The sequence below is a fragment of the Neofelis nebulosa genome, chromosome 2, assembly GCF_028018385.1.
Source record: "Neofelis nebulosa isolate mNeoNeb1 chromosome 2, mNeoNeb1.pri, whole genome shotgun sequence".
NCBI lineage: Eukaryota > Metazoa > Chordata > Mammalia > Carnivora > Felidae > Neofelis > Neofelis nebulosa.
The window spans coordinates 109786695-109858783 of record NC_080783.1 but is presented as its reverse complement, the minus strand read 5'-3'; the positions used below and the strand labels follow the sequence as shown (position 1 = coordinate 109858783).

The following is a 72089-nucleotide window of genomic DNA, read 5'->3' as shown; positions in this document are numbered from 1 at the left end:
ATCCCCTGATTCCCTTGGAAAGATGTGATTGCCTTGTTTAAATAGCTTTGAGGGAAGACAGGAAAACGAAGTCAGGTTGGGGACTGGGTGAAATGCAGCTGGTGCCACTGGTAGAAATATCTGAGCGGGGAGCACCACTGAACATGCAGGGGCACGGGCTGTCACCCCAACAGCAGGCCCCAATCAAGTGAGTTTTAGGCTCAACTCAGAGAGAAAGGATGTTCAAATATTAGTAGTAAATAATATTAACACTTATATAAATCTAATACTAATGCTAATAAAAATACCCATTTTTCGGCAAATATTTACTAGGCATCTAGACTATGCTAAGCACTGCCCTGTGAACAAAACTAAATCCATGCCCTTATGGAGCTTATATTCAGTGTATGTTGGGGGGGGGTAGGGAGAAGAGACAAATTATAAGCAAAAACTCATAATTAAATATACTATTCAGTATGTTGTACAGTGTAATATAAATATTGGTGAATGGCTACCGGATGGAACAGTAAAAAGCAGAATAGAGCAGGTAGAGAAAGGGGCATTAGAGTGTGGGAGGCAGTGGGAGCAAATTCTAAATCGGTTGGTCTCTTAGCCTTTGTTACGTGATAAGAGTCATATTTCTCCCACGTTATTTAATTCCAAGGGCAATATCCTCATTTAAAAATAGGAAACTGATACTCAAGGGGTTGTAACTCAGAACAGGTGGCACAGCCTTGACGTGATAGGGTCCAGGCTCCAAGGCCCCCAACATCCTTCCCCACACTGTTTTGCTGCCTCAAGGTCTCCAGATGAGGGTCTACTCTAGCATCTGAACATACATCACAGACATCGCAGATGCTTGATTCGAATCACCTTGTTTCTTGTTCTTTTCCATGACTGGCGAACACCTAAAGTCAATCTGCGTATGATGCCTTTTAAGGAGTTTTCCTTTTATGTAATAGTAAACAAAAAAACCATCAAACATGGCTACTGTTTACTGGGCCTAATATAAAAAAAAAACCTATGAGTTAGATCCTATTTTTCTACATTGCTGAAAAGGAAACTGAGTCTCAGAACAGTATCTTTCCCAAGGTCACACCAGTCCTGTAGATGCCTCTCACACAGATCTGACTCCTTCTCATCTTACCACCACCATTCCCTTGGCTCTTCCAAGTCCTCTCCTGATGTTTCCTTGGTCTACCTGCTTCTGAAACAGACCTCTCTCACCTCTCCTCCACAGAGCCAAACGGGCTTTTTGAAAAGAAAATTTATCCACATCATGCCTCTGCTGAGCATCTTTCAGTAGTCTTGCTGGATATCACTCAAAAGGCTTCCCTCAGACCATTTGGCCTTCAATGACCTGGAACTGGATAACCTTCTGGCTCCTTCTCTGGCCCTAGAAGCAGCCTTTCCTCCTGCTTTAAGGAACTAGGTATAGTTCCCTAAAGTACTGTGCTGCTTCAGGTCTCCATAACTTCACATGTGTTGCTGCCTCTGCCTAAATTTCTGTCTACTTCTTTGTTTTATTAAGTGCTGCTTACTCTTTGAATTTTTTCTCTTCATTTCAATTTCATCTGATGTCTACTTTCTCATACTTATCTGAGTGACATTACTGGATGCTCTTTCAGTCTGTGGTTTGTGTCTCTATTTTTTCTCATGTTCTTAGTGCTATTGATTTATCTGCCTTCCCCTCTGGATTAGGAGTTCTTAGAAGGTAGACAGCAGTGTGTAGTAAGACCTAACATGGTGTGTACTCCAGGGTGGAGGCTTAAGAAATGGTTTCACTAGAGATGGTGTGAACACGAAGAAGTATACCTGGACAAAAGAGCACCTTGTCCCCTTGCTTTGGAATCCTATCAAGCAAATCCCTGCAAAATTGCCTTTATGCTTTTATGCCTTTATATCCTGTCTTATTCAGACACTTGGCTACAATCCATCAGAAGCTTTTCATCCATTAAATATAATTATATGCTTTGTTAGAATAGCCAGATGTTAAGCACAGTGTAAAGCAGATGGCATTTCATCCAATTGAAAGGTTATAAAGCTATTTGTGTTGGCAATCAACCACAAGTATTTAAGTGATGGGTGAAGTGGACAGGCCTCTTTGTTAGTAAATTCTGGAATAATGGCTCCTCCCAGGAAAAGGGCCCTGGTGAGTTAGGACTGGGGTGAATTCAGCTCCTGAAGAGTAGTAGCAACCTGGTGAATTGTACTATATGCTTGAGATATATTTTTGGTGTGATACATGAAAGTTGCTATCTCAGGAAAGCCCACCATAATATTCCAAAATTTTCAAGGATTTAGACAGAACTTGTTTTGAATGGGATTCCCTCTTGGTCTCAGATGGGGGTGCTAGCATTCACATAAACACCCAGCTTGAAAATATGGAAGTCAATTAGCCATCTGGTCCTTCCCATTTTATCACCCAAATATTTCTTAAATATTCTTATTTCTATGCCTATTACTACTGCTAAAGTACACAGACCCTTACCACCTCTTGGCTGGATTTCATCCACAAGACTTCCTAATTACTGGCCTCTAATTTCAGGCTTCCACCATCTATTTAATGGCTAGATCCACCAAATATATAACCTATATTTGACCATGTTCTTCTCCTGTTCAGAGGCTTCCAGTGGTTCCCTATCACCCCATGTATTAAGTCCTTTGGCATGATACACATTATTGTTAACTGTCTGCCTAGCCAATTTCTTGACCTACAAATTCTGGCTTGGAAATGTCAGATTATACCATACTGAATTACTCATAGGTGCTTATACTCATCTTTTTGTTTTTTAACTTCATATTGTTGATTCTACTGGGAATTTCCTTTTCATCTTTCTTCCCCCTGGAATAGTTCCATTTACTTAAAAAAGAAAAAAATATATATATCATTTTTCTTATTTAGCCTATTGATACAATGGATTACATTATTATTATTTTTTAATGTTTACTCATCCTTCCATACCTAGAATAAGTTTCACTTGGTTGTGGTATATAATTTTGTTTATACTTTGCCAGATTTGATTTGGCAATATTTTTTTGAGGATTTTTGCAAGTATGTTCATAAGACTTTCATATAAATGGAAATTTCATATAAATGCACATGTTTTGGAAGAAGGGTCAGCCTTCTTTTGAGACCCAAGTATGTTGTTGCTATATTGCCAGTGTATTCATTTTTATTATATTTTTAAACACCTAAATTATCTTTCAAAGAGACAATATTTAAGGAAAGTAGTCTTTTTGTCCATGTGTTTAACATTTTTATTGTTCTTCATTCCTTCTTGGAGATGCCTACCCATTTGCCTTCTGTCTAAAAGACTTCCTTAAGTGCAGGTCTGATGGTACCAAATTTCTTCAGGTTTTGTATATCTGAAAAATTCTTTATTTTTGAAAGAGTATATTTCATTGAGTATAAAATTCTAGGTTGACTTTTTTTCTACTAGTCTTTTAAGAATGTTATTTTACTATCTTCTGGCATGTATATTTCTAGAGAAGTGTGTATCATTCTCATATTTGTTCTCCTGTATGTAGGGTATCTTTTTTTTTTCTGGTTGTTTTTAAGCTTTATATTTTTTTCCTGCTGGTTTTAAGAAATTTGATTATTATGTGTTTTCCTATAGTTTTCTTCATGTTCTTGGGTTTGGGCTTGTTGAATTTCTTGAATTTACAAAGTTAAAATGTTTGTCAGTTTGGAAAATTTTTAAACATTATTTTTTAAATATTCTCCTTTTCTCAGAAATTCTAGTCATACATTTTTTTTTGTCCTATTTGAAGTTGTTTATAATTTCTCCTGAAAGATTTATTTTCAGTATCTTTACTCTCAGTGTTTCCCTTTGGATAGTTTTTATTTATATTTAAGACCAATATTCTTTTCTTCTAAAGTGTCTAATGTTTTCATTTCATCCAGTGTACTTTTAATTTTAGATATTACATTTTCATTCCAAGAAATTTGATTTGGATTGTTTTATATTTTCAAGTTTTTATATATTTAAGCATTTCTCTACTTTCTTGAGCATATATAATATAGTTTTATATAACTGGTTTGATATCATTGTCTACTAATTCTATCATCTAATTTTCACATCTATTTCTATTGATTGAATTTTCTCTTCATTATTTCCTGCTTCTTTGCATGCCTGGTAATTTTTATTGGATTACAGACATTGTGAATTTTACATCATTGGTGGCTGGATACTTTTGTTTTGTGTAAATACTATAGAGCTTTGCTCTGAGATGCAGTTATGCAACTTGAAAGGAAGTTAATCCTTTCAAAGCTCACTTTTGAGCTTTGCAATACAGGTTGGGAGTAACCTTTTGTTTAGGGATAATTTGGTACCACTTCTGAAACAATACCCATCTCTACATGACTCTACATGACTTGTGAGGCTTTTTCCCTCTCTCTGGCTGTTAGTTTTTCAAATTGTTGGCCCTTATGAACCCTGGGGATTACTCCTCAGGTCTTTTATACTAGTTATTTTACATGTCCTTGAGTAGTTGCCTTCCATGTATGTGTTGATCAGTATTTAGCTGGGTATTCAAGAAAAATGAAATGGTTTTCTTCTTTTTGGTTTTTTTTTACTCTTTTTAATGTTTTCAGATAGAGATGATGTCAAAATGCTTAAACTCGGCAGTTTTTAACTGTAATTGTCACAAAATGACTAGAATGGCAAAATAATTAGGTTATTATTGAGTTTTGGATGATAGGATTTGCGTGGCCAAAAATTGTGAGCAGGAAATCAATTAGGAAGCTGATGGGGAATTCTTGAACCAAGATAGAGAGTTCTTGAACCAAGATAGATTGGTTAGAGAGAGAGATTTGAGAGAATCCAAGGATGCGGATCTTATTGAACTTGGTAACTGGGGGTATAAGATGAGGGACTGAAGAAATTGATTAATGGGTTGAGCAACTGTGTTGATAGTATACTAAGTTTCCCCATTACATCATTAGCTAATAATCACACAATTTTATTTCTACATAATCTTGCTCTAATTTTTTAAATTAAAGGCAATACATCCACATGATGCTAAAATGGATTTGTAAAATCTCATAACATGGATAAGCTGTTACTTTCTCGAGTGCTCCTAATTTTTATCCCCTGTCTGATTCTCTAGGGGCAATAACTTTTAAATATGTTTGCCTGAATATCTTCTGATGATTCTTTACACATGTACAAATCATATGTTCGTATGGCTACTTAAGTTATTTTGAATGAATACAAGTCCACTGATTTTTATCCTATGGTGAATACGGTGATTTTGCTCATGCCCCTCTCACTGCCCTCCCCCCATATCTTCCTGTTTCTTTTCTTTTATTATAATTAGGTCCTTCTTAGTTCCCCCACTTCCCCTCTGCAGCTTCAAGCTACATCCCCAGGCATCTAATTCTTCCCACCAATCATATGGAAAGTGTTTCTTGGCTCATTCATTTTTAAGAAAATGTTGATAACATTTTGAGTTTTATTTCTAACATTAATTTAGGTACTAGGTTTTTGTTCCAAGTAACTATTTTAAAATGCAGATGTGGCTATAATATGACGGTTTACTATTATTTTATTATTCTGATTTGTGAGGGAGTTCAATACGTAGGCATTCTCTGTCATCTCTAGTGCATTTAGTAGAGTGAAGTTTCTTTTCTTGTTTTCTAACCCCATCATCTGTCATTAGTATATTACGAAGTTTATCAAGTTCTAATGAGCTCTAGCTATTTTATCATATTCTGCTATCTTTCTGCCAGAGACCTTTCTCTCTCTCATAGACTTCCATATTCCTGTTTTAATTTACATTCATTATTTCTGAGTCTGCTTCATAACGGCCTTCCTGAAACTTCCTTTACTAGCTCTTGTGGGTTAAATCCATCCTTTCATGGATTACACATGTATCTGATTATTTATGTAGTCTCTTGTTTTGCTGGAGTACTTCCTCAAGTAACTTTCCAATCAAGAATAGGAGAAGAATAAAATTTCTGAATTTTTGAATGTATGCATATGCTGTATTCACCAAGTATGCTATACTGATTATTTAGCTAAGTATAGAAAGCTATGATAAAAATTATTTTTACTCTGATCACTTAAATCACTGCTATCTTATAACATCCAGTATTTCTGATAATAAGTCTGATGCCAGTAGGATTGTTTCTCCTTGATAGGAATTTTTTTTCCCTTCTTCCAGGAGCTTTGTTCATTGTGTTTGAGAAATTTGTAATGATATGTCTAAATTAAAAAAAAAATAGTTCTTTTTTGGGAACTCTATAAATAAACTTTTTAATGGGAAGTCTCATGACCTTGTTCACCTCTGTTACTCAGAAGTTGGAATTCCTGGGTTGATTGTCCTTGCCTTTGTATTTTGTCTAATATTTGCTTTTTTTCTTTTTGCAAAAAGCTAGATATCCTTGACTTTATTTTCAAATTATTCCTAATATCTAACAATCATAGTTTGTAAAAATCTTTCAGTTCTCTGATATTCATTTTGTTGTTGTATTTGGATTTTTCCCTAAAAAAACTGATTAGAAGATGTATTTTGTTATTTATTCATTTACTCATTTACTTTTGTTTCATGATTACTCTGTTTCCTTTAGGGCTGTTGTCCCTGTCTTTACCACCATGTCTTTCCCTCACATTGTAAGCTGTCCACAAATATCCTTTTGTTTAAAAGAATAAAATTAAGGTTTTTAAATTTTTATTTAAAAAAATTTTTTTTTTTTTATTTTTTTTTTTTTTAATTTTTTTTTCAACATTTTTTATTTATTTTTGGGACAGAGAGAGACAGAGCATGAACAGGGGAGGGGCAGAGAGAGAGGGAGACACAGAATCGGAAACAGGCTCCAGGCTCCGAGCCATCGGCCCAGAGCCTGACGCGGGGCTCGAACTCACGGACCGCGAGATCGTGACCTGGCTGAAGTCGGACGCTTAACCGACTGCGCCACCCAGGCGCCCCTATTTAAAAAATTTTTTAACGTTTACTTATTTTTGAGACAGAGAGGGACAGAGCATGAACAGAGGAGGGCCAGAGAGAGAGGGAGACACAGAATCTGAAACAGGCTCCAGGCTCTGAGCTGTCAGCACATAGGCCCACACGGGGCTCGAACTCATGGACTGCGAGATCATGACCTGAGCCGAAGTTGGACGCCTAACTGGCTGAGCCACCCAGGCGCCCCTAATGCTTATTTATTTTTGATACAGAGAGACAGAGCATGAGTGGGGGAGGGGTAGAGAGAGAGAGGGAGACACAGAATCTAAAGCAGGCTCCAGGCCTTGAGCTCTCAGCACAGAGCCCAACTCTGAACTCATGAACCATAAGATCATGACCTGAGCCGAAGTCGGTTGCCTAACCGACTGAGCCACCCAGGCACGCCCCCCTCAAATATCTCTTTATCATATGAAAATATTATATAGAAGATATAAAATCAAGTGTGTTACTCATCATGCCTGGTGTAAGTGGATTGAATTCTTCCCCTAAAAGAAAAAGAGCAAATATTGGGTTAAATAACATCTATGTGCTGTTTATAATTATAAATAAAAATGAAAAAGAACATTTGAAAATGGAAAGGTGGAAGAGTTAACAAACAAATACAAATTAGAAGAAAGTACACGTGGTGCTATACATTTTATGTGGGCTATATTTTAAGCTTTTAACACTAAACAGGGTAAAGAGCAATATCACACAATAGGATAACATACATAGACTGTTTAGAACAGAGCCTAGTGTGCTCAGTATTCTTATGTTATAATGTTATGTTATGTTGTTATGTTATATTGTTATATTATGCTATTTTATGTTATGTAAAGGAATTATCATAACTTTTTGTGTGCTAAAGAGTTCATAGATAAACTTTCACCAATTTGTTTTGAAAATCTAAAGAGATATTGATCAACATACAATAATTATTGTGAAGGATTTCCATATACCCATTAAGAAAGTTAAAGAAGTATAAATTATAATTAGGGTTTCCTCATATGGGCATTTTGAATTGAAACTGCTTCCCAAAACTCTTCGTAAACTGGTAGAGTTTAAACACTAAACTTCTCTGCCTCTTGGCATTATATGGCATTATATATATATATATATATATATATATATATATATATATATATAAACTTCTCTGCCTTCTCTCCATTATATGGGAGAAATAATTTGGTAAGTAGAAGATAAGATTTGAAAAAGAAGTAAAAGCTATGCAGGTAGAAGGAGAAAATGTTTTCTTTAGACTATAAGAAGGTGAGAGGTAAGGAGTGGAGCTAAGGGAGGGATGGAGGGCAGTACCAGCAAGGACCTTGAAGTCTTTCCTGAGACAGTTGTTGCAGATGAGAAAAGGCCCTCTACCCAGGAAGGTTTCATGGTTGGAAGGGTTACTGTTAAAGGCATTATTCCAAGAAGCCATGTGGTGGCTGAATTATTTCTCTTAATCTGCCAAACTTTGTCCTGTGTGATGTCTTCCCATCACCTCTACTTAGGGACCTGGACCATTCTTTCTTTGGCACCATATGTTTACTTCGTCAACACCAACGACCTCATCCACGACTACCTGGGGGAAATGGTACCTCCCTTTGCTGCCAGACCCAAGTGGGATGTGTGTGTCTGTGTGTGTCTGTGTGTATGTATTTTGGAGCATCACAGTTGACTTATGAAATTTAGGAGAAGCTGCTGAACAACTTCACTTGGGTGGGCTTGTAGACCCAAGCTTAGAACCCAATGAGTGAGGGAATTGTTAATGCAAATTCTATTACCTACTCTGTGCCATTTACTAAGTGTAACCACAGGACAGTTTCATAAGCACTCTGTCTGAATTTCCTTGTGCATAAAATAGGAATAATGATTTCTACTTCTCAGGGTTGTCATGGGAATAATACGTGGAATAATATATATTGTGTTTCTTATAGCCTGTCTGGAACTTGAGAGATGATCAATAAATTACAGACATTATTATACTAAAAGTTCTTAGTTTTAAATACCCTGCTTAATCTTCATCAGATTTATTCTGATTTCTCTTTAAGTACTAAGGACATAGACTACCATCTCTTTCCACAATGATGGTAATAGGTTAAATTTATCTTTCTATAGGAATGTTCTTGTGCTTTATTGTTAGTAAGAAAGCCAGCCTTTTCTTTTTTTTTTTTTTTTTGGCTCAAGTTTTATTGAGTGTTCCAGTCTGGTACTTTCAAAATCCAGTGTTTACCTAACTGTATTCTCCAAAATGCAGTCCCACACGATAGACCTTAGAAAAATTATCTTCATGGTCAATGGGTATGAATAATTTGTATGCCGTATATGACACTTTCCTTTATCCTGTTCTTCTGCAGAGGCTCTGAACATGTAAATATATTAAAGACAAAACTTTGCTTAGTCCAAAAGTTTTAAAACGACTTCGAATATAGAACTAATTTTCCTCCATGAAATATCTAGTAACATTCTAAGGACGCATTGTTCCATGGATCACATTTTGGGAAATGCATCACTAAATAAAGCTAATGTTTTCAATATGTTCACTGGCAGCATTAGAGTCAGAAAGCAAGGAGTTGTGCTTTGGGTAGTGACTGCCACTAGCCAATACTTTCAGCTTCATGGAAGGATCTGTCACTGTTGATCTAGACTGCTTTGATATCTTGCTCTTTAAGATGATTGATGCATGAAATGATTTCACATTACCCTGCATTAGCAAAGATTTGTTCTGACATTCCACTGGGAGTCAATCAGAAATCCAATTTGAAGTTAAGTCAATAAACTCCTGGTTCCTCACTATCTCTTATTTATTAATAGTATTAATGGGATCCAAAAGCCTTTCTTGTTCTTTTCAAATCCTGACAATATAAAGTTGTACATCTTATCTATAAGATCCCACTCTTTTCTAAGTATATTGCCTCACATATAATGCTCACATAATTCTATGGTAGTATCCAATTTAACAGACAAAGAAACAAAGGCTAAGAGGGTTTTCAAAGCTTATTTATTCTCAAATAGCAAGTAGAGCCATAATTCAAGTGTACATATTTCTGACCCAATCGTAATATACTATTTTCCACTCCACACCATATCCTTTCAGAAAACCATATCTTCTCACCTTTATTGGGTAAATACAAACATGCTGTGCAACAAACTACCCAAACACTAAGTAATTTAAAAGAAATAATTATCCTCATAGATAAACTGGCTAATCTAGCTTGCACTTTGTTCTGTGAGTCTATTGCCCTTTGAAAAGGCCAGCAGACTAGCTGGGGCAAATTCTTTTTATGGTAATGGCAGAGATCCAAGAAAGTAAGAAAATCACAAATATGCTTTACAAGCTTTGATCACTTCATGTTCAATAACATTCTATTGGCTGAAGCAAGTCACATAGCCAAACCCAGAGCCAAGGAACAGGAGGTTATACTCTGCTTTAATAATAGAAAGAACTAGAAAGCCACATGTCCTGCAGTACAGTATGTTCACAGGTTTGGGGGACTAGGATGTGAACATCCTTGGGGTCTTCATTCTGCCACAGTGTGCCATATATATGACATTCTAATAGGTGTTTAGTGGTATTTCACTGTGGTTTTAATTGTATCTCCCTAATCATTAATTATGTTGATCATCTTTGTGTGTGTTATTTGGAATATATAGATTTTCTCTGGTGAAGTATCTGTTTAAACTTTTGCCAATTACATATATTAGGTCTACACTTTCCTTATTATTGAGTTTTGAGAAGTATTTATATAGTGTGGATATAAGTCATTTGTTGGATGTATGAAGTGAAAATATTTTTTCAGCTATGTGGCCTGCTATTTTCATTCTCTTAAGGATATCTTTCAAACATCAGAAATTCTTAATTTCAATGACATGCAATTGATGAATTTTTAATCATGCTTTCAGCATAGTATTAACAAACTTTTGCCCAACTCAAGTTCATGAAAGTTGTTTCTGATGTTCTTTGTTTGTTTTTCCTCATGTATTTATAAATATTTATTGAATACCTGGGCATAATGTGGAACTCCTTGAAAAAAGAATGCACGTGAATATAGTGTTCATATGCTAGTGATGAAGATAGATACCAAAGAAATAATTACACACACAATTATGTTATTACAGGTATGATAAGCACTGTGAAGATAGAATTGCATAGATTCAGAAGAAAAGCCTTGTCTGGAGTATCAGGAAAGACTTCTTGAAGGAAGTGGTATAGATGGGAAAAGGGCAATGGTTTTTAAACTATTTTGCAATATGAGCTACATAAAGTAAACACATTCTTCTATATGGAGTAGTTTGATTTTTTTTCTCCCAACTGGAAGAAACAAATTTAATGAATGGAGAAGATTTTCTCACTTCTAGGTTTTCCTTCCATAATATATTTTTATTTCTTTTTATCTATTTATTTATTTTATTTAAATCCAAGCTAGTTAACATATAGTGTAACAATGGTTTCAGAGGTAGAATTTGGTGATTCATCACTTACATATAACACCCAGTGCTCATCCAAACAAGTGCTTTCCTTAATGCCCATCACCCATTTAGACCACACCCACCCAACACCCTTCCAGCAACTCTCAGTTTGTTATCTGTGTTTAAGAGTCTCTTATGGCTTGCCTCTCCCTCTGTTTTTATTATTTTTCCTTCCCTTCCCCACAGAGAAGGAAATAATCAACAAAGCTAAAAGGCAACCAATGGAATGGGAGAAGATATTTGCAAAGAATATATTGGATTCTTTGGGGTTAGCATCCAAAATCTATAAGGAACTTATCAAACTCAACAGTGAATAAGTAAATAATCCAGTGAAGAAATGAGCAAAAGATGTGAACATCTTTCCAAAAAAGACATCCAGATGGCTAACAGACACATGAAAAAATGTCCAACATCACTCATTAGCAGGGAAATACAAATCAGAACCACGATGAGATACCACCTCACACACACCTGTCAGAATGGCTAAAATGAACAACTCAGGAAACAACAGATGTTGGTGAGGATGTGGAGAAAAGGGAACACTTTTGCACTATTGGTGGGAATACAAACTGATAGCCCCTGGGGAGAATGGTATGGTGGTTCCTCAAAAAGTTAAAAATGGAGCTACCCTATGACCCAGCAATTGTACTACTAGGTATTTATCCAAAGGATACAAAAACACTGATTTGAAGGGTCACACCTGATATTTATAGCAGCACTATTGACAATAGCCAAATTATGGAAAGAGCCCAAATGTCCATCGACTGATGAATGGATAAAGAAGATGTGGTATATATATATACACAATGGAATATTACTCAGTGATCCAAAAGAATGAAATCTTGCCATTTCCAACAATGTGGGTGGAACTAGAATGTATTATGTGAAGTGAAATATGTCAGTCAGAGAAAGACAAATATATAATTTCACTCATATGTAGAATTTAAGAAGCAAAACAGATGAACATCGGGGAAGCAAAGGAAAGGAAAATGTGATGTTTTATTTTAGAAGTTTCACAGTTTTAGGGGCGCCTGGGTGGCTCATTCGGCTAAGCGTCAGACTTAGGGTCAGGTCATGACCTCACAGGTTCGTGAGTTAGAGCCAGGCATCTGGCTCTGTGCTGACAGCTCAGAGCCTGGAGCCTACTTCAGATTCTTTGTCTCCCTCTTTCTCTGCCCCTCCCCTGCTCACGCTCTATCTCTCTCTATCTCTCAAAAATAAATAAATGTTAAAAAAATTTAAACAAAAATTTTTCTTTCTTCATTAAGTCATCTTCATCTCTGTCAAAAATCAATTCACAATAGAAATGTGAGTCAGTTTTTGAGCAGTCTATTCCATTCTATTTTTCCCCAATAATATGTTTTTTACTGTAGTTTTACCTTATTAGGTAACATGAATATTCCAACTTTCTTTCTTAGAATAGTTTTGGCTATTCTACTTTCTTTTCTTGTCAATAAGAATCATAGATTCAACTTTTCAGTCATGTACTGAATCATATATAGAATGTTGATATTTTGACTCTGTTTCCTGGGACCTTAGTTCCAGTAAAGTCTTAGATTCTTGGGAAATTTCTACATAGACAATTATGCAATATATGCATAGAAACAGTTTTGCTTCTTTCTTTGCATATCTGTATGCCTTTCATTTCTTTTTGTTGATTTATTGGACCAAACAATACCTTTGATGCAATATTAAATAAAAAAATACATCCTTGGGCTGTTCTCAATTTTATAAGGAAAGAAGTCAATCCTCCACTATTAAATATGAAATTAACTGTAGTGTTGATTTTTTTTTTTTTTTTTTTTTGCCTGTGTCATTAGCTTGAGAAAGTTTTCTTCTATTCCTAAATCCCAGTCTTCTGGAAGATTTTTGTTTGTTTGTTTTGTTTTTTTCTAAATGGATATTGAATGTTGTCAAAGTCTTCTTTTTCACATAAAAGGCTTCTTTGTCTATTGATAGAATGAATTATATTGATTGAACTTTGCATGTTGAACCACCCTTAAATTTTTGGAATAAATCACATTTGGTAACAATGTATCATCTGTTTAATGAAATGTTGGAATTGATTTGCTAGTATATTGTTGAGGATTTTGCATCTATGTTCATGTGGGATATTGCTTTTTAGTTTTTTCTTATAATTCCATTATGTTGTGTCACAGTAACACTTGTACTAATAAAATATACTAAGAAGTGGTATTCATTTTTTATGTTCTAAAAATAGTTGCATAAAATTGGTATTATTGCCTTCTTAAGAATGTGGTAAAATTCAATGGTGAAACCATCTGGGCCTGGAGTTTTCTTTCTGGAATGTTTTTATGACAAGCTTAATTTCTTTAATATATATTTTGCTATCCAATTCATCTATGCTTTCCTGAGTAACTACAATATTTGAGGGCACTTTTCAGATTCATCTAATGAGTCAAATTTATGAGCACAGAATTTGAGTATTTCCTAATTATCCTTTTAAAAGTCTGTAGAATGTGCAATGATGCAGTGAGGGATGTGTTCTTTTCATTCACGTTTGAAATTTGTGTGTGTGTGTGTGTGTGTGTGTGTGTGTGTTTTTAATTGGCTAGTCTGGCTAGTGATTTATCATTTTTTATTCATTTTTTTAAAGCTCCAATTTCTCATTTTATTATCTATTTTTTTTGGAGGGGAGGTCTCAATTTATTGATTTCTACTAATATTATTTTTTAAGTTTATTTAATCTAAGAGAGAGGGAGAGAGCGCGTGCACATGCGTGCATTAGCAGGGGAGGGGTAGAGACGGAGAGAGAGAGAGAGAGAGAGAGAGAGAGAGAGAGAGACAGAGAGACAGAGAGAGAGAATCCCAAGCAGGCTCTGCATTGTCAGCATGGAACCTGAGGAGTGGCTCCATCCCAATAGCCATGAGATCATGACCTGAGCAAAAACCAAGTGTTGGACACTCAACCCCTGGGCCACCCAGGTGCCCCTCTGCTAATGTTATTATTTAATTTCTTCTGTTTACTTTGGGTTTAATTTGAGTTTTAGAAAAAAATTTTCTAAGGTACTTTGATTATTGGTTTGAGATTTTACTTCTTTATAACTTAATGTTATAAATTTTCCTGTAAACACTGTTTAGCTACATTCAACAGGGTAAAATTTTTGATATGTCTTGCATTTTCCTTTTCATAAACTTTTCATTTCAAATGATTTTCTCATTTTCCTTGAGATTTCTTCTTTAACCATTAGCTATTTAGAAATGTGTTATTTAATTTACAAATATTTAGGGATTTTCCAGATATCTTGATTTCTTCTCTAATTCTGTTGTCATCCAGGAATATACTCTACACAATCTGAATTTCTTGTAAATTCAAGAATTAAAGGTTTATTTTTTTGAGACAAAATTAGAGAATACATTTTGTATTGTAATTTTTTTTTCCATATGCATTTGAAAAAAATGTGAATTCTGTTGTTTTGGGGTAAAATGTTCTATAAATATCAGTTCCAGTTAATTAGTGACACTACTCAGGTCATCTGTATTCTTACATTCTATGTACTTTTTCTGTAACTTTCTGAGAGGTAAGTATTGGATATTTGCTAATATTTGAGGATTGTTTGTGTCTTCTTTCAGATATATCATTTTTTGCTTAATTTATATTGGAATCTCTTTTTAAGTGTGTAAGCATTTAGGATTTTTGTGTCCTCTTTGACAATTGACCTTTCTATCATTATATGATGTTCCTTTTTATCTTTGTTGGTATTCTTTTTTAAGTGCACTTTTATAAATATTAATATACCTTATCCAACTTTCTCCTGGTTACTGTTTATATGGTATCCGTGTTTTCGTACTTTCACTTTAAAAAAAAATTTTTTTTTAATGTTTATTTATTTTTGAGGCAGAGAGAGACAGAGCATGAACGGGGGAGGGGCAGAGAGAGAGGGAGACACAGAATCAGAAGCAGGCTCCAGGCTCTGAGCCATCAGCCCAGAGCCCGACACGGGGCTCGAACCCACGGACAGTGAGATCGTGACCTGAGCTGAAGTCGACGCTCAACCGACTGAGCCACCCAGGCGCCCCATGTTCTTTCACTTTTAACTTAGTTTTGTATTTATATTTGAAGTGTGTTTATTGTAAACAGATGCTCTTTTCTTAATTCAACTCATCAATATTTCTCTTTATGCTGTGCTTATGCCATTGCTATTTAATGTAATTATTGATAATATTAGATGAAAATCTTTTATCTTTTTATATCTTAGTAAGCTATATCATAAGTTAATATCTGTGAGCTATCTTCTATAGTTTCATTGCACTTCATTTTATTTTCCCTTTCTTCTCTTTATTCAGATTAAATGTTCATTTTTAGGATTCCATTTTATCTCTACTATTGGCTTAATGTTTACACTTTTTTTCAAAATTGTTTTAGTGATAACCTTTGTGTTTAATTTTTAACTAATCAGCATATATCTTCAAATAACATTGTATACCTTATCTCTTATAAGCTGTACATTGTACCTTACAATTATTAATTCTCATCATTTGTGCTATTTTTCTCATATATTTTACTTTTACAGATGTTACAATCATATAATACATTGCTACTATTTTGGCTTTAGACAGTTGCTTTTTAAAGCTATTAAAATAAGAAATAAATGAATGTTGTAGTTACCTTCATTGATTTTATTTATAGCACAAAAATCACTTTGTGAAGATTTAAATTCTCTGCAGTGCAATTTTGGCTGATTAAAGAACATATTGCATATTCCTGTGGTGTAAATCTTTTTCTGAGAAAATGATTTATGTCTCTTTATTTGTCTTTCTGTTTAAAAATATATGTTGGCTGGATATATAATTTTGAATTAATAGCTTTTATTTTTCCTTTTAACACTTTAAAGATGCCATTCCCTCTTCATCTGCATTGTATAGTTTCTGATTACAAATCTGGTTTGATTCTTTTTTTTTTAATTTTTTTTTTTTTTAACATTTATTCATCTTTGAGAGACAGAGAAAGACAGAGCGTGAGTGGGGGAGGAGCAGAGAGAGAGGGAGACATAGAATCTGAAGCAGGCTCCAGGCTCTGAGCTGTCAGCACAGAGCCCCATGCGGGGCTCGAACTCACTGACTGCGAGAGCATGAGCTGAGGTGAAGTCGGATGCTTAACCCACTGAGCCACCCAGGCGCCCCATGATCTGCTGTGATTCTTATCTCTCTGCCTGTGTAGATAATGTGCTTATCTTCATTTTCTCTGTATTGAATTTTCAGCATGCTGGATATATGTCTAGGCGTTTTCGGTTTTTGTTTTGTTGCTTATTTTCTTGGTGTTCTGTGAGGTTTTTGGAGCTATGGTTTGGCCATAGTTTAAAAATTTTTTTTGAAGATTATTTCCTCAAATATTATCTTCTACCCTATTATTTTTATTTTCTTTTGGGATTCCAATTACAGCTATGTTCCGCCATTTGTTATTGTCCTACCACCTCTGTATGATTTGTCCTTTTATTTTTCCTCTATCATTTCTTTGTGTTTCTGTTTGTGTATTTCTATTGACTATTTCCAGTTTTCCTATTTCTTTCCTATCTGCTCTAGCTCTAGACTGATGAGAGACTATCTGTCAAATGCAGGGGCGTCTGGGTGGCTCAGTCAGTTAAACATTTGACTCTTGATTTCAGCTCAGGTCATGATCTCATGGTTTCATGAGTTCAAGCCCCATGTTGGGCTCTGTGCTGACAGTGCAGAGCCTGCTTAAGATTCTCCCTCTCTCTCTGCCTCTTCCCTCCTTTCACTCTCTCTGTCTTTCTCAAAGATAAATAATAAATAAAAAACTTTAAAAAAACTTAAAAAAAAAAGACTGTCAAATTCATTATTCACCTCTGTTGTAGTGTTTGGTGATTCTAACATTTTCTTTTTTTTTTTTTTTATTAGAGTTTCTTCCAACATTACCCTTCTGTTCTTGGATGTTTAATACTTTTTCTTTTAGAGCATTTAAGAAATAAATCATAGCTATTAAATCCTGTTTATCATATTTTCAAAATTAGTATCTTATCTGAGTCTGGTTGTGTTGGTTGCTTTATTTCCTAACATTGTACCTTTTTCCCCGTGCTTATTATTATGCCTCATAATTTCTTATTGAAAGTTGGAAATATTTGCAGAGTGCAATAGAGACTGAGATAAATCCTTTTCTTAATCTGGAAATTAGCATGTTTTCCTTATGTTAAACCTTTAGTATGGGGGTTGAGTCTGTCTCTTCAGGAGTTAATCTGGGTTGGGATTTAGTGTTACTATGGTTACTTTCAATGTACCACAGACTGGAAACTCCTTTAGCAATTTCTTGTGTGGGGGCAAGTTCTGGTTTGCTAGATGATTTTTCATTAAATCTATTCCACTCTCAGTTGTAGGTATTAATTTTGTGCTGTGTTTCAGAAAGAAACTTTCTCCATGCTCTTGACTCTGTCCCAGCAATAGAACAGTGGTAACTGTTGCTTCATTTTTGTTAATTTTGTATGGAGATAGGATGGGTATATTATGTGTTTTTATTAATTCACTGTCATTTCCCTCATTCTTGGGGCCTATGCCTTGTCAGCAATCCTTTCCTGACCCTAGCTTTATGTCTGAGCCAGTATTTATTTTTGCACATCTCTCGGGCTAGTTTATTATTATTATTATTATTATTATTATTAACTTGTTTTATTTTTTATTTTTTTAAGTTTACATCCAAATTACTTAGCATACAGTGCAACAATGATTTCAGGAGTAGATTCCTTAGTTCCCTTACCCATTTAGCCTATCCCCTCTCCCACAACCCCTCCCATAACCCTCAGTTTGTTCTCCATATTTATGAGTCTCTTATGTTTTGTCCCCCTCCCTGTTTTTATATTATTTTTGTTTCCCTTCCCTTATGTTCATCTGTTTTGTCTCTTAAAATCCTCATATGAGTGAAGTCATATGATTTTTGTCTTTCTCTGATGACCCAGCAATATTTAGGTATTTATCCAAAGGATAAAGGTGTGCTCTTTCGAAGGGACACATGCACCCCCATGTTTATAGCAGCACTATCAAAATAGTCAAAGTATGGAAAGAGCCCAAATGTCCATTGATGGATGAATGGATAGAGAATATGTGGTATATATATATATATATATATATATATATATATATATATACAATGGAGCATTACTCGGTGATCAAAAAGAATGAAATCTTGCCATTTGCAACTACATGGATGGATCAGCCTAGTTTTTTAAATCCCTTTTCCTGCCCACAATAGGTTTTCTTCAGTTCTCTATAACTGAGAATGTCATTTTGTTTTGGCTTTTGCCCTTCTAATGTTGTTTAGTCTTTGTGCCATAAGAGGAATAGGGAAGAATATAGGTAGGTTTTCATGCTCTTCCTGCAGCTACTTCTTTTCCTTCCCTAAAATCTGTGCTGTGAGGGGGCATTGTATCACTATCCTCCTTCTCTAAATCTATCTATAATCTATCTATCTATCTATCTATCTATCTATCTCTATCATCTATCTAATCTATCATCTACCTATCGTGGGCATACAATGAGAACCATGGAGAAGGGCCTTAAAGTGAATATAAATACCTCTTCTTTTTATGGAACCTGAGGTTCTATATTCTCTCACTAGGCCATACTCCTCATTGAACAATTAGCTAAAATTTTTATCTGTATTCTTCTTTTCAGTGTCGACCAGCATCTGTCCCAGGTAAGCAGGTGCTCACATCCTGTATCTCCTTGAAGGTGCCTGTCTTTTATTAGCTTTTGAGATAACTCAGTGCCCTGTGATGTTGGCTCTATGGTAGGTTAAAGAAGAGTTGCAAATATTCAGATTTTTCAGTTTATTTTTCTTCTTGAAAAGGTGAGAGTGATACTCTTTCGAGCTTTTCATGGAAGAATTTTAGCAAAGAGTGACCCAATGATATTTTTGCCTCCATTTTCAACTAATTATAGGCATTCTAATAACATGCCAATTGTTGTAAAGAAATACAAATCAAAGTCAATATACTTAAATTATCAAATTAATCAGGGCCTCTACACAGCCTTAGAGACATCCCAGACATTTTCAGGGAATTAGGATACACCACAGTCTTGTTTCCACTTCTTTCTAAGCTTTATGAGCAATTTTCCCTCTAATTTATGACCCCTCACTGCCACCCACTGTCCATTTATGTCTCCCACTTTTTATATTTAAAGTGTGCTCTTTATAGTCAATATATGTAAGGCTGGTATTTGATTTTTAAATCTAATCTTATAATTTGTTTTTCAAATGCTAATTTGAGATTATTACATTTAAAGTGATTATTGATACTAATATTGATAGCCAATAGAAATCTATTATCTTTCTAATTGTTTTCTATTTGTTCCATTTGTCCTGTATTTTCTTCTATCGCTGCCTTCCCGGGGCTTATCTGAACATTAAAACATTTTTTATATCCTTAATTGACTTATTCCTCTTTTAAAAAATTGTCTTACATATTTTAAATACTCTAATTCTACTCCTAAGTAAAATGATACAATTGCTTATGTGGCATAGATCTCTTCTTTTTATGTGCCAATATCTATCTATCTATCTATCTATCTATCTATCATCTATCATCATATATCATCTACCTATCTTTATTATTTTTATTAAAATATAATTGACATATAAAACTAAGTGTTATGCATACAGTGTGTTCATTTGATACATCTTGTATATGTTGTAATATGATTAGTTAACATCTCTATCATGTCACGTTATCATTTCTTTTTTGTAGTGGGAAAAATTAAGATCTAGTCTTTTAGTAACTTTGAAGTTTATAGCACAGTATTATTGTCTAGAATCACTATGTTGCAGTTAGGTCTCCAGGACTTCCTTATCTACTAGTTGTGAGTTTGTAGCCTTAACCAAATTTCCCCAAATCCCCCACCCAACTAGTCCCTGGTTATTACTATTCTATTTTCCATTTTTACAAGTTAGACTTTTTAAGATTCCACATATAAGTAATATCATACAGTATTTATCTCTCTCTCTGACTAATCTCACTTAGTACAATGTCCTCAAGATCAATCCATGTCGTTGTAAATGGCAGAGTTGTAAATGGCAGAATTTCACTTTAGAATGGCTGAATAATATTCCATTGTGTTTATATGCCATAACTTCTTCTTCTTCTTCTTCTTCTTCTTCTTCTTCTTCTTCTTCTTCGCATTTATTTATTTTTGAGAGACAGAGAGAGACAGAGCATGAGCTGGGGAGGGACACAGAGCGAGGGAGACACAGAATCCAAAGCAGGCTCCAGGCTCTGAGTAGTCAGCACAGAGCCTGATGCGGGGCTTGAACTCATGAACCATGAGGTCATGACCTGAGCCGAAGGTGGTTGCTCAACCGACTGAGCCACCCAGGCACCCCATATGCCGTACCTTCTTTATCGATCCATCCACTGACAGATGCTTAGGTTGTTTACTCTCATCAACTATTGTGAGTAATGCTGCAATAAACATAGAAGTGCATAAATTTCTTTAATATCCTGTTTTTATTTCCTTTGAGTGTATATCCAGAAGTGAAATTGCAGGTTTGTATGGTAATTCTATTTTTAATTATCTTGGAAACCTTTCTATGGTGCCTGTACAATTTACCTTCCCACCAACAGTGTACTAGGATTCCTTTTTCTACAAACCCTTGCCAACACTTTTTATCTCGACTTCTTGATGATGGCTACCCTAACAGGTGTGAGTTGATAATGGTTTTGACTTGCATTTCCTTGGTGATTAAGCGATGCTGAACATCTTTTCATATCCATTTGGATGTCTTCTTTGGGAAAAATGTCTACTTAGTTCCTCTGCCCAATTTTTAATCAGGTTTTGTTCTTATTGAATTGTATGAATTCTTTGTATATTTTGGATATTAACCTCTTATCTGATATACAGTTTGCAAATATTTTCTCCCATTCCATAAGGTTGCTTTTAATTTTTTTTATTGTTTCTTTTGCTGTGCAGGAACTTTTTAGCTTGATGTAGTTTATTTTATATTTTATTTTTTGCTTATGCTTTTAGTTTAATATCCAAAAATATTGCCAAGACTAATGTCAAGAAGTTTTTTCTTATGTTTTCTTTTAGAAGTTTTATGGTATTAAGGTTATAAGTCTAGGTTATAAGTTTTTTGGTATGGGGTTATAAGTCTTTAATTGATTTTGTTAATTTTTTTTGTGAGTTGTGTAAAGTAGGGGTCCAGTTTCATTTTTCTGCATGTGTTAGCCAGTTTTCCCAACACCATTTATTAACCAGACTATTCTTTCCTCACTGAGTTTGTTTGTCAAATATTAGCTGACCATGCATGTAGGCATTTGTTTCTGGTCTCTCTTTTCTGTTCTATGGGTTTATGTGACTATTTTTATACCAGTACTATACTGTTTTGATTACTATAGTTTTGAAGTATAGTTTGAAATCAGGAAATGTGATGCCTCACACTTTGTTCTTTTTTTTTTTTCCTCAGGATTATTTTGGCTATTCAGGGTCTCTTGTAGTTTCATACAAATTTCAGGATTATATTTTCTATTTGTGTGGAAAAATGTCATTGGGATTTTGACCGAGATGCATTGATTTATAGATGGCTTTGAGTAGTATATGGTCATTTTAATAGTACTAATTTTTCTGATCCATGAACACAAGATATCCGTCCATTTGCTTGTCTCTTCTTCAATTTATTTTATCAAGGTCTTATATTTTTTATTGTATACATATTTAATTTTCTTGGTAAAATTTATTCCTAAGTATTTTATTGTTCTTGATGTGATTGTGAATTGGGGAGTTTCCTTTACTCCTTTTTCAGTTGTTTCATTATTACTGTAAAGAAATGCAACTGAGTTCTATACGTTGATTTTATATTCTGCAAGTTTATTGAATTTGTTGATCAGTTCAAACAGTTTTTTGGTTGAATCTTTAGGGTTTTCTGTATATAAGATCATATCATCTTCAAGTAATGACGAGTTCACTTTTCTCTTTCTAATTTGAATGTATTTATTTGTTTATCTTACCTAATTGCTATAGCTATAACTTTTATTACTATGTTGACCCTTGTTTAGTTCCTTATTTTAGAAGAAAAGTTTTCAATTTTTTACAGCCAAGTATAACGCTTGTTGTGCGTTTGTCATATATATGACCTTTATTATATTGAGGCATGTTCCTTCTGTACCTAGTTGGTTGAAGGATCTTGTCATAAAAGAATATTGTATTTTGTCAAATGCTTTTCCTGTATGTATTGAGATTTTTTAATATTGTTTTCTTATATGATTTCTATCTTTCATTCTATTAATGTGGTATATCACATTTATTGATTTGCATATATTGAAACATCCTTGTATCCTAATCATAAATCCCACTTGATCATTTGTATAAGTCTTTTAATATGTTGGTAAATTCAGTTTGTTAATGTTTTGTTGAGAATTTTTGCATCTATATTCATCAGGGATATTGGTCTACAGTTTTCTTTTCTAGTAGAGTTTTTATCTGGCTTTGATATCAGAGTAATTCTGACTTCATAAAACAAATTTGGAAGTGTTCTCTCTCTTCAATTTTTTTTAAAGAATTTGAAAAATATTGGCACTAATTTTTATTTAAATATTTTATGGAATTTTTCAGAGAAGCTACCTGGTCCCGGGGTTTTCTGTGTTGGGAGGTTTTTGATTACCAATTTCATCTTTTTTCTCATTACTGGTCTGTTTGGATTTTCTTTTTCTTTCTGATTCAGCCTTGGTAGATTGTAGATTTCTGGAACTTATTTATTTTTTATGCATTATCTAATTTGTTGGTGTATAATTGTTCATAGTGGTCTCATGATTTTATGCATTTTTGTAGTATTAGTTGCAATGTCTCCTCTTTAATTTATGATTTTATATATTGAATCTTATCTGCCTTTTCTTAGTCTCGCCAAAGGCTTGTCAATTTTGTTTGTCTTTTTGATAATAACAACTGTTAGTTTTATTAATTTTTTTCTGTTGTTTTCTGGTTTCTATTTCATTTTATTTACACTGTAATCTTTGTTATTTTTCTTCTGTTATATTTGGTCTTTGTTCTTTTTCTAATTTCTTGAGATGTAAAGTAAGATTGCTTATTTGAAATATTTCTATTTTCTTAATATATGGCTTTATCACTATCGGCTTCCTTTTCAGATTGCTTTTGCAACATCCCATAGATTTGGATATATTGTGTTTCCACTTTCATTTGTTTCGAGCTTTTTAAAAATTTCATTTGATTTCTTTTTTGGCACACTGGTTGATCAGGAGTGTGTTTTTTAATTTCCACATATTTGTAGATTTTACAGCTTTCCTTTTTTTGTTGTTGTTGTTGGTTGATTTCTAGTTTTATACCACTGTGGTTAGAAAAGATAGTTGGTATGATTTTACTCTTCTTGAATTTTCTAAGACTTGTTCTGTGTCCTATCATATGATGTATCCTGGAGAATGTTTCATGTGCATTTGAGAAGAATGTGTATTCTGTTGCTGTTGGATGGAATGTTCTATAAAAGTCTGTTAGCGGGGCGCCTGGGTGGCCCAGTCGGTTAGGCGTCCGACTTCAACTCAGGTCACGATCTCACGGTCTGTGAGTTCGAGCCCCACGTCGGGCTCTGGGCTGTTGGCTCAGAGCCTGGAGCCTGCTTCCGATTCTGTCTCCCTGTCTCTCTGCCCCTCCCCCGTTCATGCCCTGTCTCTCTCTGTCTCAAAAATAAATAAACGTTAAAAAAATTAAAAAAAAAAAAAAAAAAGTCTGTTAGGTCCATTTGGTCTAATGTATGGGTTAAGTACAGTTTTTTCTTGTTGATTTTCTGTCTGGATGACCTATTCATTGTTGAAAGTGGAGTAGTGAATTCCCCTACAATTTTGTATTACTATCTATTTCTCCTTTAAATTTGTTAGGATTTAAATATATATATATATATATATATATATATATATATATATATGTAGTGTCCGGATGTTGGGTGTGTATATATTTATGATTGTTATATCTCCTTGATGAATTGATCCCTTTATCATTATATAATGGCTTTCTTTGTATCTTGTTACTGTTTTTTGGATTAAAGTCTGTTTTCTCTGACGTAAGTATAATTAGCTTCACTTTCTTTTGGTTTCTACTTGCATGGAATATCATTTTCCATTCTTTCACATTGATCCTATGTGTGCTCTTAATTAAAGCTGAAGTGAAGCTCTTTATAGGTAGCACATAGTTGGGTCTTTTTTTTTATTTTAATCCATTCATCCATTTTGTGCTATTTTTATTGGTTAATTCAATCTATTTATATTAGTGTAATTATTGACATGTAAGACTTACTAATGTGATATTATTAATTTAATTTCTTTCTGGTTTTTTTTTTTTTTTGCATTTCCATTGTTTCTTTTCCCTTTGTTTCTATCCTTATAAATTAGTGGATTTCCATGGTAGTATGCTCTATTTCCCCTTTCTTATCTCTTGTGAATCTATTCTAGGTTTTTGCTTTGGGTCTCCATGAAACTTACAAAAAATATCTCATAGATAAAACAGGCCAGTTTAAGCTAATAGGAACTTGGGGCACTTGGGTAGCTCAGTCGGTTAAATGTCTGACTTTAGCTCAGGTCATGATCTTACAGCTCACATCAGGCTCTGTGCTGACAATTCAGAGCCTGGAGCTTACTTTAGATTCTGTCTCCCTCTTTCTGTTCCCCTCCCCCGCCCCATGCTCTCTCTCTCTCTCTCTCTCTCTCTCTCTCTCTCTGTCTTTCTCTCTCTCTCAAAAGTAAATAAACATTAAAAAAATAATTAAGCTGATAGGAACTTAACTTTCATCACCTACAAAAGCTTCATCATTTTACCACCATTTTTATATTTTTTAGTCACAATTTACCTTTTTATTTTGTGTATTTGTTAACAAATTATAGAAGCTATAGTTATCATTAATACTCCTTTACTTTGACCTTAAATTATAGTTAAGTGGTTACACATCATCCTATTAGAGCGTTAGAATTTTTTAAGTCGGGCTGTATATTTACCTTTATCAGTGTGTTGTATACTTTTGTATGTTCTCATGTTGCTGATTGACAGACTTTCATGTCAGTTTGAAGGATTCCTTTCAGCATTTCTTGCATGCCAGGTTTAGTGGTGATGCAGTCTTATAGCAGCTCTTCCCCTCCCCCTTCCCCTTCTTCTTCTTCTTTTTCCTCTTCTTCCTCTTCCTCTTCTTTCTGAGAAATCTTATTTTCCATCATATCTGAAAGATAACTGCTGAATACAGTATTCTTGTCTGGAATTTTTTTCTTTCAACACTTTGAATATGTGATTCCAGTCTTTCCTGGCCTATAGTTTCTGCTGAGAAATCTGCTAGTAGCCTAGTGGGGGTTCCTTTGTGTGTTATAATACTTTTTTTCCTTGGCCTCTTTAGAATTCTCTGTTTATCTTTGATTTTTGACATATTCATTATAATGCGTAGGACAATGTCCCACCTCAGTACTCTGGGTGCTGCTGTAGAGAAGTATATTTCTTCTCTACATGGACAGCCATGTTCTGCTGTCCAAATTCATATTTATGTTTGCTCCAGTGGTGTGCTAGAATCTCCTCTTGGGAAGACAGGACTGAAACAAATTCTCTCTTGTGCTTGGATAATTTCCTAGGTTGACACTCTCCATGTTTCTTTCTGACTGGAGTGACAGGCATTGGGACAGATTCACTGTCCCTACTTGTTTGACCACCCATACTGAGATCTCTGAACTTACTAGTAGATGCACTGGTGGGCAAGACTCCTCTTGGGCCCCTTGGCATATGGTTCTGGATCTCACAACTTCCACAGTGGCTCTTTTGCTCATGGATAATTGTCTAATTGTTAAAGGAGAAAGGCAAAAGGAGGAATGTCTGGTGCCACCATTATGCTGATGTCACTCATCAGAATCTTCTAATAGTATTTCCCTAAATCCTCCCATCCACAACTTATGCCATTTTTGTCATATATGTCACTTTTATATACACTTTACTTTTTAAGTTTTTATTTAAATTCCAGTGTAGTTAACATACAGCATATTATTAGTTTCAGGTGTACCATATAGTGATTGAACATTTCCATATAATACCTGGTGCTCATCACGAGTGCACTCCTTAATCCCCATCACCTATTTAATGTGTCCTTCTGCCTACCTCTCCCTCTGTAACCATTAGATTGTTCTCTATGATTAAGAGTCTGTTTCTTAGTTTGCCTCTTTCCCTCTCTGTCTCTGGCTCCCCTTTTCCCCTTTTGCTCATTTATTTTTTTTCCTAAATCCCACCCATGAGTGAAATCATATGGCATTTGTGTCTCTGACTTATTTTGCTTAGCACAATATGACTGTTATATATACTTTAATTTTTTTAAATGTTTATTTATTTTTGACAGAGAGCAAGCAGGGGAGGGGCAGAGAAAGAGGGAGACACAGAATCTGAAGCAGGCTCCAGGCTCTGAGCTATCAGCACAGAGCCCAAGAAGGGCTCAAACCAACCAGCTGTGAGATCGTGACCTGAACTGAAGTCAGACGCTTAACTGACTGAGCCACCCAGGTGCTCCTACATATATACCTTAAACACAGAAGATGTTTTTTTTTTTTTTTACTATTTTTGCCTTAAAGAGTCACTTATTTTTAAGAATTTAAAGAAATTAAAGAAATTAAAAATAAAGAAAATGATTTTTATTTTACCTCTACTTACTCTATCTCCAATGCTTTTCATTTCTTTATGTAGTGCCAAGTTTCTATCAAATATCATATTCCTTCCATCTGAATAACTTTTTAAAAAATCATTTCTTATAAAGTATGTTAGTCTACAGTGAGCTACCTCAGTTTTTGTTTGTCTGAGAATATCTCATTTCTCCTTCACTTTTGAAGTACATTTTTACTGGGTACAGAATTTTGGATTGATGTCCCCCCCCCAAACTTTGAAGGTGTCACTCCATTGTCTTCTTGCTTGCCTTATTATCAATGATAAATCTTATGTAATTAATGTCCTTGATCTCCTGTAGGCAATGTTCTTTGTTTTCTCTGCCTGTACTCAAGATTTTCTTTTTGTCATTGGTTGCAGCAGTTTGAATATAATATTCCTAGTTGTGGTTTATTTGATATTTATGCTGCCTACTGTCTTTGAGCTATTTAGATTTTTGTTTTGCTGTCTGCCACAAATTTTAGAAAAATCTTGGCACTTATTTCTTCTTTCTGATTTTCTCTTCTCTTTTTGGGATCTAATTGTTTGTATATTTTATGTGCTCTATTTTTGTTGTTGTTGTTTTACTTTTTGTTCATTTGTGTTTCAGCTGAGTAATTTCTAGTGACCTGTCTTTAAGTTCTCTCATACTTTTTTGGCTATGCCGACAACACTAATAGGCCTGTTGAGATCTTCTTTTAATATATAATCTCTGTTACTGTATTTTAGATTGCTGACATTTTCATATTATTTCTAATGGTTTACATTTCTTTGATGAAATTGCCTATCTGATTATTCATGTCATCTATTTTTTCTACCTTTTCTAACAGAGCCTGATACTTCCTTTCCTAAGAGCACCTGATGAGATTAATGGAGGAAAAACCTACACAAATCTGGATCATATCCATTTTTGATACTTACTATTGCTTTGTCTCTTCAGGCTATGTTTTTTTCTTGCCTTTTGGCATGTCCCATATTTTTTGCTGTTGTTAAAAGTCAGACATGTTGTATACTTAAGTAAATATTTTTGTGCTGGAAGAAAAGCAAGCTTTTGTCTCCTGTTGATTTCAGTGTGGGAAGGTTTGTGTTATCCAGTTGAAAACGAAGTTTTTTTGAAGTTTGTTGTTACTTTTACTGTCCTCATGCATCAGAGACTTCTGCTTCTACCAGTGCAATGTTGTGTTCAGTGCATGAGCTAATAAACCACAGCATTTTCCTGAAAACCTGCTCCTATTTTGGTTCTAGCTCTGTATCTTTACTTTGTACTGCATGTCAGATAAAATCTTTCTCTCACGGTGCTCTTAGCCCTATCCCTTCATTTTTACTCAGAGCTTGTTAGTGCAATGTGGGAAGTAAGAGTGAGGGTATTCTCTGAAGTTGTAATTCAACCTTCCTTCTAGACAGTCATTGAATCTGTGTTTTGCGGCTATGGCTTTCACAAGTTTTTCTACCTGTTCTCCCAAAGATCATAGTGGGCATAGCATGTATGTGCACCTTTCTTCCATGGGTAGATTTTTTCCCCCTATTCCTTTCCACCAGTTGTAGTAGGTATTCTCAAGTGCCCTTGGGCTACTGTTTTTGTTACCTTTTCTCCTGTAGATTAATGTTTCTGTTCTGTAAGGAAGATAGAAAAATGGTTGTGGATGGATCTCAGCAATACCTACTGCCCCATATCCCCCAGCCAGCTCTGTGGGGGGAGCCATCTCAGGGTTCTCTGATTTTCCTTGTGAATGCCTGATGGGGTCCTGGAGGAAATGCTTTCAAGAGGGTGTGGACCTATAATTAAGAGTCTGTTTCTTAAAAAAAATTTTTTTAAGGTTTATTCATTTTTCGGAGACAGAAAGAGACAAAGCATGAGTTGGGAAGGGGCAGAGAGAGAGGGTACACAGAATCCGAAGCAGGCGCCAGGTTCCCAGCCCGACGCAAGGCTCGATCTAACGAACCACGAGATCATGACCTGAGCTAAAGTCAGTCGCTTAACCAACTGAGCCACCCAGGCGCCCCAAGAGTCTGTTTCTTGACGGTACACCTGAAACTAATATAATAGTGTGTGTTAACTAACTAGAATTAAAGTGAAAACTTAAAATTAGAAATAAAATTTAATTAATTAATTTAACTAAATAAATTAAAAAAGAAAGTGTGGACCTCTCTGTGTCTGTGGTCAAAGGGGTTTCACACTCTCAAACTAGACCACATTCAGATTTTAGAAATTCATTAAAATGTTCTCGCTGAATCTTCCTACTGGCATTATTGAGTCCTGTGGGGTGTCTTGGTGGGCCTTGTTTCTCTCTGTGGTGACTCTAGATTCTCAGATTTTTGTCCTGTGACCTGAATTCCCTAACGAGTGCAAGAAAAGTAATTGAAGTTTTTCCTGAAATTGTTTATATTGTAATGGTGACAGCAACATTCTTCTAGCTTTGTCCATCTGAAACTGAGTATTTCTTCTCATTTCTAAAGTTGGAAAGGAAGAAGAAATATGGGAAGGTAAGTAATGCTATGGATAACCTACTTTGAACCATGCATTGTGTTCAATCACTCATATCATCTAATTTAGCCATTATACAATTCTATGAGACAGGAACCATTATTATTATTATTACCATACCTGTTCATGTTCTTAATAATTTTGTGTACTGCCTTCACTTTATCTTGTGTCATAATCACAATGGTCATATGAGCAAAGAGATGGTGATTACCTTGGTGCAGTTATACGGCCAGTACCTAGCGGAATGGTTAGCACATAGTGAGTGCACAATAAATGCTTATTAAATAAATTCGTGTAAACACAGACCTCAGGCACATATAAGGTAATCATTACATCATCTCCATGTTCCCTCCCTTTCCCACATCACTGAAACACTGGGATGGGATAGGATCTGTGGACTCAAAAATGCATTTCTTCGTTCATTGGCTGAGTGAGATTGAGAGGGTGGTGGGAAAGAATCCCAGAGGGTGGGGCCTGGGCAGGTGCCTTGACTCTCATCCTCCCACATCATTGGCTCTATTCTAGGAAATGTGCTCCTGCTTTGGAGATATGGCCTTTGACTATTTGACATTCTCACAGCCAAGTTTTCAGAGCTGCATTCTTTCACCTTTTTGTTCTCCCCACTTGCCACTTTGCTTTCTTTTATCTCATGATAAACATCTATCTCATGATAGAACATCTCTGTCTCAACATTCCAAAGTCCTGCTGTCTTCCTTAAAATCAATTTTATAGTATGAAAGGGGCCATCAGGCAGAGGTGTACGTTTGTGATCTGCACAATGGTGCATGTATGGCGGTGAAATGCAGCTCTGCTCACTAAGACAGGCCGTGAGAACAGCTGCCATGTCTGCTGGGGCAACAGAATCTTTTCACATTTTCACAAACCACTGTGGATTAATTATGACCCTGATCATATGTGAGGTTGAGCTTAACATGGGAGCAGATGTACGGAATGCCCTCTTCCCTTTGATCTCCAAATTTATAGTAATTTCCCTGAGGTACCCTCAGTCCCCTTCTGGTTGCCACCCTCTTCTATTTCTTGTAGTTCTTCTCCCACATGCTTACATTCGTCTTGTTTTTGCCTTATTTGTTCCTCCTCTGCCCACCCCACCATGCTCCACCACACAAAAGCATATAACCCTAGTCTTTGCTTTTCTTCTCCACCTCTATTCCACTTTTTACTGGTATTCTGAAACCAGTCCCGATGCCTGCACCTGCTCAGGAAATTAAAATGTCTAATCTTTTTTGGCCGCGATGCTGCTGTGAGGCTAAACTGACAATCTGCTAACTACAGACTCAGAGCTAAAAGAACAGAGTGTTTTGCAATCAGGGCTAGAATCACAGGTGGTGGATTCTTTTTTAGCTTTCCAAAGCCAACAAAGCAAAGGAAAACATTCCACATTTCCTTTCTGCCTTTTCACTTCCCACCTGCCTTTTCCATTAACCAGTGGGGGGAGAGCCTCTGAGGAACACAATCTAAGCCTTTGGGTTTTTTTTCTTTTTTTTTTTTTTTTTTTTGGTCAGGAATCAGAAGGGGGAGTGGCTGTGGGTCTCTTTGCCCCCCTTCCCCGCTCTCACTACATCTTCTATCTCACACTCCTTCTTGTGAATAATCTGCTTCCCTTCCGAGGCATGTGCCCAGGCTGCCACAGGCATCCGAAGGCATTCTGAGAAGCTGTGATAAGCAGAAATCTGCAAGGCCTTGGGGGTAGGACCACCTGCCCACTGCCAGTTGTCAGGCTTGGAGACAGGTTAGTTCTCTGAGGGAAATCTGCTTCTCTGAAGGAGGCACCTGCTCTACTTCCATAGAGGAACTTTTCACAGAACGGGCACAGGTTTGGAAGACATCTCCCCAAGAGATGATACAGCTTGAAGACCGAAGACAGGAAGGCCCACAGAGGACGTGTGTTGAGTGGTCTTGAAGGGACAGGAGGAGAAGGAAAAGAAACTGTCACCACAATTGCTTGAACACGTCACACACATCCCATGTTAGAATCTTTGCTGACCTATTTCTTTTGTCATCCTCCCTCAAATATAAGCTTCATATGGACAGGAATTTTTTTTCTTCTTCTAAATACCACATCCCCAGTACTCAGGGAACTATCTAGTGAATAGTAGGAGCTCATTAAGCATTCATTAAATGTATGAACCCAGGGGACATCTCAAGTGTGCCAGGCACCATGCTGGGTGCTTTACATAATTTTATCTTATTTCAAATTCAAACCATCTTGCTGAAAAATTGTTTATGGGTGTGCACACTTTACAGATAAGGTGACTGCTACCCCATGGTGTTAGGGACACCTGGGTTCTTTCACAGGGTCTTGATCTCTGGCATGTTAACCCCAGAGCCTGCATCCACCAAAATCTGCTGCCTTCTGAGCACTGAAGACCATGAGTCTTCCCCCTCTTCCTCTTCTGGTCCTCAGCCTGTGACAGCAAAGACTTTCAGTTGCAGCCTTTGAACACTTTCTAGGTAAGTAAGAGTTTCTTGGGCCCTCTTTCTGAACACATCTCTGGTTGGACACTTCTCATAGCAGTGGTCCTCCTGGTTGGCTTCCTGCTTTTCTCAGAGCATTCTGAGAGATGGCACCTCTTCATCTGTACTTACTCTGTTTTTATCCGTGATTCAGGGATTTCACTTAGAGAGCTCCACCGAATCTCAAAGGAATCGAATATTAAGGCTTTTTTTTTTTTTTTTTTGTATCACCAGTATTTGTTTTCTTCTTTGGGAGAGTGGCAGCTTCCTGGATCCCCGTGTACAAACAGCACAGGTGAGCTACTGAGAAGGTTAACAAGCTACTCCTTCCACCTTGCTGCTAGGGAGAATCGTGTAAGTGAGCACACGAGGTCCATGAGGTCTGGAGCCCAGTGGTGGGAGTGGTGTCCTTCTTCTGGAAGCAGCACGTTCCCTGTCCTTTTTAGGTGCTGCACCCAGGATTCTGCTCTGGAGATCTGCTCTGCACAATTTCCTCAGCCTGCAAGCCTGTTCGGCCCCATACGATGGTTGCCGCTCAACTATGGCAGCTCCGCCCTGCTGTTGGCTGACGGCCTCAGGTCTGAACCCCTTGTCTATCCCATCCCTCATCTCTTATTCTACACTGTTTTCAGGTTGTTGAGATTCCAGCCTCATTACTCATTCACCTGACTCTATCGTGGGCTAGACCTTCAGGCTCAGTGCCGTGCCCTGCCTTTCTGGTTCTTTGTGGCTCTTCCCATACCAGCAACATTGCCTTAAGCAGCCTCATCCTAACATAAACTTGGTTGTGTTCAAGTGGTTCTGTTCTTCAGAATCCTGGATGGCTTACCAAACATTTGGTATTCTACATCCTGCACCGAAAAGTTGATATGTCCCTTCTCATCTAATCCTCACAAAAAGTGTGTGCCTCAGATTTCATACATTCTTCTAGTCCCCAACTGTCTGTCTGGCCTTGCCTAGTCCCTGTGTGAATGTATTTGTCATTAGCTATTCTCTGTGGACCCACTTGGTGGCGACAGACGGGAAAGAGTGATGGGCCAGATGTGGGACAGAACGGAGCCATATGGCTCTGCTTGCGGGTGGCATCGGGCTGCACTTCGTTCATACTCTTCTCAGGGTAGAGTCCGGGCCACCTTCGCCTCTCCTCAACATCTATAATGTCTTCCTGACCAGCTGCCCTCCAGCTACTCCCCATTGCACCTGTTCTCTGTACAACAAACTAAATAATCTCCTCAGAAAGGAAATCTGACACAGCATCCCCAACCCCAAATCCTTAAATGACTTTCAGTCTTTTAAAGATCAAGTCAAAAACTGATAGCTTGGCTTCAAGGTATCAACCTGTTTCCTCCTACTGCTTCAGCTTCTGCACACATCACTGCCTTCTGCTGCCTTCATTCCAGACCCATTGGCCACCTGTGAGTCCTTGTGCGATGAGTTCTTCCCTGTCCTGGGGCCTGTCTCTTTCTTGTTCATGAATGCAGAGTCCTCCTTCTTCAAAAGCATGTGGGGTCAAGCAGAAGAATGCCAATGAATGTGAGCCAAACCTCAAAAGTTGCTTAATTTTGCAAAATGTAGGAAGCAAACTTATGATTATAAGAAAACTAGAGCACTTTGAGGAACAGGATGCGATTGCCAGCCTAAGATCTTTGAAGAGGCATTTATGATGTAGAGAACACCATGCGGTCAGGCTTTGGGATTAAACAATAACTGGGACTTTTATAGGTAGTGGTAAGTTGACTAGTTTTGAATGTGTGATTGGGTGTTTGGACAGGAATGTCATGGTTCTTGGTTTGTTAAACTACAATCTTCTCTTGATCTATGTCTGAACTTCAGTGAGAACAAGAGTTCCTTGCATGAAGTAATGCCATGACCTTGCTTGTCTCCTAAGCCTTGAGGACAAGTTCTTCAATGACAAAACTCACATTTTATTCATGTTTGTTACCCCAATATTCAACTCAAGGCTTGGTATAGAATAGCCTTAATTAATGATGTTGATTTGGGATGAGGGTGCATGTAAACATTTTTCAGTGAAAGAAAGGAAGAGACACTAAGAGGGAAGATTCAATAGAGAAAAGTCTTAATTGTTTTTTAATGTTTGAGAGGGACAGAGCAGGAGGAGGGAACGGGTAGAGAAAGAGGGAGACACTGAATCTGAAGCATGTTCCAGGCTCTGAGCTGTCAGCACAGAATCCAACATGGGCTCGAACCCAGGAACCATGAGATCATGACCTGAGCTGAAGTCGGATGCTTAATTGACTGAGCCACCCAGGCGCTCCTAGAGAAAAGTCTTGATGTGGGTGGGAGGGATTGCTCAGGTGTGTGACAAGGGGTTAGGCATAGAGAAGAGAAGGATATCTGTTCTGATGAAGTAGGTGAAGTGGAAGAAGCAGAGACATTTTAGGATAAGAGTGGTGTAAAAGGGGAGGTAATTTGTATAGGCTTCCACATCTCTATAATGTTGCTTCTTAACAGTTTTTTAAAGCTTATTTATTTATTTTTGAGAGAGAGAATGAGAGAGAGAGAGAGAGAGAGAGAGAGAGAGAGGAGAGAGAACAAGTGGAGGAGAGGTAGAGAGAGAGAGAGGGAGACAGAGAGAATTCCAAGTAGGCTCTGCACTGAGAGTGTAGAGCCCACCATGGGACTCAAAAACACAAACCGTGAGGTCATGACCTGAGGCCAAACCAAGAGTTGGACACTTAACCAGCTGAGGCACCCAGGTGCCCCTCTTAACAAAATTTTAAATAAAAGATGTGCATGTGTGTGAAAGAAAGAGAGAGAAAGAGAGAGGGAGAAAGAGAAGGAGAGAGAAAGAGAGAGGGAGAACTCTGACCTAAGGGCATGAGGACTGAGCATCATGGCACAGAAAGGAAACCAGTTAATCTTGTACCATGGGTCTGCCACTTATTTGTATGAGGTTGAATAAGATGCTTATCTTCTTGGATCCTCTTCTTCTATAGAAGACAAATAATATAGCTTAATAATTTAATGTGATGATTTAATTAACTATCACAAATGAAATATTTTTGCTAACTCTAAACCATATTGAAATGTGTTTCTTTAAAAAATACATTTATGGTTTAGTTGAGTTGAAAAAAAAGTTTAATTTATATAAACAGCGTGATGAATTAAGTATAAAATGTTGAAAAAACTATCAGAGGATGGGATTACAGAATACCAGCTTGGTGCATTTTTGGAAAACATTGACACAGTCTCCCATACTGTGTAATAATATTTAGCTATTGTAATTATTTTTGTATGTATCTCTGTATGTCTTTCCCCATGCAGTTTGAGAAATCCTCAAAAAAAGAGATAGTATCATACTTATCTTTATATGTCAGCCTCTATTAAAGTCTAATCTATAAGCTAATTGCTCAATACCTGTATCTTGAACTGATCTGTTGAAATCTCTTATTTTACTATTGGAGAAACATGCTCAGCTTTTCAAGTGACTCTGCAAACCTATTGCAACTAAATCGCCTCATTGCCAGTCTAGTGCTTTCTTTGTAATCTGATCTCAGGAAAGAGGTAGGTCTTGAATTTGGCCTTGATGAGCAAAAGCAAAAGTAAACAGAAGGAAGGGCCTTCCTGGCAGGAGAACATCTTGAGCAAAGGCACTGGGGATGAATGGGGATTGCATATTCAGGGCTCCTTTTGCCCTGGCAGCCTGGCTGCCATGGAAGGCACATACATTTTTATGGGACTTGCTAAGCTTTTACAGTTCTGGGAAAAAGAATCAAGAAGCTGTCAAAGATAATAATACAGGTTTTAATCATTTAGCAACTTATCTAGTACCAAACTCTAAGAGTTTGTCATATAAATGAATGTATGATCGAACACATAAAATAAAATAAATGCTTTTATTTTGCCAATGACTCCTTGGAAATATATCACAAAAAACTTTCTTGGCAATAATGGATCCAAGAGATCTTAATTTATTTCAAAGGCAAATGCCATTGGGTAACTTTGAAGTCACTAGGGGTCCTCCATTTAGTTTGACTTGCCTTAATGGAGTACTCACTTACTCCAGAGAGAGAAGTGAAACACTGGTTACTGGCTTCTCTGGGTCTTGGACACATGTCATGCCTTAGTGTTGTGTGCGACCAAATTGGATAGTTGGATAGAATGCATTTCAAGGCTCACTGAAATATGTATGTAGTCATGGAAGGCTTCTGGAGGAAGGGTGACTTTGGGAGAACCTACAGAATGGAAAACTACTGCCTAAAACCCATTAGTGTCTCCCTAATGGTGGCATGCAAAGTCCTTCAAATCCTCCCTTTTTTAGCTGTCAGTTTTGTCTCCCAACATTTCCCTTTCATGTCCACACACTCCAGTCATACTGAATTGCTTGTTCTTCCTTGAGCTCTTTCTTGCTATTTTGCACCTCTGAATCCTTAAACATGTTTATTTTTCTGCCTGATGTAACATTGCCCTCCTTCTGCCTGGAAAGAATGTCTCCTCACTGCTCAAGACCCTGACGACTCTTCTTTTTCTGTCCAAGTTACAGTTGATTGATGCTCTCTTTGTGCCACTCTGTATCTTATCACCTTCCTTATGGCACTTATCTTACTGGACTGAATCCTTTTTTATTTTAATAAAACTTGGTTTTGTATTTATCTCTAAACTGTGAACTTAAAGAGTCTATTGCAAGTCCCCAGTTAAGTAATGGTGATCTATTTGTTGAACAAATAAATGGATAAAAGAAGGGATAAAAGATGTGGGATGAATAAATTGATGAGTCCAGGAGCCAACCAGTTGCATTAGGTAGGATGTAAATGTGTTTCGATTCAAGAAATAGACAAATCAACTCTATTAGCTCAACTTTCCTGGAAAGTTTCTCTGGGCATTTGAGGCCCAGGCTTGCATAATTAAACAGCTAGGTAATGGCAGGACCTGGGTTCTTTCCCTCTACTCTGTCATCTCCTGGCTCCCCCTTGTGGTTGCAAGGTGGCTGCCCAAAGCTTCAGTGAGGGAGGTTTCTGGGTCCATATCAAGAGAGAGGACGTTTCTCTTCTGAAATCTCTCTTAAGAGAGAGGATTATTTTCCCTGGAAGCCACTAGGTAAACATTTTCCAGTTTTATTACCCAAATTGGATTGAGTGGCCCCTCCTGAACCAGTAACTTATGTGGGGGAGGTGAGATTTGCTGAGGAGTCACGTGCTCTGCCTTAAAGCTGTGTGGAATTGACTTGGAGGAAAACACAGGAGGAGATGTGAATGCTCAAGCAAGTAGGGCTATTTTAAATAGGGGAGGATAGGAATTGGGGGTAAACATTTTGTGACTACAACGAAATGGAAGGGACATGCCCAAAAGTCACTCATGTGGCTGTGTTGACTCTGGATTTTTATTCCTGGCCCTGTTTGAATTCGAGGTTCTTTCTCATTGTCTTTTTCCTTATGAAAATAAAGTAACAGTATACATACACACATACACACACACACACACACACACACACACACACATCTCCAAGTTTAATCTGACCTTCTGTTCATAACCTGCCATCAAGGTAAAAGTGAAAGTACCAACATCTGCTTGTGTCTCTGTCAGTCTGCAGAAAGGGACCAACTCTCCAGAGAAGCCAATTTGCTGCTTTTGAAATCTGCATTAAGTTACCTTCAGGAGACACATTTGTCACTGTCTAATGCCTTCTTTCCCACTCTGTAAAAAAAAAAAAAAATTATAAGTGCCAAACTCCTATCCAAAGCAGGAAAATGCCAGTGTTTGAATTCTTGATGCACTTGCCAGGACAAAACTTAGGGAGGTCCAATATTGTGGATCCTCATGATGTGCCAATGATTTATGCACACTGCTACCCTTAACCCTCCCAGGAGTCAGACTGAAAGAGACCCAAAAGGGGCTTACAGGGAAAGCACTTTGCCTGGTAAGCCAAGCATAGCACAGACACACCCAATCCACCCTCTTCATCTGCCTCCTCCACTTACATGCTGAAGTTTTCTTTTGGCACACTTCTCTTATAACTGTGGCATTTCTTTTTAGCTTCATCACAAAAACACAAACAAAAACCAAACATGATCAACCAAACAAATAACCTCTCTCCTGCAAAAACAAAACCCAAAAGACACAAAATCAAACCAAACCACCACTGCCACCACTACCACCACCACCAACTACTGGTTTCACAATAGGAGCAACTAGCATGAGTTCAAAACTTGGACTTTGTCTGGAACAATTTTATATTCATCTCACTTAATTCTAACAAAATTCAAATCTGTTTAAAAGGTGAGGAAACTTGGACACAACAGGGAAAAGCTTTAGCTAAATATGCTTATCCTGATGATGTGTGCTATGTGGCAGACTCCTTTTCTATTCCAGTCTTTTGTTATTTTCTCTCCAATTAAAGGAAGAAGTTCACTAATTCAACAAATAGCCATTGTACCACAGGTCAGGTACGACTATAGGATCTAGAGACATAGCCATGGACAAGACCTATTTGGACCTGCTTTTTCAGAGTTTAATTTCAGAGGGAAAGATGGAGATTAAACCCATGAATCAAGATGTGATCAAGAGAATTACAGCTGGAGATAATTGCTATGAAGAAAGTAAAGCAGAAAGATGTTGTAGGAAGTGCCCAGAGTGAGGCACTAAGTTGGATAGCATGGAAGAGAAGACATTTGAGTAGAGACCTACATGTTGGGAAGGACTCAGCCACAGGGAGGTATGGGGTAGTTCTTTCCAGTAAAGGGCAGGAAAATTAAAGTTTGGAAGTAAATAGTTATCCTGGTTTGTTCAGAAAGGCCAGAAGGAGTAAGAGAAGAGTAGTGGATGGTCTCTGGATTCCTGCCCTTTATTCTGTGGGTCAGCCTGACTCTAACTCATGATTTAATTATCTAGCAGCCATATCTGATATACATTATGCACACTTTGCAGATGCACAAGCCAGATTCCAGAGTAAGTGAATTACTTGAGATGATGTAGCTAGCCAAGGGAAGAGGAAAGACGCCCATGCCTCGTCCATTTGCAGGTAAGTATGAGAGGGAGCAGTCCATGCAAGACTATCTTTACTTCTGAAACCAATTGCAAGTTTGGGGGTTCCCAAAACCAACCTTAGGTTCAATAATTTGCTAGAAAAAACTCGGAGCTCACTGAAGGCTGTTACACTCATGGTCACAGTTTATTAGAGGGAAAGGATGCATATGAAAGTTAGCCAAGGCAAGAAGCATAGAGGGCAGAGTCTAGGAGGGTCCAAAATGTGGAATTTTCAGTGGTTCTCCCTGTGGAGTCAGGATGATGTCTCTCTCCTGATGATGACTTGTGACAATCAACATGGACTATTACCAATCAGGAAAGCTCACCTGAGCCTTAGTATTTGGAATTTCTACTACGGCTCCATTAGGTTAGGCATGATTCATCAATTGGACATGCAGGTAACCGTTGTCTCCAGCCCCTCCAAAGACTGACTGATATTACATGACTCAAAGCCCTCACCTCAATCACATTGTTACTGTCCAGCGCATCCTATCCCTACCCTCAATCACATTGTTAGGCTATCCAATGTGACCTTGGTGTGACCCAAGATCCCTAGGCAAACAAACATTCCAAGGGCCCATAGATCATTTTCTAGTAGCCAAGGGCAAAGGCCAGACCTCTTTTTGGGAAGGTTAAAGTCTTGATTGCACATGGAGCTATACATTTCCACTGGACATTGCTTCTGGCACACACAACTGCCCTTCTCTTAGTCCTATAGGATGTGTTGGGTGGCAGTGTGGGTGGTGTGTGGCTAGGCTGTAATGAACAGGTGCTTCCCTGCAGTGGGAGGAGCACAAGGGCATAAGCACCTCTCTTCACCTCAGATGGAACCTTTTCTTGCCTTGCCAAGTTTTCGGGCTCCAGAGAAGATGCTGGTGGGCGGTTGCATGGGAGTCAATCTGGGAGCATGATAGAAAACATCCTTGACAGGCTGCCCTCACACAGCGCTCTATTCGGAAAGGTCAAAGTGGTACGGAGGCAACAAATAATATTCTTTTTTTGTTTTATGTTTTTTTTTAAGTTTATTTTTTGAGAGAGACAGAGACAGCACAAGTGGGGAAGGGCAGAGAGAGAATCCCAAGTAGGCTCCTCACTGGCAGCGCAGAGCCTGATGCAGGGCTCTAACCCACAAAACCATGAGACCATGGCCTGAGCCAAAACCAAGAGTTGGCTGCTTAACCAACTCAGCCACCCAGTCACCCCAAATATTCTTATACCATCAGAAAGGTAACTACTTTACTTCAATACCCTGGATCCTTCGGATTCCGCATTGCTTCTGACCAAAAAGTTGTTAGCTTTGTTGGAGGGTACCTGCATTGCTTGTGAATTTCCTCTGGGCCATGACAGTTCAGGCTGCTGCCTTTCCATTGTGATGACAGCTGGCATCTGACAAAGAGAGGGTGGGAACAGCACTGCCTGTGGAGCCACCTGAGTTGGGTCCCTTTTCCTACTACAGCTATGCAGTCTCCATGTTAAGGCCTCATCCACCCACATCACTCTAGTCTGAACTAGTGTACCTGAAATGGCCCTTTTTTTCACCCCTGCTCTCTCCTCCCAGATCTACCCAGGCATGACCTAATCTGAAATATCCCCCCCAAGAGTCTGTGGGGTGGGTCAATGGGGATGAAGGGTCACACAGTAGTCAATTAAAAACCCAGGTCTGCCTGTTGCTGGCTTCAGCCACTTGGGCAAATCATTTCAAATATCTGAGCTTGTTTCCTCCTCTATAAAGTGTCACAGGCTTCTTATCAATGAGTTTGTACACACAGTGCTGAAGGCAGTAATCAGTATATTATTAGGTATTATGATTGTCATGGTGGCTATTGTGAGGATTAAAGAAGGGAATACACTGTCATTAGTACATAGCCGTTGCTCATTGCACATTTTCCTTTCTTGCCTCACAAAGAGGTCTTCATTGTCCTCTTTGTCGAGCTTATCATGCATAGCATTTTGGTAGCTAAACACACACACACACACACACACACACACACACACACAATCTCTTCACTCCCTTGTCTCCACCTACAGCAGTTCTTGCTTTCTTCTTCTTTTTCTTAATTTCTTAATGTTTATGTATTTTTGAGAGAGGGAGTGTGAACAGGGGAGGGACAGAATCCGAGGGACAGAACAGAGGGAGACACAGAATCCGAAGCAGGCTCTAGGCTCCGAGCTGTCTGCATAGAGCCCGACGTGGGGCTCGAACCCACAAGCAGCAAGATCATGACCTGAGCCAAAGTCAGACGCCCAACCTACTGAGCCACCCAGACGCTCCTACCTTCTTGCTCTTTTTCAAGTGAATCAAATGTGGCCCATTTTCAGACATTTGCCCTTGGATTATTTTTTGCTTGTACACTCTTTCCTAAGATGGCCATATGACTCAGCACTTTGCTTCATTTGGGTCTGTGCTCGTGCACCAAATTTTCACCTTGCCATCCAAAAGGGCAGCTGATGCTGCCCTTCCTCTTCTCCTCCTTCATTTTTCCTCATGGCACTTATCACTGCTGACATTATATTATGTATCTGATTGCTTATTTTCTATCTCATTCACCAGAATTTAAGTTACATGAGGATGGGTTCTCTGGTCAGTATTTTACTCTCCTTTCCTAGAATAGTGCTAGATATATAATAGGGGCCCATCAAATAATTGTCAAATAAACGTAACGATATTTTCTTGGATTGTACTCTCACGGTTTTGATGGTTTTTGCTTGTTTGTTTGTTTTGTTTTTTTACATTCAAGTCTATAGGATGGAGCCCTGGACTTAAGAGTTTCTGTGTCCTGTTCAGTACACAGCAAAAACATTGGTTCATATCCCATACTCAATGAAGACATTTAGAATTCAATTATATTAATCTACCCATCAATCTCCTTTTATTGAAAACAGATTTACTAGTGTCTATTTTGTACTGAGCCTTGTGTTTGACTTTTAGGAATTGAAAGATGATTTTAATGTCATTCTGCCTTCAAAGAGCTTAGTTCAGTAAATTGAAATAACAGTGCATTTTCCATGGTGACTCAGTACAACATATTCAAAATGCATACACATAGATGCAATGGAAACAATTTTTTAGTAAACAATGCTCTCTGATATTGTCTATTCTTTTACACTTTTCAAAAGTGCTGGTGGTAACTCCCTAAACTAATTTTATGATTCATCAATGGGTTACAACCCATGATGTAAAAAACACAACTATAATACAACTTAGTTGCTTTCCTTCATTGCATAAAGAATTGTGTAATAATTATTTTACAGACATTCCATGTCTATCTTCCCCACTATGATAATGATGGTTATTATGATACTATGGTGATTATGATACTATTATTCCTAATATCTTACCATTTATCAAACACTAAGTGCATATCATGGATTGTCTTGTTAAATCTTCATGACAAGACTTTGAGGTTAGGCTTAGTATTAGCCCCATCAAGCAGATGTGGAAAATGAGACCAGAGAGATTACACAGTCATTTTATCTAAAATATGATAGCTGGTGAGAGGTAGAGAGTTAGAATCTGTGTCCAGAGCCGTGTTCTCAACCACAACACCATGTTGATTCTCCTAGAGTCCCTGGTCTTAGGCAAAGACCACATCTGTTTTTACTCATTGTTTTATCGCCTGGTTTGAGAACCCCTGATTCCTCTGCTAGGCTCTTTCCCCCTTTTAGTGAAATCATCTCCCCATCTCACAGTGTGGTATAATGAAGAATATATCTGATCTTTGTGCCCAGTTCCTTGCACAGAGCTTTAAAAACTCTTGGAATCTCCTGAGTCAGAGTGTTTGCTGTGCCAATCAGGTGACAAATGGTAGATCCTTAGGTAGCTTTAGGATAGGATGTGGTCATCAGAAACACTTACTTTGTAATTAGAGGGTTGGAATTTTATCCACTCAACCTCTGAGTGGGGGTTCAGGGGCTTAGAGATTGAGTTCAAACAGGTGGCAAGTGAGTTGATATATAATGAAACTTTAATAAGAACTCTAATAAAAACTGGGGGCATCTGGGTGACTCAGTCAGTTAAGCCTCCGACTTTGTCTTAGGTCATGATCTCAAGGTTTGTGAGTTCAAGCCCCGCATCAGGCTCTATGCTGACAGCTCAGAGTCTGGAGCTTGCTTCAGATTCTGTGTCTTCCTCTCCCTTTGCCCCTCCCCCTGCTCATGCTCTGTCTCTCTATCTCTTAAAAAGAAATAAACATAAAAAAAACCAACAACTCTGGACACCACATTCGGTGGAATTTCCTGGTTGAGCACATTGGTGTGCTAGTTGGGTATCATGCACTGATTCTATGAGGAAGGGGAACAGAACGTCTTCACCCTCCCCAAGACCTTGCCTTATGCATATCTTCATTTGGCTAAACCTGATCTAAATACCTTATAATAATAATCCCTATAATCATAAATAAGCACTTGAAGTGTGTTCTGTGAGTCATTCTAGTGAATTATCAAAGCTTATATAAATTTGCTTATGGGAACCCCTGAATTTATGGACAGTCAGAAGGGTATGTGCCCCTGGCCCCCCCAAGAACAGTGGGTGTCTGAACAAGGCAATCCTGTGAAGGACTGAGCCCTTGTGGTATCTGACACTAATTCTGGGTGGCAGAGCTGAATTGCAGATTACCCTGTTGGGGTAGAAAAGGGGCATTTTGGGATTTGTACCTTGACAGGAAGGGGTGTGGGTAGCTTGGGATACCTGAACTTGAGGCTGGTGTCTGAAGTGGGCCCAATCTTGTGAAAGACTTTGCCCTTAACTGTGGGGTCCCTGGCAATGCTGGATAGTTAATGTCAGAATTGAACTGAATTGTAGGACACCCTGTAGGTGTTAGAGAATTGTCAGAACACTTATGGGAATCCATAGGGATCTCTGTGCTTGAAGTCCTCTCGTGGTATTATTAATACACCCCATCCACTGAGAAGCTCATTTTAAAGAAGTACTAATGATTAATGGGACTTAAATCCTGAAAACCACACCTTTCACAGAATAAATTACCACATAAAATTGCATTATGTTAGAAATCAGGACATTATTAAGTTATCCTTTGGGGAAGGAAGGTCTTGCCGGGGCCAGTGAACTCTGACTATGTAGGCACCAAGCGAAGAGCAGAGACTTTGGAATGGAGTAGACCTGAGCCAGTGCTGGACCTTCCACTTACTAGTTCTATGAACTGAACTCCCATTCAGTTAACCTTTCTGGGCCTCAATGTCCTCCCATCCACATCCACTGATGGTAGTTAAGTTTTAATAAACTTCATCATGTAATTATTTTCAAGAAACAGCTGACTCAGCATACCATCCATCCCATTTCAAGAGCTCTTGGGACAATCTAATAGATGGGTCCGGTGTCCTAATCACAGAGGTACACTGAAGCCTTTAATTCAGTCTGTGTCAATTCCAGGGTCGTCCAGTGACCCCTGGAACTCTCCCTCCTTCAAGAGGTCTCTCTGGTGAACAGGTCTCTCTGGTGAAGAAGATTTCTAAGGTACTTATGTCCTCAGATGCTCCTGCAGTGACCCTTGGGTGTTTCCCTCCCTAATACTTTATGTCCATCCAGCCCCAGGCAGGTAGCCACAGCTCTGTGCAGATAGGGACTGATTACCTGTAAACTCAGTGCTCATGGGCACCAACATCCGTCTGTTTTTCTAGGCAATTAGTCCTGATTTCCTTTCCCGTGCACTACAATCTTTTGTTCCTTCCCTTCCCAAATGAATGCAGCTCCCTGCCACCAGAATGTCCATTCCAACACCTCCTAGACTCTCCATCTGAACGCTAAAGTTTTTGCATCTTCTTTCTTTCTTTCTTTCTTTCTTTCTTTCTTTCTTTCTTTCTTTCTTTCTTTCTTTCTTTCTTTCTTTCTTTTTCACGGAGCCTCATACAATGTGTGGCCATGAGGTTTCTGTTTATTCTTCTCATTTTTATACCATCAGCAAAAGTGAGATACTGACATCTATTTTCCAGAGCTGTTAAGGACGAAATAAGAAAACATACATGAAGTGTGGCTTATTCCTGGAATCTGATAAATATTAATTTGCATTCTTGCTCTATCCCCACAGAGGCAAGAATGTATGTTCTTCTGGTACAATTTAAGTGCACTGGAGGTTGCTGGATTATTAGTGACTGACACACCCTCTCCTGCCATCTATTTTGTCACCACCCAGTTATATCCCAGAAAGTCCATGATTATTCTTCTCTCTGGAGGTGGCCTGGGATTTTCCATGCTGGTCTCTGTTGGGAAACTTCCATTGAGGGAGGTTTTTTACTCTGGAAGCTTGGATTCTGGGTTGATCCTCGTTGTTTTACATGAGCACTTTCCTCTCTGACTTCCAAAAGAGAAGAAGGAGATACCTTAGTTAGAGTTCTGCACTCAGAAAATCACCTCATTTCAGAAATGTTGAGAATATCTCCTACTACACTCTGCCCTACTGCTCAAGTCTGGGTGGAGAGCACTGAAGAAGGGGGCTGGGAGTTCCTCTGTGTCAACTCCATATACGCAACTGCAAGCAAGGTCAGTGCAATCCTACTGGCACTGAAGTGTGCTCAGAGGCCCTCTGCTACTTTTTGATCCAACATCTTGAGGCCCATTGTCCAAAAATGTCTCCTTTTTAGTGCCTCTGAAGGGGAAGAACTTAGCTCCTTTCCTGAGCTTAAACCATTAGGAGGTGGCAGAGTGGGAACAAGAACCCAGGGGGCTCTAGCACAGAACGTTAGAGCAGCGAAGGGTTTCAGAGACCAGAGATTCAATTGCCTTGTTTTCAGAAAATAAAACTGATTAGGGAGGTTATGAGACTTGCCCAGCCACATAAGAAGTCTACAATATGTTTTTGTCTGCTCTATTGGACGTTGTACAGGACCTAAAAGGCCAGCATGACCATTCAAGGCACCATGCACAGGCCAGGGGGCCAGCCATCAGACTTGTCACCTTGTGATCTTACCAGCCTTGTGACCTTCAATTTTACTGCTTCCATTGGTATTTCCTGTCATGTTTTCTAAGGGATTGTGAATGAGAATGTAAGCCCAGGGTGGTGTTACCTTTCATTGGTTTTCCAGCACATACGGTCTCTGTTCTCAGACCCCACAGATCTGCATATTGGACCTGCTGGCACCACCCCTTCCAGGCAGATTGGCAGCTATGTTTAGGGACGATGGTGAGGTGAAGAGAAAGAGTTGAAGTTAAGGTCTCAAGAGCTAAATACAAGTCCCAGCTGCATGGAGCATAGATTTACCAGCCAATTATTTGTTGTTTATCTGAAATTCAAATGTACCTGAGCATCTTGTGTTTTATCTGGCAATCCTAGTTGTGGGGAGCCTGGAAAATGAGAAGAGATGGAAACTATCTCAGCCCCCACATGGTCTGTACCACTGGGTTGTGATGTTTTCAAGCCTGACAGACTCTGAGATATGGTGAATGTCTAGAACACCCTGGATCACCCTGGGTTAGGATTCTGCAGCAACTCTAGAGAACTGCCATTTAACCTGCCTTTGGAACTGGATGGGGACTGGGTCCTGCTGGCTTATCTGGATGGACATCACTTTCACATTTTATAAGATAGAGTATTTGACTGGGTTGGGGGCCTAGCTGGGTGAGCCCCACATCATACTCAGCTCATGTGGCCTCCTTTGTCCCAAACTATTTACCATTTCTGGTCCAACCAGTCATATGCAGAGAGAAAAACCTTGCTGAGCTTCCATTGGGAAGAGATACTGATGGACACACTCCTCAGAAGGGGCCAACAGCCCTTTGTGAGCTATGGTGAAAATCCTTTCCTAAATGTCAGTTATCTGGAATCTCATGAGAAATGAAAGGAAGCATGATTTGAAAACACAGATCCCCATGTATATAATATAAGGTATTATTGTGTAGACCCCAAATCTAGAACCCAGAGCCTTCGGGTTTAGATGTCACATACGCTGCTGGGAGGTAGGAACACCCTAAAGTACGTTCATGGAGAACTGCCAGCCATCTCCACCACCATGTGAAGCTAGTCTCACTACAGGCCACTATTTTTAATCTGCTAGGTTATCCGATTTTTTAAAAGTCACTGTCACAGACTAAGTGTGCAGAGGTTAGATTTAGTTCCCATGTGGGCATTTGTTTTTAAAATCTAGAAAATTTACCTATGGTTTCCTTGTATATCTGCTCGTGGAACCATGAGATCTGGCAACATTTTCTTGAAGCAACACTTGACCAGAGGTAAGTAGTAGCTGCCTCTGTAAGCAGCTCTCACTTCCTTGTGTCCACTGCCCCCTTTCCCCCCCCCCCCCGCCCCACTCCTCAGTGCTTACACTCAGCTCATCTTACCTGTTCATACTCACTGCCTGGCTCCATTCTTGCCCTGCCTCAAAGTTACCCTCCACCTTATCTGACCAGAATGCTGAGTGCAAGCTGACCAGGTAGCTTCATTAATTTCTTCTTAGTCCAGCACAGTCATTTATTTGTTCATTCATTCAATGAGTAAACACTAAATGCCTACATGCACAGAACTATTCTGTGGACATACTTAAAGAGAACATTTAAGTATTATTGGTCCATGCCTTCAAGGAAAACACTGTTTAGTTGGGAGAATGGACAAGTTGAAAAACACAGTCCAGCATGATACCTAATTTAATGAAGTGCTTTATGGATTCAGGGGACAGCTGATCCCATAAGGGAGGGCAGGATGGTGAAGGGGGACTATTGGCCTTTCCAGAGAAGCAGGTTTGTACTTGGCCTAAAAGACAATTAGGACTAAGACTGGGGGAGAAGAAAGGCAGACTGTTCCAAGCTAGGGAAGAACAGATTGTGAAAGACAAGAGGTACTATTGCATATGCAGAGGAACAGGCCAGTGTGCTTGGAAGGGGATGAGCAAAGGGTTATGGAGGGGGCATTGACAGCAACAGTTACACATGAAGAAGCATGGGGAATGGGAGGGCAAGATCCATGGGGCAGCCTACGCAGCCACCAAGCAGGTGAAAGTCCTAAATCCATGGATGTTGAGGATACAGACCACAGGAACCAAAAGGGGATTGTCAGCAAGGGAAGGAGCTGGGGCATAGATGAGCACAGACTCAAGACCATGGATGTCATTCTTGGGGTCCTCTGTAGAGCAGCAGCCTCCGGTGGATAGAGCTAGATGAACCAGAGACAGACCTGGTTATTCCTCATCCCCAGCAGGGACATTGGATGACTCCTGATGGCTCTCAGCCCCAAGCAGAGAAGGGGAGCACACCTGAAAAAGTCAACCATGCCTCCATACCATTCTGCATTTTGGGAGCCTGATGCTTGGCTCAAGAGACTCAAAGTAAGATTAAAGTTTTAAACTGTGTTAGCTTACAACAACCAGAAGTGACTGAGACTTATACGTTCTGCACAAGATGCCATGAAAGGACCAGAAGAGAGTTTGATGGAGGCTGGTTGAAAGTAGTATTAGAAAAAAATAGAGTGTTTACATGTTTGGGCTCCAGTGGCTACAGATGGCCTAATATACTGGTTACACAAGATCGAACATGATTCATGACAATATGAAGGACTTATCTGAGTGGCTGAACCTGGTTCGGGGTCAGACAAAGAGGGCTGGCAGTGAGGGGAGTGAGAACAGCCACAGAAAGCCTGGGGCACATCGCCCCAGCTGGGTGCCTATAATCACAGGCATTTGCCCGTCAGCAGCTGAAGAAACAGCAGTGGAGTTCACAGACAATGGCCAGAGACAGGCAGCTGACCTCACCCAGGTGGGATTTCTGAGGACTGAGGCAATAAGCAAACAAAGACACAGAAAAACAGTGTAAGCAGGCAATGCTGGCACTCAATGGATTGGTGGGGGCAGACATACTTGCTCTGTCCACCTCATTGTCAGGACGTACCTGTCTGTGACAAGGCACATGTCCATGGGTATGTCTCCTTTCAAGTGCTGGCCAACCACTTTCTTATGTCCACAGTGACCGTGGCTATATACTGATCAGTGTGGCCATTATGTTTCTTTTTATTCCCAATTACTGTAAGTGAATTTCTGCAGAATCACCGAGCAGCGGAAAGATTTACAACAGATTAACTCCCATTTAGTTTAACAGAAATGTCTAAATGCATAAATCCAAGCTTGCCTTGAGCTCACATTTTTATCACTCCTTCTGGGCCAGGATCTTTTTTTTTCTCCTTTTCTTTCCTTCCTCAGCCCTTCTAGCTCCCCCTCCCACTCTGCTCTGCCTTTGGAATTGGCCTGGGTTCTGCAACTCTGTCAGACACTTTGCAAACCAGGAGATGAAAACTTCCAGAGAGCTGTGTAAAATATATTTATGGGTGTCTCTGCAAATACTCCTGTTTAGTCATAAACGAGTATAAATGAAGCATGACAAGCAATTTGCTGCATGGAAGCTGATATTAATGACTTCACATATTCACACTTACTTGCGTGATCAGATTTTTTTCTTTTGTTGAGTGACATATTCCGGTCCAAAGTGTCTCATATGAGGGATACCCCCTTCCTCCTATTAGGAGGAAAACATATTCCCAATAATTTGGGGAATCTGGACATTCATCAGCCCTTTCGTTTTCTTCCATGGCTGCTCTCTTTGGAGCCATTATGCCCAGGAGGGACTGGTCCAAAGCAAACCTTACCATAAAGTTACAAAGTATTCAGGCCATTATTTAGGGGACAAAGGCCAGGATGATAAGACATAAGATGGAATTTTAAAGATAATTCATGCCATGTGTTCATCTACACTGAGACAAGGGGATCTCTGAGCTGGGGGAGAGGGTGGCGAGGGAAGAGGGCTCGGAGCCAGGTATGGATGGCCCTGCCTTTAACCTGTGGTCCCTGGCGAGTAGGGAGAGTCTGGAGAACTGAGAGATACTTGGCTTCATTGGGACTAGACAGGCGGGAGGTGGCAGCCTCACAGCGCAGGGCTCTGCACTGCATCCTGGTGGGATGAGGGATGAAGGGTTTTTGGACAGGGAAGCAATCCAGATCAAGATCCCCCAGGACTTTTCTGTTCTTAAGTCTATATTAAGCATTAGAAGGGGGTTAGTGAGGCAATGAGGTTCGGGGATGACTGATGGATTTGAGGCTGGAGACAGAGGATCAGCGAGGAGCTCTTGACACAATCCATTCATGAAGCCATGGGGGGCTGGAATGGGGCATGGCAATGGGAATGGCCCTGAGCCAATGTGAAGGCCACCTGGTCTGTGTGTCTGAGACACATGTGTGACATGAGGATGGCATAGGGGTGTCTCATCGCTGCAAACTTCTCCCAGATTCTGAATCATCCCTCGAGCCACCAGCCTGAGGGTATTCTTTCTCTCCTACAGTCCATTAGTCGCTCGACCTGAAACACAAATGCCTTACGGAATAATCATTACTATGAGGGTTTGGACTTGACTCTATAATTCCATGATCAAAACAGACCTTGCAGAACAAAATCCAAATTGTTAGCTTCACTCCTGAGGCCCTGAGGATTTCATAGCAACAGGAAACAAGAATCCCATGAATTATTTCCTCCTCAAGAGAGACCCCTCCCCCCGCAAGCTATTTTGTAACAGTTCTAAGAGAAGGGGATAAAACAAAACTTCTCTTGAGGTGGTCAAAAATAAAATTAATTCCTATTCTCAGGATGAGAATGGAAATTTCTCTCACTGAGCCCAGAGGCTGCTCGGCTTCTCTGGCCACATGTTGACCACAGCATGCATCCGCCCAGGCCCCTCGTGCACACCACACGGTACCCTGTCCTGCTGCTTTGATTCTCACAGAGGTGAGCCTTCCCCACCACAGCCCGTCTCAGGCCCGGGGCAGACCAGCTGCTGAGGGGAAGCTGATTTTGCACAGTCTTGAATGTGATGGTTACAACAGGGTGGATGAGAGGTGACAGGGATTTTCTGGAAGAACGTGTGCTGTGAGAGAGGGAGGAAGACCAGGGCTTCCACTTTCTGCTTCAGTTAGGCTTATGACAACTCCAACGTGGACAAAGAAAAGTTCTAGATGTATTCCGCCTAACAGCCAGACTTCTCAGTGGCTTAAGAGGTGTATGAACTACAGTCTGTAGCCCTCATGGCCAATCACAATGACTTGAGACATGGCATATGCTCTCATGTGCCTTCTCTTGTAACATGAACTTTGTAGATCGTGTTTTCTTGGTTATCTAGACATAAGTGTTTTCATTATTAAAAATATATACATATATAATATGTATTATATACTAGTAATATATATATATATATATATATATATATATATATATATATATATTGTTGTAAACATATATATATGGTCTTGCCTTGCAATTATTTGCGTGGATGCTTTGTTTCCATACTAGACTATAACCTGCACCAAGACAAGGATCATGGCGTATTAATTTTTGCTACCCCTCACAGCTTCTGAAAGCATCATGTAGAAGCACAGCATCTAACCGCATGGATCAGAACACAGATGTGAGGCAGAGAGATCTGCATCTTCCTCTGGTTTTATCCCCTCGCAGAAATGGGAAGTTGTGCATACTTATTGAGAAAGTGAGGATACCAGATAGCTACATTATAGCATCAGGCCTTATCATCAGGATGAAATGACACGATGAGAAGTGAATGAGTTAACATATGGAGCTTAATTATTGATCCAACTATGTTCAGCCTAAAGTCATGATTTCCTAGTGGCAAATAGTCAAGAATCTCTAGGGATGAGGTGAGATAGTGATGGGGAACGGACAAGAAATGTTAACTCCACAACCACGCAAACTGGTGTCCTATTTTGAATTTGTCACTTTCTACTCATAACTTCCTCAGCATCACCGTTTCTGTATTTATCTACCACAACTGGGTGCATTATACACCCAAGAATGTACCTAACAAAGGTCCCTATCAAAGAAGGGATCACACGGGTAACTGTCTGCTGAGTTTTCACCTGCTTCTTGTTTCCATGCTATACAATTTGTCTGCGAAGATCTAGGCTTGCTTGTCTTCTTACCTCCTGGCATTGGTCACACACATATAGTTACTGTTACTTGGTCACACACATATAGTTACTAATATGACACTGTTGGTCATATTAGAAGGTAAGCTCCTTGAGAGTAGTAATTTTTGCCTGATGGGTTTACCAATGTGTCCCCAGCACTTAGAACAATGTCTGACTTTTTTAGGTGTTTAGTAAACATTAAATGAATGAATGATCAAAAACGAATGAGTGCCTGGACAGTCATCACCCAATCCTAGCAGTTCTCTCCGATGCTAACGCAGCTTGGGCTGCTAAAATGAATAAAGCTCCACTGTCCAATGTGATTGCCTCTTGCAGTTGAGTTAATTCAATACCCGAGGCATCTCCTGGCGATTATGTCAAAACACCTAGTTTCCTAGGCGGAGAGGCAAGGCTCATAAATCTGCTCAACACATTCTCTCCCTCTTTAACAACAAAAAAATTCATTTTGAGGTAAAATGTCCTGAAGGGCCGTCAGTAATATGCATCACTAAAACAGAGAGGGTCAAACATGTCACCTCAACACTGGGAGGCATATTTCATGGCTAGTTAGTGTCAAACATGATCTCATTTGTCAACAAAGCACTGGGAAAAATAAACAAAACTAGGCAGGCACCATGCAACGGGCTCGCTTTTTAACCAGGGGAAGGATTGTGTTTACAGAAGGAAGACTCTGGTTTAGTGGTGGGTGTGTTTATCACTCCCTGTCAATGGGAATTCAATAGGACATGTGCTCAGACCCTGCTTGAGATATCACGAAGCTAACAACTCATTAGTAGGCTCTTTCTAGTGATAATAAATGATTACACTTCCATTACTCTTACACAAATACCACAACAAGTATAGAAAACACGTATTTTCAAAGGCGTTATATATATTTTTGTCTCATACATAATTGGAAAAAAAATAACCTGTGAATTATGCTAGGAAATTTGTTACTGATCTTATTTTACAGAAAGTTTAAGGTCTAAGAGGATAGATCCAGTACTCACAGAATGAGTATTTGTTTTTAAAGAAAGGGAAACAAGTGAGTAGAAGACAAAAACTTTATTTTTACTACCTGGTAGGGCAGGCTAATCTACCTTTTTCTTCATTTAAAAGTTTCATGCTGCTCTTAAGCATGTTTGTTTTGTAAGAATGTCAGGAATCGAATTTCACAGAAAATTTTGTTGGGCTTTTTAAATTAGCCTTGGACTTATAGATTAATTTGGATGATATTATTTTCAAAATCTCTCATTTGTTTTAATATTTTACAGTTTCTTTTGTTAAACTCTAATTCATATAAAAATAATTTTGATACAAAGACTGAAGGACCCATCTTCCATTACTTTCCAGAAGGTGAACTATTTGTCCAAACGTGACTTATTGAGTTATTCCTCTTTTCCCAACTACTTTGACCTAGCACTATACCTCATACTAAATTTTAACTTATTTTGAACTCTCCATTTCCGTTTCATGGATGTCTGTCTTCTGTTCTTCTGCCAATATTAAACTTACAGTTACTACACCTTGTAATAATCATCTTCTTCTGAATTACTCTGGGTATACTTTTGTGTTTACTTTTCTCTATAAACTGTTGAATTAGCTTGTCTCCTACTACCTCTCCTTCCCTTTGAAAATGTCAATATCATCATAAGATACATTGCAGATTTATAGAGTTTTGACAGTTTTATAGATTTGTATAGATTTATTTATAGCCTCTTGATAGCCTTTTAGTATTGACTTTTCCCCTCAAAAATAGAGAATGTTTTTCCATTTATTAAGACATTTTTTGTTATAAGTCTCACTAGCAATTATAATTTTTCTTCATAGAGCCCTAGATATTCCTTGTTAATGCTTATATTTTTTATTCTTTGTTGCTATTGTAACTACAGTATTTTTCTCATTATGTTTTCTAAGTGGTTGATATTTTTTATAGTGGTGAGCTATTGAATTTTATATGTTGATTTTATAACCAACCACTTTACTGGGTTCTTTTTTAGTTCTTAATTGCCTTCAGCTAGCTCTCTTGGGTTTTCTAGATATGCTCTATTATTTTTGGCAAATGACAATAATTTTGACTCTTTTCCAGTTTTATGTTTCCTATTTCTTTCTCTTGCCTACTTGTACAGGCCAGGACCTCTGGAATGATAATAGAAATAGTGAGGAGAATGGCCAATCTTGTTTTACTCCTCATTTTAATAGGGGTGCTTTTAGTGTTTCATCACAAAGCTTAATGCTGGCTTTTGGCTTAATCTATTGGTACTTTATTAAGAGCTTTATTTTCACTTTAAAATCCAGAATGGGTATTGAATTTTATTGAATTTTCTTTTGTCCAGTAGCTATAGAAGCTATGTATACCTTTCCTGCTACTAAGATATATATTGTGCAAAGCATTTGGTGGCTATATATTCCTGTATTAATGTCCTGCAGGATTGTTTGTTAATACATTATTTGGGACATTTACAATGACATTTATTAGTGAGTTTTGTCTATGTCATATATCATTCTGTCACTGTGCTATTTTTTGTCACATGTTCATATCCATAGTATGATGGTTTTGTAAATATTATTTGGGAACTTTCTGCCTTCATTTCTGGGAAAAAAAAACTGAAAGCACTTAGATGATCTATTAGGTAAAGCATGGATAGAATTCATCTGGAACCTGTGACATCTGGTGTCATTTATCACACTCCTTTGTACCCTGTCTTTCCTATAAATTTATGCTCAAATCTAGAGACGTTATTAAATTTACATTTAATTTTATTTTTAAAACACTACTTCGTTAGAGTTGCAAGCTACTTCCTTTAGTAATGTCTGGTTTTCTCTCTTTTCATGATATTGGTAGCCATTGGTAATAATTGTCTAGATCCGTTGATTAATTGGGGATTCCAGTTGTTGATATCCCTACTCTATCATTTCTTATTTGATGGGATATTTGTATAAACAGAAAATGTATTTTATCAATATTTGATTATTTTGAGATGTAGTTCATATAGTAAAGGGAGGAGGGCTGTTTAATTCTAGGCTGCTTTTTTTTTTAAAAAAATTAAGTCACCTTAGGTCTGAAGTGGTATCTCATTGTGGTTTCCATTTGAATTCCCTAATGACTAATGATGTCAGGCATATTTTCATGGGTGTATTGGCTTTAGGTATTATCATCTTTGAAGATACTTCAGTTGAAATGATTGTTAGTTGGGCTATCTGTTTTTTGTTATTGAGTTATAAGAGTTCTTTAGAGACAAGTCATTTCATATACATATACACATATGATTTAAAATATTTGCTCCTATTTTGTGTGACATACTTTTAAGGTTCTTGAGTCACAAAAGTTTTTTTTCTAATTTTTTAATGTTTATTTTTATTTTTGATTATAATTCGTTATTTGAGAGAGAGAGAGAGAGAGCATGAGTGGGGGAGGAGCAGAGATAGAGGGAGACACAGAATCCAAAACAGGTTCCAGGCTCTGAGCTGTCTGCACAGAGCCTGATCTGGGGCTCAAACCCAGGAACCATGAGATCATGACCTGAGCCGAAGTCAGATGCTTAACCAGTTGAGCCACCCATGCGCCCCAGAATCACAACAGTTTTTAGTTTTAATGAAGTCTAATTATCTCTTTTCCTTGGATGCTTATTTTTGGTGTCACATCTAAGAAGTCATTGCCTAACCCAGCACCATGACAACCTTGTGTTTTCTACCAGCAACTTAAAAAGTTTCAGCTTTTACATTTAAGTCTGTGGCTCATTTTAAATCACACACAAGTAAGTGACATGGGGAAGGGGTCCATTTTTGTTCTTTTGCATGTGGATATTCAGTTGTCCTCTCACCATTTATTGAAAAGACTCCAATGTCCACATTGAATTGTCTTGGCATGTATGTAAAAAATAAATTGACCATAAATAAAAGGGTTTATTTTTGGACTCTCCATTCTATTGCATTCATTGATCTATATATTTGTCCTTATGCAAGGATCATACTGTCTTGACTACTGTAGCTTTGAAAACAGGCAATGTGAATCTTCCAAATTTATTACTCTTTTTTCAGGATTGTTTTTGACTGTCTTAGTCCCCTGAATTTCCATATAAATTTTAAGATCAGTTTGTCAATTTCTTCAAAATGACTGATTGGGGTTTTGATAGGAATTGTACTGAATCTGTAGATGAATCTGCAGAATATTACCACCTTAACAATATTACTGTCTTCTGCTCCATGAACATAAGAAGCCATTCTCTTTCTTTAGATCTTTTAAATTTCTTTCAATGTTCTGTGACATTCAATATACAAGTCTTGCACTTACTTTTAAAGAATTATTCCTAGGTATTTTATTCTTTTGGATGTTATTGCAAATGGAATTGGTTTATTTGCTAATATATAGAAGTATAAGTGATTTTTATATATTGATCTTATATCCTTTAACCTTAATGAACTTGTTAATTCCAATAACGTTTTAGTAACTGTCTTAGGATTTTTTATGCATAGGATCATGGTTTCTGTAAAGAAATTAGCCTTTGTTCTTTTTTTCCAACTTGTTTTTTTTAAAGTTTATTTTTCTTGCTTTAAGTGTCTTGAATAGAGTCTCAGTGCATTGCTGAATAGAAGTGGCAGAAGTGGATATCCCTCTTTTTTTCCTGATCTTAGTGGGAAAGCATTCAGTCTTTGTCCATTAAATATGATGTTAGCTGTGGACTTTACTAGACACTGTGTATTAGGTTGAGGAAGTTTCCTTCTGTTCTAGCTTCTTACATGTTTTTATCAATAAAATGTTTTTCTATTTTTTCAAATGCCTTTTTTATGTATCAATTGAGATGATCATTGGGTTTTAGTCCTTTATTAATATTGTGTATTTTGGGGTGTTTTTAAAATTTTTTTAATTAAAAAAAGTTAGAGACAGGAAGAGTGTTTGTGAACAGGGGAGAGGGGCAGAAGGAGAGAAAGAGAGATCCCCAACCAGGCTCCACACTCAGCACAGAGCCTGTTGTGGAGCTCGATCCCACCACCCTGGGATCATGACCTGAACTGAAATCAAGAGTTGGACACTCAACTGACTGAGCCACCCAGACGCCTCATATTTTGGGGTGTTAATCCAACTTTGAATTCTTGAGATAAATCTGAGATGGTCATCATGTGAAATTCTCTTTTATGTTGCTGGATTCAGTTTGCTAGTAATTTGTAGTTTTGTATCTATAGCCATAAAAAATATTAGTCTGTGGTTCTCTTGTGATGTCTTTATCTGGCTGTTATATGAGAATAATACTGACTTCATAAAAAAATTAGAAAGGGCTCTCCCTTCTTTTACTTTATGAAGAGTTAGTGAACTATTAGTTTTCATAATTGTTTAAATGTCAGGTAAAATTCATTAAAAGTGGCTTGTTCACCATATGGGCTTGTGTTTTTCCTGCAGGAAGTTATTAAGTTACTAATTCAATCTCTCTACTCCTTAGTGTTCATAGTTTTTATTTACTCTTGAGTCAGTTTCACTAGTTTGTTTACTTTTTTTTTTTACTTTTTTTTTTTTAACGTTTATTTATTTTTGAGACAGAGAGAGACAGAGCATGAACGGGGGAGGGGCAGAGAGAGAGGGAGACATAGAATCGGAAGCAGGCTCCAGGCTCTGAGCCATCAGCCCAGAGCCCGATGCGTGGCTCGAACTCACAGACCGCGAGATCGTGACCTGAGCTGAAGTCGGACGCTTAACCGACTGAGCCACCCAGGCGCCCCTAGTTTGTTTACTTTTTAGGAAGTTGTTCATGTTATTTAAGTTTACTTGTTGGTATACAGTTGTTTGTGGTATTGCCTTAGAATTCTATTTCCTTAAATACCTATTTGTCTTCTCCCATTTGCCGAGGGGCTCTGTGTAAGAAGGCACACCTTCAGACTCTAGGAAGTTTACAGAACAGACTTGGCTCTCACCTCCTCCATGTTCAGGGCTTCGTGTTCAGCCAGAAGAGAGTCGATCTCTCACCAGCTTTTTCCTGGACATGTGCACAGCCTGGTGCATGAACACAGACTGATCTCCAGGAATATGTCAGAGCTTTTCAAGCTTTCTATGGTTATTTTATTCTATGCCATTTCCTGTTATTTTCCTGGCTAGGCTCTTGCCTGCCACGAGAAAACCAAGTCATGGTCTTAGGTGGTTGCAATGCTGTCCAGAGATTGATGTCACTTTGGTAATAACCTAAAGGTTAGGCTTTGTCCCCCTGTTGAGCTGAGCTCTGAGTTGAATTGAATAGCCACTCCGCCTGGGAATAAAGATTTTCCTGGCAGCTGGAAGTTCGGACAACACATTCTTTGTGCTCTGAAGATGGTGCTTTTAATGGAATTTAAGAAGTCAGTTGTCTAGGTTGGCCGCAAGAATACTGGTATGAAGAGATATGGTATAACCCCAAGTTAAAAGGCCACATATCCCACTATGTTACTGGGGTTCAGTAGTTTCTCCTAGATAAATGATTTTCAACGATTTTCAAATAGCTTTGGTTAATTTCCAGAGTTCTAAAATGGCTAATGGTTAATTTTGCTTTGCCAAATTATTTTCATTGTGTGTGTGTGTGTGCGTGTGTGTGTGTGTGTGAAAGCAGTTCACTGAGGTCATCACTCCACTATTCTTGTCAATCGCACCCACTTAATTTTTCCCACTCCCACTTATTTTTGATATTTAAATTAAATACTCATTTTCAAAGCATATTGTTAGTACAGACTCCTTATTCATATTCCTTACACTCCCATATGTATTCCTTATGATCATGAGTTACATCCTTGGGAAAACATGTATTTTATTTTACTTTACTTTATTTTATTTTATTTTATTTATTTTATTTTATTTTTTATTTTTTTATTTTATTAGTAGTATTATTTATTTTAGAGAGAAAAAGAGCACAAGTGGGGAAGAGGGGCAGAGGGAAAGAGAGAGAGAGAGAGAGAGAGAGAGAGAGAGAGAGAGAGAATTTCAAGCAGCCTCTATGCTCAGCACGGAGCCCTACAAGAGGCTTGATCTCACAACCCTGGGATCATGACCTGAGCCGAAGTCAAGTGTTGGTTGCTTAACAGACTAAGCCACCCAGGCACCCTGAAAACATGTATTTTATATTCAAAACCTGTCTTAATGTCGTAATTTCAGTCACTTATCTTGTCTGAAGCTCATTCTTTAGATTCTTCAGGAAAGAATCATGAAAGCAATATTTCCTATGTTCTTGTATAAAAACAAAACTGTGACTTTTGTGCTTGAATAACAGTTTGAATGAATATCAACATGTTCACTTATATTCTATTTCCTTAAATATCCTGTGATACAAAATGTTGCTATCAAAAAATCTAAATGCCACACAAGTTTCTTTCCCTTGTAAACTATTTGGCCATTTGCCAAAAGATGCTCTCTTTTTTTGGTTACAATAAATTTAATTCAATATGTCTTAGTGTTTATTGTTCTGGGCATATTTCCACGAGTATGAGCTGTGCTCTTCTACTTTGTAGATTCAAGTAATATTTTAATTTAGAAAAGTTTTCTTGAATCATATTTTTAGTATTTGTTCTATACATTGCTCCTTTTTTCTCCTTTGGGAATGCCACATTCAGGTATGCTGGATTTCTCTAGCCTCTTCTCAATATCTATTATTTTGTCTTGAATTCTTTTTGTCTCTATTTCATTTTTGAAAAAACTTTAATTTCCTGTATCACAAATCATGATCTGTAATGCTTGTTTATCTTGTTCTTATATTCTTTTTGTGACTTATTCATTTATTAAATTATGTGTTTCTCTTTTTTATAACTTTAAATTATATCACCTCTGTTTTTAAATCGGCCTTTGTTGAATCACTTACTTTTTTTTTCTTTTAGCATTTTCTAATTGTAATTTATGCTGCCTTTGCTTGCTATCTACCTCCCTCTTAATTTCTCTTGGTTCATTTTGTAGACACATCTTCCTGGGGTTGTTTTCATTACATTAAATTTCCTATACTTTTGGAGAGAGAAATGCATCAGGATAACTTTTACAGCTTTATTTTTCTGGAAATCCCATTTCTGTAGTTTCGCAAAGAGAAAAAGGTATAGTTCCATGCTGTTTGAGATAGTTACATGCTGTTCTCTGCTTCTATTCCTAATTATATTTGAATATTTTTTTATTTGTTTCTTTAAAAAATTTTTTTTAATGTTTTTATTTATTTTTGAGACAGAGAGAGACGGAGCATGAGCAGGGGAGGGGCCGAGAGAGGGGGAGACACAGAATCTGAAGCAGGCTCCAGGCTCAGAGCTGTCAGCACAGAGCCCAATGTGGGGCTTGCACTCATAAACCGTGAGATCATGACCTGAGCTGAAGTTGGACGCTTAATTGACTGAGCCACCCAAACGCCCCTATTTGTTTCCATTTTAAATGTAGGCTCTGTCCCCAGTAGTTTCTCCTAATGGATTAGGTCCAGAGATTGATCCTGATATGGTTTTGGTTTTCTGTAGGACTGATATTGAGCAGCATCAAGGCTCTCTGTCAGCAATCTGACTTGACACTTCGGGGTTTCCTCCAAGTTTGGCTGCTTTTCTCAGTAGGGTTGTCATCTTTGACACTGAATATTTTTGTCAGTTTGGGAGTTTGGTTGTTCTCATGGTCATGATAAGCCCTGTTGTCTTTCTGCATATAGATCTTAGAGGCATTGGTGGTTTTTCCTTGCTCTTATTTTCGGAACTGTAGGATAACTTCTCGCCAGATTTTATCCTATACGTTGTCTGTATATTTTTATTTAGCTTGTTTTGGCTACTGTGTGTGTGTGTGTGTGTGTGTGTGTGTGTGTGTTAGAGGAATCAAAGAAATTATAAAACTCTATTGCCATTCCCAACATCTTCCTGGAACCTTAATATAATTATATTTTACAATCCACTCTTTGTATTATTTTGATGTTTTATAGTTTTTTTTTTATCAGAGATCTTGTATCTTTTTTTTTTTTTGAGTTCGTGCTTCATAGAGACCACATAATATTTCTTTGATTTCGTAGAGAGCTAGTGATCACAGTTTGAATCATGTAGATTGTGTAATATATTGGGTAAATTCATTAATTGTCCAGGTAGTGTTTTCTTCTCTTTTTCTTTTTTTTTTTACTTTGGATATTTTAAATTGGTGTGCTGATGTTTTCTTTTAAATTTAAATTCTCACTAATATCTTAAAGGCTGTGGAGAAAGGAGACAGTGGAGACAAGTAAGACAAGTAAGTCTTAATGGATTAACATTTTGAAAAGTTAAGAAGATACTAGAAATATTTATTACAAAAATTCAGCAATTTGAGGGACACTTGCTTATTCCTAAAGTTCATCTGCCTTCAAGCGTGCTTCTTCTGTGGAATAATTATAAAGTGCTAAGAAAAGGGATTGTGTGTGTGTGTGTGTGTTTGACTGTGTATGCAGTTTAATCCAGACGTCTCTTGACTTAACAAAGATCCAATAGCTACAGAGCTTTTTACCACCCACAATGCTTCCTCCATCATTCCATGTCAATAGTGATTCCCCCCACCACCCAAATATCTGGTACCTTCTTTTCTAGCATCACATAATTTGCCATTCCATAGTGTCAAACAGAGTTCAGGGATGTTCCTCTAGTTTGTTGGGTTACTTAATCTTTTTTGTTTTTATTGTTTCAACTCAAAGGGGAATTATTATTTTGTTCCTTGGGGTATGAAATATATTTTCAAAATTTCTAATCCTTTTTTTAAAGTAATCTCTACTCCCAGTGTAGGGCTTGCACTCACCACCAGGACATCAAAAGTCACATGCTCAACCGAGTGAGCCAGCCAGGAACCCCTAGACTTCTAATCCTTTTATATACTTGAAGACACAATATTTTCATTAGATCACCTGTATCATCCCGGACAAATATTTACAGTATTTGGCACGCTTTCTTCACATATTATACATTGCATTTTAGGTACTTCTTATTTTAATTGTAATTACCTTTAATTGCTGCTTTTCTTGCTTCCAAGTGTGTTTCTAAGAAGATATCTTTATTCTGCCATCTTGAACCAGGCTTTTCTGAACATGTTCCACAAATAATGTTTCACTGTCAACACTAATGTTGGCTTTAGCAGGTGTAGGAATCCTTAGGATTTTTTTTTCCTGTGGTGGTTTTTATTGCCATGGATAGAATAGTGAACATATAAGATCTGTATGCCCTTTCTATGAATTTCTTTCTACTTTTTAAAATAAATTCGATGCATTTTTTTCTCTTTCACTGCTAAAGAAAACTAGTCTTCTAGATTTAATCCAGCTTTTCTTTTATTAATTCAATCACATATTGAGACCTTATAGGTACAAAGCACTAGTCTAAGTGACTGACAAGAAAGTCCTTATCTTCATGGACCTTCATTCTAGTGAGGGATTAAAACTATCCAGATAAACCTACATGATTTCCATAGCTCCACTGGTAAAGGCTTCTTAAACTGCCCACATTCCCTACTTGCAAAATCTATTATTCCGTCTTCGAACTTTAGTCTTACGAGGGTTTTATTTACAAAGATACCAGTTTTCCTGATTGATTATAAATAATGCTGAACATTTTATAAAGCAGCTCTCAGAAACAGATTGAATGTGTCAGCGCTCTCAGGTAACATAATTTAAACTTATATCAGAATATAGATTTAAAAGTATTTATACCGAATGCAAGTCTTTCTTTTTTTGAAGAAATAACAAAGAGAATGAAGCAAGTTGTGTAATATAGGCCACTTGGCATTTAGCTCAAAAGAACATTTTACAACCTGATTGAAGATAAATCCTGTACCTATAGAAATATTGGTTTCTTCCCAAATCAACTGTTAATCGTTAAGTCCAGAGATTTCCAACAAAGTTTGCAATGAGTTTAACTTTCCTTCTGTTCAAATTGCTTGCACAGAATCAATGAAAACCAATTACTCTTTGTCAGAATTGTAAGATACCAAATAACTGAGAGTTGTAGATATCTTCAGTCAACTGGTTAATTATTACTGTTTTGGTTACCTTTTAATTTTAAATTTTCTCTGCAGTGAAATCTTGCTCTGTGTTTTCCTCTAGTGGTGTGCCTTAACCTCATGGTTTCTGGAAGGTAAGAGTAAATAAAACCAATTATAATTAGTGCTCTTTTGAGCTCAGAAATCATTAGAGAGAGCAAGAAGGAAACTTTTACCAGTCTATTCTGAACAGTCTATCTGCTCAGTCCACATTCTTTTGTGTGCTTGTTTTTATAATAGGCTCATTATCAAAGCTGGTAAATAGACATTTAGCTTCAATTAATCCCTGTTGTTCAGTCTACAGTGTTTATCTTGTAAACTCCAGAGCTGAGCTGATTAAAAATTAGCTTAAGTGAGCATGTCACGACGATTTCCCTACCAACTTTTTTTTTTTCCTGCTTTGACCCGAATTGCCTGAGCAGTCAGGCCAAATCTGGGAAGTTGGATGCCACCTGCCTAGAGCTAAAGATGACATAGAAAGAGATGCCCAAGCTGATATGGGGACCAGAAAGTGCTGTAGCCACAGACTGTAGCAAAGATTAGGCCAAATGTCATAGAGTAACTTTCCTGAAAATAGCTGAGAGTGGCATGCGTAAGTTTTTGGGGTGTATTAACCAAAGATAAACCTTTAATGCAGTGAGAAGTCAGAATTGAGCAGAGGGGAAAGCTGACCTGTAATGCGGTCTCAACCAAAGCTACAGCCATGCCATGGGAAGCTCTCAAGCTGGCACAAGTCTTCATAGGGACGATGCCTTTATTTCCCTGCATCAACTTCATTGGTGGTGACATGAACTTGGATGTGCGGTACCCGAACTTGAAGGTAGTACCCAGTGATAGATATAGGATAGATATAGGATCTCAAAGTCCTGACAGCTGGGATATGTGTTTTTGGCCTCAGAGAAGCGATCTGCTTGGAGCTCCAGAGACTCCACTATCAGTAAATTAGGCAGGCATAGTGTTAGGTGGTACACAGTGTACTTTTTATGTTACTAGAAGGGCAATGATTAAGCAATAGCACCGCTAAGCTTTTATGGCCATGAAGGAAGATTTAATGGGGTAAAGCATCCATGTTTCTTCAAAAAGGTGGTTTTCAGCCCAGACCCCAAATAGGCAATGACTCTTCCCATAAGAAAGTATGAACTACAACCCTTTGTATTATCATCACAGACTAAAGGATAATGGAAGGTAGAACAATAATTACTTGAGTAAATGGGCAGGGATGGAAATTACACGGAACGAAGAGAGGGAGAAAAATATTTTTGCCTTTTTTGGGGCATTAAAGTAAAGCAGGAAGCTGACATTTCACAGAACACTTGGGAGAATCCAACTACTATCAGAATATTGATCATAAAAGCGGGGTCTATAAGTAACCTGTGGACTCTTCTTCTAATAAGAGAAGAGTGTTTGTTATTAAGGATAACTTCAAATTATAAATAAAATACAAAGCCAAGTTTCTTTGAAACTATTAGAGGACTACTAAACCAGCCAGTATTTGAAAGGCCAAATTCTGAGAGAGAAGGAAGATACACTGGGATGGGTCCAACGTTGCAAAGGGATTTTACCACTGAGGCATTTGACAGTTCATAGGTGGGTTGGGGCTCAGAGGCTCCGAAACCTAACAGAAATCAGTGACTACTAGTTGGGAAATTGACATGAACACTGAGCAGTCTCATGAGGCTGGGAAATTAAACTTGGACCCAAGTCAGTCCTGTCAGTTGAGGATAGACCAAGACACAAGAGGAAAGGAAAGTGAGTCCAGATGTGCACAGCCATCTTGCCACCCCTGCCCTTCAGTAGTTTGCTCATCCTTGGGCAGAGGGCTTAAGAAGCAAGAGGAGAGCGATAGATAAGAGTACAGGGAGATGGTGGAGCTTTCAGCAGCCTTGCTGCACTGCGGAGATAAACAGAAGCTCTAAACCCACCAAAGAGAAGTGGTCCACCTAAACACCCCAACTTTCAGTGGTAAGAGTAAGGCCAATATCGAGTGGTAGAAGTAAAGATATGATCCAGATCTCAGAAAACTCTGAAACCCACCTTCAAATAAGCTCCAAACAGACTGAACTGAGGCCAGCTACCCAAAATAGATTGTGGAAGGAAGATAGTATCAGATTGAGCATTGAGTTATGTGCACAGATTTTCATACATGCTGTGTGGCATTCAGTTAAAATTACTAGGCATAACAGGAATCTGGTTTAATTTTTTTTTAAGAGGGAGGAAAAGACCATAAAAGTAGACTTTTATGAAACTTCAGTTACTAAGATTGTCAGAAACAGGCTTTAAAACACTGAAAATAATGTGTTCAACAAAATAGGTGGCAGGTAAGAAATTTCTACACATTCTTGGAATTCACAAAATAAAAGGCAAAGGAAACTAGAAACTATAGAGATGAAAATATAATATATGAAATTAAGAACCCAGTATATGAATTTAACATCAAGTTAAAAAATCTAAAGAAAAGATTGAAAAAACTATAAAACAATCAGTAGAAAAATAACCAACTTGAAAAATGGAGAGAAAAAAATAATGAAAACACAGAAAAAACAATAAATGACATATAAGAAACAGTGAAAATAATTATTATATGTATGACTGGAATCCCAGAAGGAGAGAGAGAATGGGGTAATATTTGGGGAGTTACTAGCAAATATTTTGCCAAAACCATTTAAAGATATCAAACTTCAAATTTGAGATTTACAAACCCCAAGGAAAATAAATACAAAGGAACATAGACCTAAGCACATGGAAGTCACTGAAACAACTTTAAGTGAGAGAGAGAAACACAATTCATTGTATCCAAAGAGCAAGCATAATCTCTATTCTTGACAGAAATTATGGAAGGTAGAGACATGAAACACCATTGCAAAAGTGTTCACATAAAATATGTGCCAACATATAATTTTATTTCCAACAAAAATATTCTTCAAAAAAGAAGAAAATATAAATACACTTCAGACAAACAAAATTTCACTTCAGACAATTAATTCATAACCACATTTCTGTGAAAAGAAATTCCACAGGAAGTTATTTGGGCAGAAGAAAAATAACCTTAGATGGAAGTACGGAAGTACAGAAATGAATAAATAGTACACATGGAGAAGGCAGATCAATGTAAATTTATATTAACTATAGAAAACAATGATTTTTTTTTCCTTTTTGCTCCTCAGACTGGATACCAAATTGTTCTGCATTCAAATTCATGGGTTCTTCTGCTCAGATCTGCTGTTGAACCCCTCATGTGAATTTTTCATTTCAGTTATACTGCACTTTCCTGATCCAGAATTTCTGTTTGTTTCCTTTTTATAATTGCTGTATCATTATTAATTTTATAATTTTGTTTGTACTTGGTTTTTCTATTTTCTTTTAATTCCTTGTCTATGAGTTTCTTTCAGTCTTTGAACATAATTATGGCCATTGATTTAAAATATTTGTCTAAGATATTCTACAATAGAACTGACGGGAATTTTTTTTTAAGTGGCAAGGTTACCAAAGACAAGGAAAGACTGAGGAAGTGTCACAGATTGGAGAAGACTAAGGAGGCATAACAACTAATACAATGTGAGATCCACATAAGAGGGAAGACATGGTGAAATTCAAATTAGGCCTATAATTTAATTAATAATAATTAATAGCACAAATAGTAACATTAATACTGCTAATGTTAATTTCATGGTTTTGGTCACTGAACTATGTAAGATGTTACCATTAACATGCAGGGAAGCTGAGAGATGGGTACTTTTTTGGCAACTTTTCTGCAAGTCAAAGTTTATTTCAAAATAAAAAGTAAAAAAAAACTTTCTAGTAAGTCTATTATCTGAGCTTCCTCAGGATATTTTGTCAAGTTATTTTATTTCCTTTGAGTGAGCAACATTTCCTTTTTTTTATGATTTGTCATTTTTTGTTATTGTTGAAAACTGTACATTGAAGGCTACGATATGGTAGCTCAGGAAATTATATTCTTCCCCTTTCCCTGAGTTTTAAATGAATATGTTTTTGTTTGTTTGTTTGTTTTTGTTTTTCTTGAGGTGGGAGGAAGGGCACAGGGAGGCCAAGAGAGAGAAATCTCAAATAGACTCCAAGCCCAGCACGGAGTCTGACATGGGGCTGAATTTCATGGCTATGAGATCATGACCTGAGCCGAAATGAAGAGTGGGACGCTAAGTCCCCAGGCGCCCTTGGCTTTGCTGGTTTTGGTTGATGAAGGCTGAAGTTGGCCACTCATCTAGTGATACTTCCAAACGATATCTGCAAAGATTATATTCCTCAATGTGTGTAGTCACAAAGTCTCTGTTCCTGCAGCTTGTGTTCAGTAATGTTTAACAGAAATTTCCTTGAATACCTACAGCTAAAATAACTAACTAACTAAAACAATATATCAACACTACCACCCCCACCTTCCCTAGTCTTTCAGATTGGTTCTCTACTGTGACACTTTTTCAATACTTAGGCGGGATGTTTCCAATTCTGCTGTAGCCTACACTTAGTTCCTATTACACCAAGTCTAGTAATAAACCAGAGGTAAAAGATTAGGGTCCTTTCAGGTAATTTCCAACATCTATCCTGCTCTGGACATCTAGGTGACTTTCTAAATCCCTAGTACACACAGGCAATACTGCATGACCAAACACTTCCTGGGTTTTCATCCCTAGTTTTGTAGTCTATTGTACGTATATTTTTTGTCCCAGGAAGTTGTGGGATTTTGTTCACATTACAGTGTTTTCAAGCAATGTCCACTGCTTTTCCACCCTGACTGCATTCTAAGGCAGGTGCAATAGGGACATGTGCTTTGTGTCAGTCCTTCAGGTAGCCTTCAGCCAGGTTGCAACAGACTAACAGAATAAACAGTGAATAAGGTCTGCTCTGCTCCCTGTGGAACCAGGACCTAGGGTCCCACACTGGGAATGTGGTCCGCCATCCACTCTATTGCCACCAAGCTGGGAGAAGGTGGGGCAGAGGCAATGAAAACACCACAAAGTTTTCATACTATTTTTAATGTACCTTTTTCTTGATTCAGTGTTCATATGGTTGCTGTAAGCCTTTCCCTATTTTCCAGAGTTCTGACAAAGTTGATTTGGGTGATTTCTGTTTGTTTTTCAACTTTTCTGTGGAGGGCCAGGTGTTTAGAGCTGCCTAATTTGCCATTTTGCTGCCAATATTCCTTTTGAACTTAAAAAAAAATTCTAATAATTTTTATTTAGATTCTCTTGTATTTTACACATAGATTAACTTAGAATTGGACAATATTTTTATTTTTTATATATAGCTAAATATAACTATATACTTATGTTATATGTATAAAATTATCTTTTATGATTTTATCTTTTATATTAATTAATATAAAGATATCTCATAGTATTGGCTAGCACTGCTGATAAGATGTTGCATATAAAATGCTAGAGTATCGGTGTTGGATAGATATCTTTAAGGGTGGTCCTTGTATGCCTAACTTACTAAAAGTCATTTGCTTTTTAATTAGGAGTATGTTTCAAATTTCATATAATGTATTTATACATTATATGATATTGTATAAATATCATATTATTTATTATCATATTATTATTTTTTTATGCATTCAAATATAATTTATCCGTATCAAATAATCCATCATATTATTTATTTTTTAATCCGTTAAATATATCAATATATTTTCCAATGTTAAATCATTCTTTGCCCCTTCCTTTTTTTTTTTTTTTTTTTTTTTTACTATAACCTGCTGGATTTTACTTGCTACATTTTGTGTAGCAATTTTATTCATATTCAGAAATATAAGTGACTCGTAATTACCCTTTATTATGCAGGCCTTGTCTTCCAATGTGTTATCACCTCACATTAACTGTGTGTCATGTGTGCTTTTTCTTGTAAAATCTTTTAAATACAGTTGAAACCTTGAACAACATGGGTTTGACCTATGTAGACCCACTGACTCAGGGATTTTGTTTTGATACAGTAGTACAAATGTAATTTCTTTTCCTTATGGTTCTCTTAATAACCTTTTCTTTCCTCTAGCTTACTTTATCATAAGAATACAGTGTATATAATCCATATAACATACAAAATATGCATTAATCAACTGTTTCTGTTACCATTAAGACCTCCAGCCAACAATAGGCTACTAGTAGTTAGATTTTAGGACAGTCAAAAGTTATACATGGATATCTGACTGCATGATGGATCAGTGCCCCTAAATTCTGCATTGTTCATGGGACAACTGTATTTGATATAATTTAATTTGAATGCTTCCTAATAATTGACACTAAAGCTTTATTATGTATATGTACTCTATATGGACATAGTGACAGCAAAATTTGTTATTCAAACAAGGGTACTTTGTTTTTAATTTTAATCTCGTTAGTTAGCATCTTCATTTACATTTTTAGACTTGTCGTCAGTGTTTGAAAACTGCTATCCAGTTTCTTTTATATGTGACCTGTAAGAGCTGGATGAACTTTCCAGACTTGCTTCTGGCTTCATACATTCCAGATCTTGGTTCTCCTTCACTACCCCACACTTTCAGAATGTGCTGACACTGCTACATAGCACTTGGCCTTGCTCCTTTGTGTCAGGAGGAGAAATGAGAACACCCAGTGGGCAGCAGGAGATTTCCTGAAGGTCATTCCTCAGGGTGGCCAGCAATAGTCTAACAACACCTGGAAGGAACTGCACATAAAATATCCAGTGAAACCCAAATTAAATGGACCCCTCACTCAATTCCTTGTCCACTGATGCCCGGAGTGCCTTGCACCACTCTACACAAGTGTGACCGAGGGGATATCAGAAGGGAAGGCATCTTCATTGACTAAGGTTAAAATATTTCACATCTACAATGTTTACAAAAAAAACATACGATGTGTGAGGGCATTGCCAGGACCCTTCCCAGAAGCCTTGATGGGGAGCGTCCTGGCACTGAAGGTTCATCACCCTCAGTGTAAATCCCCCTCTGCACCTGCCCAGTTTGTGGGTATGAAGCAGAGCCTCTTCTGGTCCTGGCTCTGGGGTTAGCCACTGTGTCAGATTCATGTGTGACAGGAACTTGCCTCCATATGGCTTCCTCTGCACTGGGACTGCTGTCGGTGTAGCCATGGGCCCAGGACAGAGCAGGCCAGACCTGCTTGGAACTTGCTAGCTCCTTTGCTAAAATGCAGGAAATGCAGGCCCTCCATTTTCTTGTTCTAAAAACAGTGTTGGAACCAATTGTGTCCCCATTCTGGTGATTTCTGCCCCAAGGAGAAGGGAGGCAAATTCTGTTCCTCTTATGGTCCAAAGGAAGAGTGTGCAGAAGGAGGGGTGCTGAAATCTAATGTCTTGTGTGGCTGGTGTTTTGGTGTTCCAGTTTGACAGCTCTGTGTGAGTGGTTTCTTGGGAGAGCTCCACATGTCAGGAAATTACTTTTTGTCAAATTAGAGGTGATAATAGGCAATACCTGGCAGTGTTTGAGGGTATTGAGAAAGCAGTAAGACAGAAGAGAGAATTTCTTCTCTTGTCTTTGCCAAGCCAAAAATGTAGGTCAGCACCAATAGCCTGACTTATAGCAAAATTTGGGTTCAGGTAGTCAAAAGTCACATGCGACATTCTGTTTAGGGGCTCAGTATTAGTTTTTGTTTTCATAGGACTGCAAATTTGTCATTGAAGGTAAAGGGGTCACACTGGTTGGCCTGTAAGGTCTCTCCCTATACTAGTTTGCTATAACAATTGTCCTTGGTAAAGCATGGGCCCTGCTGTAGGACAGGTGCCCTTGGGTGGGGTAACAACATGCTGCATGTTTATTCACACCACAGTGAGAATCATTTGTCAGATGATTCCACACACGTGATGTCTAGGATTATCAGGAAGGAGACCAGCCTTGTGAAGTGTTGGAGGCACAGTGCAGCAGAGTTCAGAGGTCTGGCCTCTCCCACCTTCACTTTCCTTCAGGGTGAGGGGTCCAAGTCATCTGTGACTAACAAGAAGGTCCTGGCATCAGGAATGAGGGGAAACCTAAAGCAGGGGTGAAGTTGGAAGAGTGTCAAAGAGAAATTTCAGTTGCCTCATGGGTCAGTCTAGAGTTTACCTGGAGTCTCTCAAACAACTATAGTCTTCTGTTCCCAGGGGCTTTGCTGAGGATCTGGGCCCAGGATCTGGGCCATCCTAAGTGGTAGCAATAATGGCAATGACCAACGTACCATGCTTGCTTCTTCCCTTCCCCTCTTCCATCTTTCTTCCTTCCCCACATATCCATTGAGTACAAGCCTCTTTCCAGGTGTTGGGATTCAGAAGTAAACAAACATAGACCAACTTCCTATCCATACAGGCTTACATTCACAGGAGGAGGGACCATTACTTTGGTCACAAACCATTACTATATGACATGCTAGACACTATACTTCATGTTTATCTCAAATCTCCCCAACCACTCTGAAAATGATATTCATTATTCCCATTTTGCCAGTAAGACAACAATACCTAGGAGCATGTCTGAAAGATAATACTTATTCTGTAGAATGAAGGAATGAATGAACTAGTGAACAAATGAGTAAACAGAGGTACCACGAATGTATGCCACTGACTCACCACCATACAGCTAATAAGTGATATAGCCTGGGTCTGGCCTTCAAAATTTGGTTGAGTTAGCCTCTCTCCCGATTTTTTATTTATTTTTTTAATCTTATTTATTTATTTATTTATTATTTTTAAAAACTTACATCCAAATTAGTTAGCATATTGAAACAATGATTTCAGGAGTTGATTCCTTAGTGCCCCTTCCCCATTTAGCCCATACCCCCTTCCCACAATCCCTCCCGTAACCCTCAGTTTGTTCTCCATATTTATGAGTCTCTTCTGTTTTGTCCCCCTCCCTTCATCCCTTTTTTGTTTCCCTTCATCTGTTTTGTCTCTTAAAGTCCGCATACGAGTGAAGTCATATGACTTTTGTCTTTCTTTGACTGACTAATTTCACTTAGCATAATACCCTCCAGTCCCATCCACATAGTTGCAAATGGCAAGTTTTCATACTTTTTGATTGCCAAGTAATACTCCATTGTATTTATATACCACATCTTCTTTATCCATTCATCCATCGATGGCCATTTGGGCTCTTTCCATACTTTGGCTATTGTTGATAGTGCTGCTATAAACATGGGGGTGCATGTGTCCCTTCAAAACAGCACACCTGTATCCCATGGATAAATGCCTAGTAGTGCAATTGCTGGGTTGTAAGGTAGTTCTATTTTTAGTTTTTTGAGGAACCTCCATACTGTTTTCCAGAATGCCTGCACCAGTTTGCATTCCCAAGATTTCATTCTTTTT

At 37.9% G+C, this 72089-nt stretch overlaps 1 long non-coding RNA gene across 1 annotated transcript; it reads right to left on the bottom strand.

Moving 5' to 3' along the window:
* Positions 1–29229: 29229 nt before the first annotated feature.
* LOC131493116 (uncharacterized) lies at positions 29230–40291 on the bottom strand. Its single transcript, XR_009252470.1, has 5 exons — positions 40208–40291; positions 37454–37630; positions 33314–33466; positions 29621–29736; positions 29230–29466 (listed from the first exon to the last, which is right to left on the bottom strand). It is a non-coding gene; the product is annotated as an uncharacterized LOC131493116 (long non-coding RNA).
* Between the last annotated feature and the right edge of the window lie 31798 nt (positions 40292–72089).